This window comes from Sipha flava, unplaced genomic scaffold, assembly GCF_003268045.1.
Source record: "Sipha flava isolate LNK unplaced genomic scaffold, YSA_version1 83_pilon_pilon, whole genome shotgun sequence".
Taxonomy (NCBI): Eukaryota; Metazoa; Arthropoda; class Insecta; order Hemiptera; family Aphididae; genus Sipha; species Sipha flava.
In genome coordinates this window covers 959,030-1,031,118 of record NW_020273625.1, presented here as the reverse complement: position 1 = coordinate 1,031,118, position 72,089 = coordinate 959,030, and the positions used below count along the sequence as shown (strand labels likewise).

At 33.7% G+C, this 72,089-nt stretch overlaps 1 protein-coding gene across 1 annotated transcript; it reads left to right on the top strand.

Annotated features, from left to right (window-relative positions):
• Positions 1-18,516: 18,516 nt before the first annotated feature.
• Positions 18,517-46,833, top strand: LOC112693260 (ABC transporter G family member 23-like). Its single transcript, XM_025568245.1, has 15 exons — positions 18,517-18,864; positions 35,303-35,435; positions 36,744-36,898; positions 38,339-38,446; positions 38,514-38,604; positions 38,678-38,812; positions 38,902-39,030; positions 39,727-39,960; positions 40,957-41,134; positions 41,663-41,778; positions 41,855-41,925; positions 44,780-44,868; positions 45,562-45,738; positions 45,889-45,975; positions 46,099-46,833. The coding sequence occupies exons 1-15, from the start codon at positions 18,731-18,733 to the stop codon at positions 46,329-46,331; spliced, it is 2,070 nt and encodes a 689-aa protein (XP_025424030.1). The 5' UTR covers positions 18,517-18,730; the 3' UTR covers positions 46,332-46,833.
• The last annotated feature ends 25,256 nt before the right edge of the window (positions 46,834-72,089 follow it).

Sequence of the window (72,089 nt, the reverse complement as noted above, 5' to 3'; positions counted from 1 at the left end):
AACTCCATCACGGTGTTTTATTTTTATCAAAAGTATGGAATCCGTAAGAACTACGGAGGAAAAATGCACTATACGATTATATTAAACTTATTTAAACTTAGAAAACGAATGAGGAGAGGTCTGATTTAAGTTTCTCTCTTTCCCTGTGCAAAAAATAAAATATTACACTTGGCGTTCGGTGGTAATGTTACGTGAATCCGATCGGACGTTTCCACATTCCGCTTTATAAGTCGATTTGCGATCGATTCGGTACAAAACGAAGAAGCCACGGGGATCGCGTGATAAAAGGAGCGAAACAATAGTAATAACAGTTTTGCGCAGGCCTCCGAGGAGGAGATTTATTGTTCTCTACGAACACCCGAACATCCGCTACGTGAACGGCCAGCGATGCGCTTCTACAGGAATTTAGGTGTTTCGAAACATCACGGCCGACGCCGGAGGCGGAATCCAACAAAATTCTCGTCGGATGAGTAAAATTCCACAACAGACGTGACTGCAACGGTATGACATCATCCGAGCGCACGTGTTTCGAACGGAAAGAGAAAGGGACGGACGAGATGATGCAATACTCTTTTAGTACAACGCACCGAAATCGACCGAAGACGTTTTCGATCAATCGCGTACGTTCACGTGATGTTACGGACTTCGGGATGAACGAACTTCACACAAACCGAACGATTTTGAATAAGCTTAACGGTCCGATGTTCCCAACTGGGAATAACGGAGCAAGTTGTTCGTGCACGTACTTGGAACGATTCGAATCGGTCGCGGAAGGTTAAAAAGGTTCAAAACGCGTTGAAATCACCTCACGGCAAACGCATCCAATCGACGTTCGTCGTAGGGACAATATATGCTGAGCCGGGTGCAGCGATCGCTGTGCACTACGCTGCTATACTCACAATTGTTTATTTAAACGACGTAGCACGTTATTCGTTAGCTCGAGGTGATTGTGAGAAATATAGGTATTTTAAAAACAAACAAACACTTGTATTTCGACACTTGCGAAAGTTACGACTGTTTATTAATCAATACAAGTAATAATAAAGTATAGCTTAATGCCGTATAAGGGCCGGTACACACGAACGATTTTTTATCGGACGACATTTTTATCGTATTAAAATATTATCGTACGATATTATAAATAAAATGGTTATAAATTAAGCTGTTCACACGATTACGATAAAATGTCGTACGATTATCTTATCGTACGATACCTCGAAAACTGTCGGAGACGTTTTAAACTTCTGTCCGATAAAAATATCGTATGACCAAAATATTTCAATCAAAATGTACATAAATAAACTGATTAGAACACACGAACGATAATATTTATCGTCTCAAAACATTAGTATCCATTATGTCTTCGGAGGACGAATGTGATTTTTCTAGTGGAGCCAACTCGCCAAAATCAATTGAATTTGTGATATAGATCGTACGATAAAATGTCGGTCGTGTGTACCTAACCAACACCTTATCGTACGATAATATTTTAATACGATAAAAATGTCGTCCGATAAAAAATCGTTCGCGTGTACCGGCCCTAAAAAAAGAACAGTTTAGTCCGGTTAAAGAATTAGGTACTCGCTGCGATGCGGTTGAACATACGTCGAGTAATAATTTATTAAAAAGTATAAATGAGACCTAACACCGTCTAGCTCCTAACTACCCATCTTAAATCCTTACGGTCGTATTTACACGAGAACTCCCAGTGTCGAACGGATACGAAGTGATACGGTAACGTTGATCGGTTACGTAATTCGCAGTGCTCGACAAAAAACTAAATTAGATACAAACAATAATAAGTAATATGGTTTATTGCGGAAACTACGGCGTTCGTCGAAAGCGATGGAAACATGTTAATTAACCTTCTTGCGTCCTACGTACGTACGTATGTCGATTCGAAGTCTATTTTTGTACAACGCAATCACGTTTCAATCGTCGTGTCGTTGATGTTCGGACTTTGTGCCCGGGTTCACGACCCCTGCGCCCTACTCGTACCGCTGGAATGGTTAACCTAACCATCGCCAGCCCCCTCGCGACAACAGCGGCGTTCCGTTTCGCATTCTCCTTCGTTTCGGAACCTCGTGGGACGCCGCGACCGGCTTGACGGCTTCGCGCTCGCGCGCCCAAGGACGCGTCGCGTGTTTCCGGCCGCAATTCCGTGCGGTGTACAGGTCGTTCGCGTTAACGAGTGCACAGAACTCCGCCGACCCCGTACGCGAGGAAAACCGGTGGGAACGGAACACGTGCACGCACGCACGTTACAATGTTACCGTAACGTATTTCGCGGCGGCGGCGGCGGCGGCGACCAATGAAAACCGGTTTGCATGTGTCTGCCGCGCGTGAACAATGCCACGACCGATGTACCGATAGCCGATCGGATGGCGAACGCGGCGGTTAAAGGACACCGATCGATCCTTCGCCCCGGCGCCGGCCAAGCTCACGGTCTCTCCCCGCGTCCCGGGCTGCTGCTGGCGCGGTAAACGTTTCGGTTGGGCGTCAACGTGAGGAGATCGTCTCACGGAACCCTCGGTTCCGTAATATCAAAGAGTACGACAGGCATGGTTATAATAATATTGATATGTGTTCACATTATTTTATTTTCGTACATTTTTCGTAACACTTATACATTTGATTGGAAAAAAAAAATGATCGTGTAATGTAATGTAACAAAATTCCTCTTGTTTGTCCTGTTTAAAAATATCTACGATAACTATTTAAAAACATGGTAGGCTTGGGCCCACCAGGCCTACCACCGGCTCGCCGCTGACGCAAACCCTGCCCTTGACGGGATCGCGAAACCCGCCGACGGTTTGGTACACGTAGGGTTCCGGATTTGAAATGTTTCAAAATTGAAAATTTCACCCTTCCACTCTTCAGTTTTCTTCTTTCAAACGTGTTCGGTTATAGATGATTATAATAATATATCGATTATACACAGAAAATATTTTCTACGTTCATTTCCCACCGTTTATTTATTATATAATTTTATTTGATGTTACTTGGTTCTTGTTATGTAAAATTCTCCAGGTTTATGTTTAATAATGGGTGTAAAAATAAATATCAAAATCCAAAACCCAACAATAATAAACGGCTATTTTCAATAATTTCAATAGACAAAACAAAGAGTCGTATAATATTTTACATTTTCGCGTTCGTTATAAATACGACTGGAAGTCTAAAGAGTACTCTGTTTATTATATCGTAGACTTGTAAAACATCTAAACGTGATACATGTTTTCTGCGTTTCGTACAATAAACCAGTTGATAAAAATGTTCATTCGCAAGTTAACAAAACCATAAAGTTTTAGATAAAACATTTTTATTTTTCTATTTTTCGTCCGAACGGAATATTACGAGAAAACGAATTTCGTGAAATCTTAAAACCCTAGGTGAACGTGGAAGACGCGTGACCGACCGTGTTCGTGCGCGCTAGCGGTTCACGCGACGTTACGTAGGACTCGGTTTTGTCGCGCGAACGACCCGTGCGACGGTCCGGCCGCAGGCGAGAGAGGGGTGGGTGGGGGGGGAGGGATCGAAAACAATCGCGGTTCTCGAGGACGAATCGTTCGTTTCATCACTCCGCCGCGTGAAAGTCAAGCAATCGCGCGCGCTACGTGTTGTCGCTATACGGACGAATCCTCCGATGTGCGCTGACCAACTCGTGCACGCTCGTCCGCGGTAAAAGAAGTACGCGGAATCAAGTTCACCCCCGTCCCCGGGTCCGGAAAACGGCACCGATAGATGATAACGCATCTTTTACCGGCGCGCGGTCGACCGGTCATCATGTCTCGGCACTGGAATCGGGTCCCCGGGGCCGAACGTTGGCCGAACAACGGGACCGGTGTTCGGCTCGTAGGCCAAGTCGGGCGCACGTTTCCCTCCGGTGCACGTACGCGTTCAAAAACCTGGTCAGACTTGGAAAAAGTGGCGGTAAATGAAAAAAATAAAATGGACGACGTGTGGTCGCAGCCGCTAAGATTTTGAATATACTACGAAACGCATTTCTGCACAAGAATGGAAGCTCGTGCAGACGCAATATTGTGTTATAAATATAAGTGTAAATCGACAATTTTCGAGTCTTTACAACCTGTGTGCATTCGTATTACACGAGTTATTGATGTGAATCACAAAATACTAAAAATACTTACTAGTTACCGAATAAAAGTAAACACTAGTAAATACTAAAACAATTCTTCGAAATACCTTACACGTTCACGACTCCGATTCAAGACTGGATACAGGACTACACATGTTACATCGCGTAGCCCGTACACCAAATGCTAATTGGTATACGTTGAGATATGGTATGGTTGAAATTGAAGATAAGAGAAACCTAGTACGCCCGATAACTTCGTTTGTCGATCAAATGATTTGTGATGCTTCCAAGTTACACGGAGAAATAAAAAGGTTAAGAAGCAAGGAAGAGCGGAGAGCGAGTGTCCGACTGCGAAACCCATAGAAAAGTTGAATATAAGAAGAGAAACTTTTGTAATCGTTTTATTTTATCGCCAGAAAGTACGTGATCTATATTATATTTGTATCTAATATCATGGTAACGATACGGTAATCGGACCCAAATTCGAAGCATCATTTTTTACACGCCTGCACCTGATTCGGACGTAATATTTTATTCGCACGGACCAGATTCGTACAACAATTAAACCTAATATTATTTTCAGACCCAACTCGGGTGCAGCTGTTTTCTTACTTTTGTCTTACCGTACCTTTGAAAGCTTCGAAATACAAACACTTCGATGCGATCACGAAATAAAAGTATTGTAATACATAACGGGTTAGGTTTCACTACTCGCGTTCGAATGGTTCGCCTTATGAGTTCGCAGTTGATGAATTACGTTTTGTTTCGGTAAAGATTCATACGCATAGACGGAGACGCTCACTCGATGGTATTCATGTCTACGAGCAGAAAATATTACCACGGCTCCCCGTTTCGGTAGTTGCGAAATTTCCTTCCGGAAATATATTACGCTACGCAGACAGAACGGAATCGTAACTCTGCCGTAAGACCCTAGACGGCAATCTCCGATATAAACTCGTGTCCGAAGGTGGATCGAAAATAGCCACGGACAGAATAACTACCGCACCTATTTGTCATGCGAACGTTAGAGGTGCTGACGACAAAATGCTTATAACGGTTGGGAAAAGCAAATCGGTTTCGAAAAAATAATTACCAATTGAGTGTCGTGTACAACAGAATGCGTGGATTACATTAGCCTGTTTCCATCGAACGGTTGCAGTGTTGGGACACCACTGAAATTCTATACGCCACGCCTTAGACAACCGGAGCTCTGTTTGTCATATGACGTTTTTTTTTTTTTGAAAAACATCATGCTCGATTCTTAATACAATCAAACTTCGTAATATTACGCAAGTGTTCGTTATTACATTTGTTGGAGAGTAATTCTTCTACATCAATAATTCAGTAACTGACCTCGATGAGTCACAGCGAATAAAAAGTAATAGTGAAGTAAATAAAAGTAAAGTCTACTGCGATAGTATGATGTTCAACGTTTATTCGTGGGCTCAGTGATGCTCGTATTTCCGAACCACACGGCGCGGCATTATACGCATGTGCGTCGTACCGAAGCGTGCGGTTAGGGAGTTTACGCGGTTCGGCGAAAAGAAAACAGTGTCGTAGATAAACAGATATTATGTAAAACTTTTCATTGGTCTGTAAACACAGGGTTACGTTGTACAAAAGCTCTCGTAATAACAATGATAATTACGCGTCGTTAATTATTTTTAAGTACAATAAAAAATAATAACAATAAAAACGCGACCGAAAGATTTTGCCGAAGATATTTCTCGACTGTACCATTATGTTGCAGCCTAATTAGAATTATTTTATTTGAGGTCACGTCACACTGTGATAAACATGCGTAATATACGCTGCCCGTATACACACATTACGCAGACAAATGTTTACCATTGAAACGCGTTTTGCACCTACGTAATTGTTACTAATGCTACCTAAATGTATAAATTGCCTAATTATCGAGCGGATGAGATGAATGCAACACGAAATCGGGTCAGGCGTTACTACGCGTTGCAATGGTTTTTCATCGGAGTCAAGTGCATTGTTATGGTGCTGCCCATTTAGTTTTTACGAAAAATCATATTTTATAATCTCACAAACTCTTCGTAACCGTAAAACAATATTTCACTTTCAAATTGTATCGCGTGCCGTGCACATTATATTGGAACATGATTTCAATCGCTTCAAGTTTAAATATATTGCTCTTGAAATAATGTAATAAAAAATAGTCCATAAGCAATATGCTAACATTAGATTTCAAATATTACCGATGTCGTGATGTAATGTTGTGGGAGTATAATATTTATATACATACATATATATACGCGCGTACACATTTAAAGTTTATAATTATCTAATAGAAATATATTAATATATTTATTATTTATCTAATAGAAAATTAATATGATATTCTGTATTGATTTCAACTATGATTGTTGTAATATAACATTAAAATTGCATAGATATGAATCGGAAAGAGGAAGAAGAAACATTATTTTCACATTTAACATTTATTTGTATTTGAACTAAGTAATTCCTATATGGAAATTAAGTAAATTATATGCGCTTATAGTGAACGATGATAGATTTAATAGCTATTCGTATATTTTTGTGGCTGTATTTTTTTACAAAATTATTCGGTACTCAAAAGATAAACTAATTAAAATTAAACGTATGACATTTTTTATACATATTATATACATCGAATAATTTATGGTTAATTTATTCACACTGATTGTCACAAAAATTAATATATATTAAAATTTAAAAAAACAAATTTTATATTGATGTTACTTAAGTTTTTTGATTTATTTTGATCAATAACTTTATAACTTTTTATCTCATAAAAATTATGATAAACTATCAAAATACTATATAAGATGCTATTAAAACACAAATACGGTAGGAATTTCAACGATGCTATTTAAAACTAAACTCATTTGCGATAGCGTAGGTATGTTCAAGGGAGAGGGATTAAGATGTTCTATTATTCACCATTGACTATTATAAATGTTTATTGATTCTACGTTCTTATATTATTTTTATATCAAAAAACAAAATTAAAGATATCAAGTAATTTTCTTAACACTTTTTTCTTATTAGTTGAGTTACTATCATGATTAAAGATATACTTAAGTACATTGAATGATATTTAATTTCAATTGTGATAGTATGTGTAAGCGTGTATATAAGATATGATATACTTGATCTCATTTCAACTGAAAAGCGATTCAAATTTATAATTCCAGAATTAAAATATTTTAAAATTTCAGATTCCGTAAATATTAATAATTATTAAGTATAGAACTCCTATGTAATTATTATTTTCAACTAAAGTTAAAATTATTTCTCTCTTGTACGTTGATATTTTCATATGGTTTACTTTTATGTGAACTTTTGCAGTAAGTTTACCTTGACTTGAAAGAAATAATTAGTTTTACTGAAGCCACTGTTTCTACTATTAAAAAATTAGACGAAAACATAATTAATTAGTTCCAAAAATTGTTTAACGAAGCTGAGGTAAAGATAATACATCTCTCCTGATTAGTTAAGAGACCTTCAAATTTAATTTATAAAAATTATTTTACTTTATAAAATTTATTAGAAAAAATCTAATAATTTATTTATTAATATGTTAATTGAAATTATAAAATGTCTCTTAGTAGGTTAGGCAATTATTACTTACCTCAACATGATATGTAAAACTTTATGACAGCAAAATCCAGTGTCTAAAATCTGAGGATAAAATATTTATAACATTTATCCTTATATAGTAGTTTGAATTTTTTTTTTTTTTAATAACGTGTCGGTGTAACTGTATTTTTATTTTTTTTTTGTCGAAAAAGTGAATACTTTTTTGATTGGGTTTTTTTTTCCTATATCACTTCTCTCTCTCGCTTAAAGGCATTGTTCATCCCCTAAAACCCTTTAAAATGTTGGCACATAAATCTTTGCTGTTTCGCTCATTGCATTTTGTAACAGTCACGTTGGTTAACCGAATATTAAAAATCCTCTTTTCATGTGCTGTCCAATGCAGCACACGACGTTTCATCATTTAACTACGAGGAGTACATAGGATATTATTATACAAATAACCGCTATAATACGTGGGTATAGGCTGTTAGCATATTCTCTTTTACTCATATTTTTTTTATTTATCACGTCTATACCCACTAAAAGTTGTAATCAATTCTGTCGCATTGAACAAATATGTGTTATATATGTATAATATGAGTAATATTAATATTTATACTGTAAAGCCCAGAGTAAATATCGAATATGGAGTTTCTTTTATCCAGGAGTTCAGTTGTAAAATAAAATTTGATCAACAGAAAATAAAAAATTTTAAATAAATGATAATGTCAATATATATTCATTCCATTTCAATATATATATATATGCAAATAAAAAAAATACGAATATTGGCTGAAAAATGTGTTTATCGTATGTGATGGCTTCACCAACAATGTTTCAAATATGATTAAATTGGACACATCGTTTTGTAGTTAATTTATTGAAAGATAAAAAGCAAATAAATTGTACCTATCACTACAATTAGCGTACCTACAAAGAATGTGTGTTTCGCATGAGTTGATAACTTAATAATAACTATTTTGAAAATGATTATATGGTTTATTAACCTTAACATCCGTCGGGCGTGTAATATGTTCGTAGTGTTTGTTGTAGATGGTAATAACCATGGCTCGGAAATCAATGCGCTAAAAAGTATTAAAATGTGTGCATACATACGTATGCGTCAAAAAAAATCCTAATGCGCGGTATAATATACAGAAAAATTTGGAAAATATTCAAAAACACGAAATTTATCGAATAGAATATAATTAACATAAATTAGGTTCATGAGAAAACATTTAATTGTAGTTAAAATTTTCTTTTTTAAAAACACTACAAACTTATGTGTTGTTATGTCTTCCTGTTGTACGAGTTATAAAATCCACATCAAACTTTAATATTCTTGAGCACAAATGTTTTCTTTTAGTCTTTATGTTACACTATAGCTATGGCTTATAGATTACAAAGACAAATGTTTCAACTACTGTACAATGTTCATTAAATCGTTCGGTGACCTGTTGGAGATGTATAATAATGTATTTACATAAACCATGTTTTTTTTTAAAAAAATGATCGACTGAAAAGTAAACTAACCACAACGGTACGCGTGTGTCATCTCAACGATCCGTATCGTAATCATAGTATTTCAATGCATGGTAACACGTGCGTATACGCATGGAAATACATTTTTGCGTAATTATCGCGAACGACACGTATGAACGATGTATAAGAAATCTGTAATCAACTGACGAGCGTCCAAGTAAACTAGCCCTTATGGTACAATAATAATGCCTTAGTAAATTTAGAGGAAAATTAATTTTGCGATTTTTCAATAGAGATTACAATATCATTGTTAAGTGCACTAGAATCGTCATCATATATAATATATAATAAATCATCATTGATGAATAAATTTATTTTGTCAAACGATATAAAATATACAATTTTAGCTGTCGTATATCTAGTAATTTTTTTGGAATTATAAACTTGGAAGAAAAAAATATTGTTGAGCATAAAAAAGATTATGCGAATTACATCAAAAATAACGAAATATGCAAAATTATGCAACGAAATATTCGTATTTGAAATCTGCACACTACTCGTATGGATCGAATTTGTATTGGACTAGAATTTCAATATGCACATCTTAAACATGTATAAAAATGCCTAAACTTCCGAGCCTTTAGTAAAAATCATGAAAATACTTTAAGTGATGTTATTTACAATAAAACAGTCGAACTGTGTAACAGTTTTGAAGTATTTATTTGAATGTTATGACTATTTCGATTATTTTAATATTTTCGGCTTATGGTTTATTTCGTGTATTGATATTATTATTATATAATAATATCAATATATTATAATATATCGTGCATATACGTGCATAATATTTGCATAGTACCAAATAACATATAATATGTCATTTAAATTCATGTTTATAATATACGTTACGTACATCGATTACGCTCACGCGTGTATTTTTATTTTAATATTTTGTACTAGATAAATATTCATGCAAAGATTAAAATGCAATACAAGTGTAAACGTGCACAAGTGTAAATCGATGGTGATCGACCAACGTTTTATAAAAAAAAAAAAAAATGTATGTTACTGAACTGGCACTTACCAAAGGTTGAAATTATTCCTAATGAAAAAAAATATATATATATATATTTATGTATTTTAATGGATTTATCAGGGTTTCATTTATACAAAAAATCCCATACTAAATAGTTTGTTATTGCACTTAGTAAATCCGGAAATAGGTGCTTATTCAATTGCATGTATTAAAGTCATTATTAAAATTATAAATAAATAAATAAACCGCATTATCCTATAGAATCGAAAAACAGAAAATTAATTGTAAAATCCGTGTCCTTGTTTACTCTTTTAATGGCAAAACTAATGTTTTGGATCGATTCAAATCTAATTACTAGGTAGTTACAAGTTTTTACTGCCGAAATTATAAAGTCGTGAAATTTATATGTAAATTCATATGATAATTTTACCATGTTATTTATTTAGTAATTAAAATAAAAATTAAGTTGCAAATATAAAAAAACTTCTTGATCAAATAAAATACAAAGATTTGTAATTGGGGATTACTCTATTGGTTTTATAAACTTGAACACTGCTCTCGAAAAAAAAATTCATATCACAACGATTAGCAATATATAACAATTAAACTGCCAACAGTGTTTTAATTGAAATATCCGATTTCATCATAACTAATATCGTTGAATAGAAATTCGTTGAAAAATCCGACTTTATAATACTCATAAATAATTGTCGCGTCTTGCCAGTTATTTTTGGTCTAGGGTATAAAGAAAATATTATGAAAAATCTTTTATCCAATTTTCAAGCCTCAAGATTAGATTATAAAATATATGCATTTTTTACTAAAAAAAATTAGTGGATTTTCGTAATTTTTGTCGTTTTATCAACGTTGGTACTTTTTATTTTTAAATTTATTTAAATTTATTTTCCATAAATTACAAAAATTGTGTAATAAGTATACGAGAAACTTTATATTATATTTTCTAGACTTTTTGTCAAATCATAGTTATTTTATCGATATTATCGAAAAAATACTAAGAAATAAAACAGTAATTTTTCTATACAAAGCTAAAAAAAAAAAATATATAAAAGTTATTCAATTTATAGCGAACGGTGGTGTAAGCATTAAGTAAAAATATCAAATCTCTGCATTATTCATTTTAGAAATGTAATAGTTTGATTTTGTTAAAATCCGTTGTACCGTAAATTTTGCAGTTATTTTTTTTTATTCTTTATTGTCAGTTTTTCGTAATTGTTTAGAAAACTGTTGAGAATGACTTTCGTTAATGTTTCAACCACCCAACATTTTCTATCAAAAATCACTTATGATTATGATAATCAGAGCGATCCGATTCTGGCCGACATCGTGTTTACACTGTATACTACACAGATACCAGAAAATAGTGTGCGACAAAATACATTTTATCTCTTGTTTTTCTGGTTATAAGTCCATTGAGGTCTATTCCATTTTATACCCTAATCTCCGTTCTTCACTATTTAACACTTTTTATTTCCAATCCTAGTCTCCATAAAGTAATTCCACATCTTTCTTGACCGAATCCTCCCATCTTGTTGTGGGTTTCCCAATGGTCTTTTTCCGTCCTGGTTTTGTTCCATCACTGCTTCCACAGATATGTCCTACCCATTATAGTATTCAATATCTCATTGCATCTATTTAATTTCTTCAATAATTACACGTTAGTATATGTGCACAATTTAATTATATTTGTACTCCGTAATACACTTTCTGGTTCAGCGTTATTCTATTCGTCCTTCACCGATACAATCCCTAACTGATCCGAACATTTTCCGCAAAATGTCCTTTTCCAACAACACAAATTTTATCTCATTTAATTCTTTTAGTGGTGATGGTCAGTAAGCTCATGGCTCAATGCAGGATTATCGAGCAGATCAAAGTAATGTAAAATTGATTTTTTAACTCCCTAGTAATATAGATCCTAATATCGTTGCTAGTGCATAATAGCATTTATGACCAGCCTAAATTCTAGCAACTATTTCGTTATTAATTTCGTTATGTTCTGTCATAATTGTTTCTATTTGTTTGAACTCGTGACAAAATAATAGGTGATTATACATAATTCAGACTAGAAGGATAGTTCTAATAACCTCCAAATAAAAAAAAAAGTAAAATATAGGATATGGAATTTAATTGGTCTTTAAAAGAGGTATTTTTTTTTTAATTTTTCAGCAATTTTTTGAATAATTGAGAAACATATTAAAAATAATGGCAAAAAAAAGTATAATTTCAACTCAAATTTGAACTCTCTATAGAGTTAAATACAAAAAAAAGATAAAATATATCAAGGTAAGACTAATGGATTTTCAATTTTTAATTTCACTCAAAATGTCTAATCTTATGCAAAATCCAAATATTCCTTTTTTTTTAATCATCGAAATGACCCCGAGATTTATATTAATGTGTTTGAATATAGGTATGAAACCATTGTACCTTATCAACAAAAATATATACTTATGAAAAATTAATGTATAAAACTTAATATGTTTGAATAATTTAATAAATTGTTACCTTCAAAATTACTATTAAAATATGTGTATTCTACTTATGTTTATTATTCAATAAATATTTATATATATCTGTGGTATCTAAACTATGAGGCACCCCTCTCTAGGAAGGCGTGAGGCAAATATTTATATTGTATATTACACAATCATATTATTTATTTTTAAATTGACAGTAATTTGCTTGTATTAAAATAAAATAAAATAAAAAAAATATTATTATAATACTGCTAGTATATATGATATAGGTACTCATATATTTAAGGATAAATTTAGAAAATAACATATTATAGCTTTTGAATAAATGATAGTTTTAGTTCTCAAAATCATCGATGAATATTATTTCATTAAGAACAGTTTATGAGTAAAAATTTAATTGAACAACTCTTGTCTTAATCATGATTTATAGCACATTTATACATTTTATAGAGTATTGCATTTCAAAAACAATTGCATTTATTTTTTTTTTAATTATTTTAATTGTTTAAGTTAAAATATAATTATATATTTATTTTTAGATTATGTAATCATATTTTTGAATTTTTTTAATCAATTTGGATTTTATTTTGTTCCGTCAAAAATTACAAATTTTGTAAACAATTATTTATAAACTATTGAATATTAAATGTAATAACCGAAATCAAAAAAAAATTTAAAATCAAAAAGATTGAAATACTATAGGCTGATATTATGGTTTTGCTCGTTGTTTAGTCCGGACGTCATTGTCTCCACAGTTTTAACTATTATAAATTGTATGGATTCAGCGTCATAAATATTAATTAATTTTTTTTAAATTATTAATTTTTTACATTACATTTTTTACTCCGCATAAATTTTAAGGGGATTTTAATAAAACGGTTAACACATAATTAGTTTAACATAATTAAGTTTAAATGAATAATTTATTGTAATATTTTAACTGAAAAAAATGCTGTGGGATAAAAACAAAATATGACATTTTCTAATTTAATTAAGTTATTAGTCTAAAGTTAATTCAAAGATGTTTTTTGTGTCTTAGTGTCTTAGCGAAACTCGGCAAAGTCCTACAAACTTCGATCGATATAGTACATTCCGTAATAGTAGTGTCCATAATATTATTGTGTTTATTATTATATTTTTTTGTTCTGTTGAGTATTTTATTAGGTTTTATTAAAAAATGACTAGAATACTGCATAATATTACAAAATGAATTATCATTTCGTTATTCCCATAAATATGTCCGTTCTTGTTTTAATGCCATAAGTGTACAAAAGTCCGGAACTAATTATTTAATACTATTGAAAGATACTATATAGATTTTGTATACAGTCGTGGTAAATATTTAAATCGAAGTAAATTTCATAACCTATTTGAAGGTTTAAGAAATTATTTTCAAACTATCTAGTTTTTTTTTTTATTTGTACCTTCCATTTTATAACATAAATATAACAAAAATAATGAATATTAATTTTTTTTTTATATATATATGTTATACTAAAACAGAATTTATATATTTTTATATGTTAATATTGTATAATAATAATATAAAAACAAAATAATAATACAATTATAACATATGATCAATTAAAATAGATTTCCTTATGAAAAAAAAAAACAATTAATAAATAAAATTAAAAATGCAATAAATATACCACAATTCTCCGCATAACATTAAAATTAAAATAAAACAAACATTTATTTGCATAATTCATTTTATTTTGAATGCATCAATATTTATACATTTATTGCATTCGTTATATTGGGTGTGTGTATCTACCGATTTTAGATATACTAAAACGTGATAGAACCACCAAATAATATGTGTAAATTTGCATTGAATGGTGTTAAAGTTAATGAAGTTGTTGAAGAAAATATGCTTCCGAATTTCAGTTCGGCCTTTATTTTTCAGCTACATTTTCTGGATTGCGTTGTATTATCTATATATTTGATTTCTCTAAATAACAAACTATCAAGAAGTTTTTAGTTACATTTCTTTTTGGAACACACATCATTAAATTATTGTCTATTCCTTTAAAATCTGCTTCGTTGTCTAGGTTTAGTTGTCGTACGATGACTTTTTTTTAAATGTCATAACTAAAATCATTTCTGGTTCTGATATATATATATATATATATAAATAAATATAATGCATTGTTTTCGTTGGAAGTCATTTCTGTATATGTTGAGATCAGTTTCATATGTACATGTTTATCCTTAGTTGATGGATATTCTTGGTGTGGAATTATTTTTATGTTTGCGTTTGTTAACACCGTTGTACCATTAATTGATTGGATATGGAACCTAACAAAATCTTCAAATCGGATTGGCGTGTTGTTGACATTTTTAAGGACTTTTATTTTAAAATCATTAAATTTACTTTCAATTGGAGCACTTGATGGGAGGTTATCTTCGTATCAAAATGATGAATTCACAACACCAGGAGGAAGTAATAAGAGTAAAGTGGTTACCAAATGAGTCAGGTAATAAACACAAACATATTTCATTCTAAAATCATTCCTGTTTTTTCAAAGTTAAATTATGTTTCATATTTGATGTATAGTTTTAATTTCCAAAAATAAATGTTCTAATACAAATGAAACATAAAAAATGGTGGGTCTAAATAAATTTGAAAATTTCATAATTATCTTGTGAGTATATATAAATGTACCATAATTTGATTATATGATAATAAAATAAAAATAAACTATAAAACAAATAAATCATAATCTGTTAAACAATTTAAATTATTGTCACATTTTTATAATTTATTTGTATAAAATTGTATTCATCATTATAATCAATGCATTTAAATGCCAGGTTAAGGGATAGTAATAATCTTTTTTTTTCAGTATTAAATTATTATTAAATTATATATATATAAATAATTATTAAATTATATATATATAAATAATTATTAAATTATTTATCAAGGACACTAGTTTTTAGAGCATATATAAGTAGAATAATCAAATTAGACATAATGGCTAATTAAAATTGAGGTTGGAAAATTAAAAAAATAATCGGATACGATAATATTATAATTAAGTCTTTTATCTAAGCTCAATAAGGTTTTGTAAATAATAATTAAATTAAAATACCATTGGTGTTTTTTTTTGTTTTTTAATTTGTTATTACGAGATAATTTTAAGAAAAAAATCATTCTAAGAACGTAAAATTAAAGAGAAGTTATTATTTGAAAATATGAATTAATTTTATAATTATTATTTATTTATGTATAATAAATATGTAGTGACTCTATTGCGAGGATGGTAGGTATAAATTAACCATATGTATTAGGTTTAACTATTTAAATAATTTGGTTTAAGTAATTATGATTTCGTTCTTTATGATTGATTTTTTTCTTTTTTGTAAACATTATGATGAACGGTTGCTATATCGAATAAAACGTATATACGAAAATAAGTAGAAAACACGATTGTGTATTTGACAATTTTTAATTGATACACGATTGAAAAAAAAAATAAAATATATAACGAAGATGTTTCCAAAAAAATTATTATTTCAGGATTACTCCGTACACTATGATAAATCTTCAATATACACTGGACGTCAACTTATCGAATTTTAGAATATCTTAAATGAGATCCTCTGGGGATCCTCATTACTCTGAACAGCGTACGTATTTAATAAAAGTACATGTCATTGACTTCTTGGACATTTCGCTGCTTTCCTCGCCATTCGGAACAACGATAACCTACCGTACATATACTTTATAAAATTGCGTTATGTTTATAATAAAGTTATCACGACATGCTTCTGTCAATCACGTAGATATGTAAACATATCTCTAATGCGCGACACGTGCGCGATATCGCGGTGATGGTCCAACCGATTCGGTAGGTATTTCGTTCGCACCGTAAAATCGAGTGTCTCGTCCTCGTGTGATTATTCGAGTGTTCCTTGATCGTAACGGTGTTTAACGTTCAGGGCAACCAATGCGGGAGGAAGAAAAATTCAGAAAACGACTAAGGCTTTAAAAGTGATCAACGGTTCAACGATGAATAATAATTAATAATCTCCAAGGATCGGACGCATAATTACGCATAATTATCTACAAGGTTTTAACATGATAATGCGTACGATCCTTTCTCCTAGATTCTTCCGAAACGGTTTCGGAAACGAGAAAAAGTAAGCCGAGCAATGGGATTCTCTGGAAAACACGTGCGTTAATTCTTAGATGCGGCCTCGCTGCGCGTTTACAGTGCGCGCGTACTCGGCCGAACGGAAAGATCATCGCCGCGTCAAGAGTTACGGCCGTCCGGCTTTGTGCGAGGAAATCGGCGTTTTGTTCGGTTGGTTTTGTTTTGTTTTTTTTTTTTTTTACACAACAACGTAATGTAATTCGCACCAAACGTGTGCACACGTCGAAACAACAGTGACCGTGTCACGTCCGTCGCGATGTGTTCGTTAATGCCGTACGACGGTCAGACGAGGTTGAACGGTGCTCGAAAACAACGGGGAACAAACAACCGTTTGGAGCCGACGATAGATCGCGGCTATGAAAACCAGCGCTCCGGTTCGTCTACCTTAAACACCGCCTTGAATACCGATCCAAATACCAGAGCGAGCCCTAGATACATCGGTTTCGGGTGACGAATGGTATCAAATCGAAAGTTGTCTAACATTTTTTGCGTGTCTTTAGGGTTTTTGATTTTACAACGCTATTCCCTCACCGTACAAAACACGTTTTATTTGTTCTGCGTTTTCGTAAACGTTGTAGTTAAAATTAAACTTGTCGAGAAATAAAGAAGAAAAAAATGTTTTCGCTGTAACGGGAAAAATGCTTATATTTATTTATGTAAAAAGCGTAGTGATTCTTAAACAATTATTTTTAAAAAAAATACATAGTATTAAATCGCTAAAAGAAGATAAAATACTAAAATGTTTTTTTTAGAATAAATTGGTTTTAGCAGATTTTCATATACTCAGGGAACATTGATCTTTTTGGTCACAGAATAGCACGTATTTATTTTATACATACATACATATTACAGGATGAGATTAAATTACAAAATGCAATGCAGTGTTAGAATTGTAGTACTTACGAATAAGTGGAGGAGAAAAAAACACAACACAACATATGAAAAAAAGGATAACCACGGAAAATATATATATATATATATATATAAAACGAGAAATCTTAAAAAAGAGGTTTAAAGGGGGGGGAGGGGTGAAATCGGTGTAAACGTAGTTGCCGTTGTGTGCGACGGATCGTCTTCAGCGGTCCGAGCGTTAAGTGAAAAACGCGCGATACTCGACGAACGAGAACCGATAATTGTAAACGTAATAGCGTTCCTTTGGAAGGATCGAGATCGATACGCAGTAATGGCGCACACCTCATGGGTCAAGGGCGTCGGTCGACCCTTCGAAAAAAATTGGGCGATTAAAAATATTTGCAATTTTCTAAACGTTGTTTCAATTCCGAACACGTGAAACTTGATTGGACCCAAGGGTCATGCCTTAAGTCCCACTACCTCAAGCTCCAAAATCACCTGTATTGGAGTTGCTTTGCTAATGTTTATGGGTGAATGGTGGGTATTAATATAATACGTTCGACCCGTGTCGGTAAGAATGAGTGTGCGCCAGTGTCGATACGAAAAAAGGCAACAAAAAAAAAACAACCAAACCAAAAACCGCCAACACGTCGCGATGACGAATTCCGGCGGTCGCGCACGCGCGCGTTCGCGTATTTTCTTGTGTTATTTATCTTTCCGTTCCGGTGACCTCTAAAACACGCGACGGGCAACCGGTTCTCCTCCACGAACGCGCGCCGGCGAACACGTTCGGACTCGTAACCGTCAGTCGTCTCGCCGGTTTCCGACCCTACGCGCGCGCTTTACGTCTGTACCGAATCGCCGTCCCGTCACGAACGCACGTGCTCCGCCAGACCGTTGACCATTCGCGCGGTCCAAACCGGGTGTACCACGGCGCGCACCGTTCACATCGAGACGCCGTCGTCGTGCCGTGTCTCGCAGGACGCGACCGCAGGACCGCAGCAGCCGCATGGAGGACGTTTCGCAGGACCGGCACCAGCGCGCCGGCGAGATGGCCGTCGTGATCAGGGACGCCGTCAAGATCTACGACGGCAGCAACGTGGTGCTCAGGCGTCTGAACATGTCCGTGCCGAAGGGTAAAATGTGAGTGACCAAAGCTCGGCGCGGCGCCCGACCGCTAGATGGTGCACGGGTTATCGCGTTCGGCTTTTGCGACCGATCGGTCGCAAAACTATTCCGCTATCGTTTTTTTTTCGTTTTCTCGACTGGTAGATTTTTTGTTCGTTTTCGATTTTACGAGATATTTTATTTTATTTTTAACCGGGAAAACATACTAGGTTAGGTTAGTTTAATAGTTTCGTTTGTCGAAGGGAACGCGAACGCGTTATAGAAGGTAACTTTTATCACAGAAACGATCGAGATCGATACGGACACGTTTCGAGATTAAATCATATTCTTTGCGAGTCTCCTTTTTTATCTTTTACTTTTGAAATCCAAACGATTGCTTCGGCTAATTTTAGTTTTTTTTTTTAGTTTTGGTGCCCCGGGACAAAATATGAATTTAGAAAATCTAAAGACTAGCATTACAAGCGTTACCTACTGCTAACCCATTATTTTAAACTAACGAACCTAATAATATTAAATTACACCCTAAGACAAAATGACCTAAATGCATTGATTAAGAAAAACTTCGAACACGTATTAAATTGAATAGCTTATGTGTTTCAAAAAAAAAGATATTGTAGATCGGTATTTGTTTATTGGATTCGGTTGACGAACCGAATAAAAGAAAAATAATTAATAATGGTCACGCGATGCAATTTTACATGCAATAACTCAATTAACATATTGAATTACATTAAAAATTCATTCGTATATTTTGAAAATTGCACGGGAAAGAATAAACAATGCTTGCTTACTGAGTCACGTGTGCGTCATCTCTGGTAGCGTATATTAGTTGATGTGGAAGCATCAAGCATTGTAGATGGCTGTAGATTAAAAGGATTAGTCATCAAAAGTTTTCGACACGAAATAAACTTGAATAATACCCGCGACGCATCTGATTGAATAGGAATTTACAAGTTGGGTTCCGAAGATCCTTGTTTAGACCAGTTAGGTCCCAATGTTTATCAGGTAGTTCACTAGTTGGGTCTATACAAAAAAAGGAAAAAAAAGTGTTGCTTCTCATTTTTACAGACTTAGGACTTCCAGTTACTTATAAATTAGAATACAGGTATGATTTTTTTTTTAAAAGTTTCAAATATATAATCTATAATTATTAGTTGAAGATTAAAATACTAGTATATGGTAAATAAATAAATTAAATGATTAAAAAAATTAAAAATCTACAAAATTGGTAAAAATTTAAATGATAGAGCTTTTACAAACTCAAATCTAATAATTTTTTTAATATTTTCAAGTATATCAATACTTGTAAGTCATGGGTTTTATTATCGTAGTGGTCGGACTGAACTAGTATGTTATGGTTTTTACGGTCGGACTGAACTCGATTGTTATTGTTTTTATAATCGGACCCAGTTAGTTGCTTATCTTTATCATAAATATTATCTGGGACCCCAACTCGGATACGTCCGTTTGAATGACTAATTTCGACTGGGATAACAATAGGTGTCGTATGATAGCATATTGTTCGTATTAATATGTATTTAATCTTTTGAAAAATTTCCACACGTTTTCGAGAATGCGTTTTTGCCAAAAAAGATTTTTTTGAAAAATACGAGTAAAAAAATCAAGTAAATAAAATAGAAATTGGGTATTATCGTTCAAAAATTTTTTTTTTTTTTTTTAATGTCGTCTTACTTGCACACAAGAGGGAAATGTGTTGGCAGCGGAATATTATCCGTTGTGTTTGCAGTGCACGCTTACGTTTAAAACGACGTGGAATAAGGAAGAATATTATGATAAATTAAAATTGTTTTCTTTACTCATTCTTTGTTTAAGATTATTAAAACGACCAAAACTACATTAATTTCTCATTCGTAAGCATAATGTTGTTAGTACTTATGGATCTTACTCGGTCTCGTTAGAAGTGCAAACAATAATGGCAACTAGTTGGACTGTTAATAATAGTGATACTTCGTTTTAATATAATTGCCGTGAAACATTGTTATTTCCACGGGTATTCCACTGTAGGCCGATCCTTATTTAGATTCATTTGCCTGGCCGTATTGTTACATCACGTTTTGGTCGTTCGGTAAAAAGTTGTTTCGACATAACAATCTTGATACGTACACGCGTTGCTAAATTCTATAGTATCTCCTCTCAACATGACGAAAGAATCAATCGTTCGAATTTTCCCGAATAGGATGGACAATCAGAAGAAACCAAAACCTGCCAGCAACAGTTTTCAATATGATTACGGCACAAATCTCACTGTTGAGTACACGAGTATTGTATTGCAATGCACGGTGATAGTTTTACAATAACAATCATCGCCAGCAGAAGGGCAGGGTAGAAGGGGCAACTGCCCAGGGCCCCGCGCCTTTCATGGAATTCAAAGATTCGTAAGCCTACCATATAATATTATTTTCGTAGTTGAACAACTATTTCCCCAGTCTTGGGAAAAATGTACCTGGTATTTTAATCTCAACTTCAAGATTATGTTTAGTTGGTACCTTTATTGTAGTATAAATAGTATAACAATAATATATTGTTGACGCTTCAATGATAATATATATTTTTACATAATTTATGTATAATAGAAAAATATGGTATACGAGTACTAGGGCGTCTAAGAAAAAAATATTTTAGTTTCACGAAAAAATATCTAGGGCTCGTGACAAAATCTACCCCAGGCCGTGCAAAACATCCCACCGGCGCTGACAGTAATAATGTAGTAAGACAAAACATAAAAAAAAAATTCGTAATTCGTCAACAAAACGCGCAACGTATAATGTGGGCAGCGGTGCATTAGTTAGACAGTGGCGTAATTTCGTTACGTGTTTTTATTAAATTGCCGACTCGGTGGCTCATTCTACCAAAGGGGGAGGAAGAAGACGTCAAATCGGTCGCAATATTTGATTTGTACATAAGTATTCGTACGGTCTCATTTTCTCTGATTTACAACATGCTAATGGTTTTACAAAAGACATATTTATATTTCGAAGATGCGCTGACTTCGGAATAGGTGAACTCTAGACTGCGGCATACGCATAAGTTCCCCTTCTCCCCCTAACCCAAATCAAGCCACTCAAGTCAGATCATAATAGCCACGATAAAAATATTGCGTGTAACGTTGATTGTTTATTTGTGCATTATGTCGAAACGCGAGTGGTTTGAATGTAGAAAAACGCGAATCCTACGACTGCACTGGTCATTCGGGCGTGATGTGCTCCGTCGGCAACACGTGTGGACGACGGTAAACATAACAAAGTACACCGTTTATCTCATAATTCGGTAATATGATTTTTGGCCGCTCCGCTTTTGTTACCGTGAACGGTTTATTTTTGTACGATTTTTTTTTTTTTTTTTTTTTTAATTAATACAGCGTTGCTGATTCGCACGTGTTGGACTCGTAATCTGTATTGGTAATCACACCATGCGATTGCTCAATAATACGGCTAATTGGGACTTGTTGAATATAAATATTGCACTACGAAATATCGAATCATCTTATGCATTAGGAAAACCGTGCTTCACTTCATTGACGATAATGGCTTACGTACATACGGATATCTGTTATTCGTAGGTTATTAATACATCACGGAGTTTTGCGATATCAATTTAAATCATTCACAGCTAAATAAACTTTAAACCATCATTATAATTAAGTACCGCAAGGACGTAGTTACTCGTGTAATAAGTAATTATCGACTTGTATCCGATTAAAGTAATTTCATATTATTACAGACTTGAAAATTAGATAATAGAGATTAACCGTGGGGGAAATGAATGAATTATTTATTTATTTATTTATTTATTTTTTTTTTTTGGTAGACTTTTTGAAAAAAATTTATTACATTCGTTGATCGAGTAATTTGTGATCTGAAAGCATTGTCTTGAAACTCGTAAACAATGATTCAGATGATACGCTTTTATTAAAATCACAGTACTTTAGACTCGAAATTCAGTGCAGGCTTTTTTCTCAATACACCAAAAAGGCTACGGTTCGAGCTTCTTACATTTTTACTTAATACTTAAAATAATAATTATTGAGAAAATCGAAACATGACCAATTAAATTTTTATCTCTGCCAGATCCCTTATCTAAAAATGTCTTAATTTAGTTTAAAATTGTACTGTTATTTTTATCCACGAGACTATAAGCTTTCAATAAAGATTCTATGTATTCGAAAAGTGCTTTAAGAAGAAAAACTGAGAAGTCACTGTAAGACTAAATCACTAATAATTTTATCGGTTCACTTTGAGAATCGAAAGAAATAATTTTAAGTATAAGTACATGTATTCAGTAAATCGATATCGTGAAAAAGCAAATATTTTATAACTTTTAGTAACTGTATGATAAATTTTAATACCCGTGTTCTATGTATAGTCTTATAATCAATAATGAATTATACTGTAATATAAGAACGTCGTCGTCAAGGGGATAGGAAATTATGGTAATATATTACCGTATTGCAAATTATTGCGATTCGAAGAAAAATGATGTTGGTATTGTAACTCCAAAAGCACTAAACTATACATGTAGAATGTGACTTTTCTGTCATTGCTCTTACAAAACGATTATGTTATCCGGCTAGTGTAGCCGCATTACCGAATTACCGTGGACAACATTATTTACGCGTTGCTCGGTAAGCAATCGCAACAGTTTTTTACCCGATTTATCCGGTCGATTTAATTCCGTTGGGAAACGTTACACATTTCCACGGTAGGTAACACGTGGAATCAAAATCGGACCGTACCGTGGAACGGGTGTGGGTGGACGACTCTATTGTTTTAATTCGATGATTGTGATACGTGTCGCCAACATGTTGTTATCGTTTCAAACACTGTTTCTCAAACACAAGTGCACGTAATCGACTCGTGTGCATCATTGCGAATCGAGAGAAGATCTGATAATTCAAGGGGTGGTACGGAGGAGTCAGGCATTATAAAGAACTCGAAATTAACTCCGAGGACACGACGGTCGCGAAAACGCACGTAGAACAACACGGTTTTCGTAACCGGACGGTCGACAACTCCCGAAGAACAGGTACATCGCCCGGTGTAACGTGGTCGGGGTCGACCAGTTAAATATATGATGCTTGGGGGAGGTTTTCTAGTCCTTTTTGGATGTATTATACCGTAGTTCGGGAACATACGAGTAAAAGGAACGGATCTTAATACTACAAAGAGATATTGTTTAGATTATTATTTAGGTTTAACTTATAAAATAACTTACGAGTATGGATCTCTACATCAAAGCAGTATGGAGTTCGGCCATAATAGATGGATGTCGTAGCCGAACTGCCGTGACTTACATATTCGGCGTTTGCCGTGAGATTTACAACAGTGATATTAGATGTATGCCCTAGTTGGAACATAGTGTCTACTCAACAATATACATATTAGGTAAATGAATAGACTAATAACTATGTTCTTGTGAAATCAACGGATTCGGTATGGCACGATTGAACAGCTAACCCGGACCCAGTCGTTTTTTTTCGGGGCCGCATCAGCGATCGAAGAACGTGTTTTAAACTCTATTCGTAATCGAAAACATTAACGTTAATTTCGTTTTACGGAGGATTCCGTCTAGCGTAGACATGATTTGCCGCACTATGCAATTACCAACCAGTGGCGTCACGCTGAAGATAGCTTGTGGGACATTCACCGTAGTCCAGTATTAACTTCGACCTATGGTTGGCACGATTAAAATCAAAGAGAAGTCTTCGAGAGGCCAATTTCGTCGGAAATGAGTCAGCTGATCTCCTGAGCCACCCCTCCAAGATTCGGCCCTGGTGCCAATTTCCCATCAGCTCTCCCTTGGACGATATAATAACATGGTTAGTGATATTCGTGCAAACATTAAAACGCATTGCCAGTACAAGTTATAACCTGATACGTAGACTGTGATTACAGTCATTCTAGGTTACACGTATTTATTGTTCATCGAAAGGGCGAGTCATCGTTATGTATCATAAATAGTCGTTTTTATGTACCCTGATTCCCGCTAAAATCTGTGTAATTGAACGTAGACAGTTCTAGAACGACCACTGTATGTATTTATCGTCATATTTATTTTCGGTTGCCGTTGTCGTTCGTCGTACATTGATCGGTCCGTGGTGTCCGCTAAATGCACATGTACAACATAATTCAGTGACATGGGTCGGTCATACTACGTATTCGATTTTTCGCCATCCGAATACGGATTTATAATATTATTTACCGTGACCCGAAGTGACGTATGCTCGGGTACGGTTTTCTGAACCCTGTTGGCCGGGAAGGACATGGTAAGGAGGTAGGGTGATAAGGAAAGAACGAAGGTGAAATCGAGGACGAGGGACTACAAGACACGTCTAATAATCGAAAAAATTCTACTGACGAAGGAAAAAAACGGTGGCGGTACGTTCGGCTGGAAGAGAAGGGACGAGAGAGACGGGAAGACAACGTTGCTGCCGCAGGGCTTACTAATATTCCGTGTCACCGTCACCCGCCGGTGCCACGCGAAGGTGGCTAAGTGGATTTTCTCTGATGTAAAAACGTCATTGGATTTTACTAAATTATAATAATTACATTTCGTTTTCAACGGCCGCGTCTTTTAAAAACCAATTTTCTTTCAGTTAATGGGTGTTTTGTTTTATTTTCATTCTTAAACGTAGTGGAAGAGTATAATATATATATATATATATACTTATATATACTTCACCGGTCCCGGTTTAAATCGTAAAACTTTTTACTTTTTCACTTAATATTACTTCGTGTATAACTTTGACCTGCTCGTATTGTTATGTATAGACATCACGTCGTTCGGAAAAGCGACAGACATTAACGTTTCGACGATCTTTGTTTCCCTCTCTCCCGTATAGAAAAAAAATAAAATTAATTATTTATGAAAAATTATTTATTCGTGTCCCTCGATGAGGCAACGTGTTTTATAATATATAAATAATACACGAGGTTGAGCAACGCGCTATCGAGTTTCGATTTGTTTCGTTCAACTACGGAAAGTTCGGATTTATTACGAGTTACGTAAAACGCGGCCGACACAGAAATGTTGCAAACTGTTCGAATAATTCCAGCGCTATATACGCGCGTATCTGAACTCAATGCCGTATGTATGGGTACACCCACAGCTACTCGAAAGGGTTTCCAGCGAACCTGCGGATGAGTAAAGTAATCTGGATTCTATCTAGACAGTTGCATTCGGTCGGTTCGAGTCAAATAATAAATAGTGTTGAAACGATAAACGTCTTGTTCGCGTATTCTCTGCATGAATGATATCAAGTGCAATAAAACCGTGTAAACATGAACTGCAATTATTGTGGTGCACGTGTACAATGTTTTATTTATATATATTTTTTTTTTCGTGCGACAAACGAAACAATTGCGACGATGAGAGAGTTTAAAATGTACGTACAAACGTTTCATAATTCAAACGGTCACCGCATTAGCGGACAATGCAAGAATACGATAGCAATTGTTTATTTTGAATGCATTTTACAAACAAGTCAAACGAATTAAATCGAACGATGCTAAAACATCGTAGCGTTTTATTTATTACAACAATAAAATCGGATTTGTATATTTTTCTCTCGCATTACAGAATGCTTATGCTTTTTTTTTTCTATTTAAAATTTGCAATCAGTCCACCGCTCAGATCCGTATTTATCACAGTACAACAGTACAATCAATTTTATCGACGATTTAATGCACCGGTCCATTCCGCTGGATGTTATTGCGGACTCATACCAGGGGCCTGTTTAGGGGGTGTAGAACGGGACAGTCAACCCTTCGTGACCTTTTTTTTTTTCTTCAAATGTTTGTTGTTTATTGTTTATATCACATTAGGAAAATACATAAATGTGAATACACACGTATAAAGTTCGTCCCTATAAAAGGGTCTTGGAAGGCAACTGATTCATACGCGGACAAAGATCGTATACTCGCTGGCACGCGCACGAACGTTATCGATTGTTGCTTCTATAAACTAATTTTTTTTTTTCTAAAATACCGATAGAATATGCGTACAATTTATACTTTGAAAAGTCGGTTGTCGTTTTATATTTATACCGACACAACTTCTCCAAACAACCCAAATAACTCGAGATTATTATTTTTCTTCTAAATAATCGGAGAGTATTTATTAATTAATATCATGTCCTAGATTTCTCTTTCAATACAATTTTAATCGCTATGATTTAACCATATTAAAATCGTACAGAAAAAAAAAATTAATTATTAAGCATTTAATATTTTCGCAAACAACCGGAACATCACAAAACGTAACTTGTTTAAAACCAAACAAGCAGTTGTATCATGTCAACACAAAAACCATAGTCTGTGACATTAATACGAAGAACAAACAGTCGAAATCAATATTTCATTGTTGTCATCGCACCACAGGAAACGGTTACGTTCGCAAACCTGCTGGGTGCCCGATCTACCGAGATCATACGATCGATACAACGGTTTTACGGACGACACAACGGCACCTATTGGTACATAATTATAACGTGATTAATATAAACGGTGTGTTCGACAGCTCGGTACCACGAACGTTGTATTTGTTTCTATCGCCGACGCGGGTTTATCGAGCGTTTATCCCGTGACTGCGTTTCCAATGACGTCGATGTGCCAGGGTCAGGTTTAAGAGGGTGGCTAAGAGGGCAACAGCTAACTATTTTACAAAGCCAAGTATTATGATATATTGTGATGTATTAATAATTATTATAAAATATCGGTAATCGTCATCGATGAATATGGTACCTATTTTCTTGTATTTATTTTACAAATAAATAGTTCATTTTTGTTGTTGATTATAAGTGTATACCTATATTTTTAAAATGGTTTCAGATAAAAATTTGTACCACAAATTTAACTATTCAAAATCTGTTACTATTGTGAAAAAAATGACTTTCTTACGAGTGACTCAAAAACATATTCTGCAATTTAAAATTTTATAGATTTAAAAAACAACTAACTAAATTCTTGAACCTTTACTATCCCCTCCCTTGGTGAGTGATAAAACCCGCCTCTTCGACGTGAACAGTTATTCGGAAGCCTATCATGGTGCCGTGTCGTCTAACGCGCGTTTGCATATTATCATCGCTATTATTATTACTATTAATAAAAATATTATACCTAATGTTTTGTCGGAGGAGTGCTCGATTCAAATTCGAAGTTCGATGGAGGAGTACCGTATACGGTTCTCGACATTCGCACGACAATACGTAACGAATATTAATGCTAGACGATATTTTATACTGTTCGACCGGCATGGTATATCGTTGTAGTTATCGTACGAATTCCCGAAACAAAGTTTATCCCGATTTCGACTATTTGGTGGTTGCCACCGAACGGAACGGAAAGTATAGAACGCAATACGTTGTTATTACGAAAAACAAAAAACTAATAAATTCTTATTATATCTGAACAAAAAAATAAATACAAATATATTTAAATTGCTGTAGAGGAAGATACACCATTACCATTTTTACCGCAGTCAATGTCGTTGTTGCCGTCATCGCGATCGGCTGTGTCTTCGCTTTCAACGACCCTGTACGAATAGAATAAAAAAAAAAAAAAAAAAGCTTATATAATCTTTGAAATATTACAATTGATAGATAATACAAATAAGACATTATTTGATAGCACTACGTCGAGAAAATTCTACCGAGTATACTCGAATATATTTTATTAAATCAATGGTATCCCTCAGGGAGAACCGGAGAACAAGTAATAATATTATTATAATACAGTACTAGGTCGAATGATAAATAATTTTGTGGATGGAAAATTTTCCAACGACCAGTTTTAGTATTTCATTGCTGAATAAACATTTAAATTAATTGCATTGACGGGGAAAAAAATATTCGTGACCGCCATTAAAATAAATAAGTAGGAAATGAGTGGTACATTTCAAGACCTAACTAAAACAGTGGACGTCTCGAATGTATTCGACAACCCAAGGATAGACGAGATAATTAATAACTTGTACACGATTTATTTACCATGTAACAATTAAAACCGATAGAAAGCAAATAATAGCAGATAATTATTTTACATTTTTCAAATACTTGGACCTAATTCTTGAGATGCTTAAAAAGGTTATCTTGGTCACGGATAAATATAATAACAAGATTATTACCGAGAAATGCAAAATATTTCAGGAGGATCGAAGATCAAAATTATAACAGGAAAAAACTAAATGTTAATAAATAACGCATTATCCTACCCTATTTTAATAAACATCCATAAGTTAAATAACTGTTTTTTTTTTTTTTTTTTTTAATAACAAAGGTTCTTGACGTATTCCCAGCCACAGGCACGAATAAATAAAAATATCAAAACAATACTAATAATCCATAATATTTTATTTAACACGTCAACTGCAGTTTTGGGTTGATATATTTATTTTGGTGTGTTTTTTTCTTTAATGCTTTCGAAAACATAAAGAATAAGACTATGGTCGAGTTGTTATTTTAATTGTATAAGTATTTTTGTGTTGTTAAATCATATTATTGCGTTATTAATATTGAATTAAAACTCCAAGTGCCTCATTACAATTGTTTGCGAACCAATTTATAAATGTAATCTAATGAACTTTTCGAATAATCTGTCCAACTCTGATTGGGGATTACGAATGCGTAGCACATAAAACTTCGGTCTTACCGAAAATGTTTTTAAACCACGAAGGCGCTATCTAATTTCTTAGCGCAGTAAATTAATAATTCAGACTAAATACTAACGGGTTGAACAATTATTTAAGGAAGTGTGAAACAGTCGAAAATGAAATTATAACGATAAACACTTGTAATTTATACAGCTGTTGCACAATATTTTATAGTAAGCATAAGGAAATATCATATAAAATAGTGATTATTCATGTGGTATGATTGTCAGAATAGTATTACGTGTTACAAGTGACCATGTCAACAGGACAACCTGTTCTAGTGCAAAACATTATTATAGGCGTGCAATACTAGTTACACGGAAATCATTGAAGAACTCGTTGAACCTTCATTCGGAGATCGAAAAAAAATCGAAAGGAAACAGATTTTTGGTAAACAGATAGGACACCCGACGAGGAAAAAGTAGCCAATGTGTAAAGAAATAAAATACAGTGGAAACTGTGTGATGCGGACACTAAATATAATAGAATATTTCTATAATCCCGGCATGTTCCTATGGTTTTACATAGACGTTGAACCTCAACAAAACGGAAAATTCCCAACGAGGAAACGATTTTGTAGGTCCTGTTCAAGTAAAAACCTTGCATAAGCCGGAAAAAATTACACGTTATGTTGATAGAGTGTATGTAGGTACATCGTATCACGATAATTATGACAAAACTACACTACATATATTAGTTAGGTAATTTGTATTTTCGATTATAGTATCAGCGATAAGAACTTATCCCGTATGGCTGTGAAACATTAATCATTTTAATCATCAGAATCGATTGAAATAAAAAAAGTACCTCATTTTGCTATTGACCAACAAGACGATAATCTTCTTCGAATGGTTTTTCAATTAAACAACTTATAGAAAGAAAAATAGTAGCAACACCGATGAAACAAAAAACCTTTCGTGATTTTTTAGAAAAGCTATATGTTTAAATTGAAATTCCGACCTTTATACGCAATTAGATAAATGTATACATTATTAATAATTTTGTAATAGAATAAGTACAACACTAATCTTAAATAAATTATGTGAAGTAAAGTAGTAAATTAAGTTTTTAATTAGTCTCCAGCTAAGAAATATATATATTATAAATATTATTAACTGATTTTATTATATGAAAAATTGATACGAACTGATCATCCGGAATTTTTCCGTTTTATTTAGTTAAGCGGGAAACTGCATAAAGCAGAATGATTAGTTTGTCCAACGCTATTCCGCAATAAACAATTATTATCAATTTGTATTATATATAACTTTCAAATGCTCAGCAGTTCTTACATTCACATTTTTAAGATAAAAATTATATAATTATTAATCACACTAGTATTCGAAATACTATCGATTTCCCTAGTTTCAAAATAATTTAAAAATACGGTTTAAAATGTTCGGTTTCTCAATTCCCTATCGCTAAAATAATGTTAATTTCACTGAGAATCAATTAAATTTTGTTTGGAAAAAACAAATCACAAGGACAAGAATAGAATATATTATTTTGCAAAATATTGACACTAGCTTTATTGTGAATAAAATTGCAATAGCTATGAGGCAATCAATAATTAGGTACATATTGCATACAGCGATTTAAAAAAAAGATATTGAGAGATTAAAAACTCTATAATATTAATATCTATTTAACTATGTATTATTTTATAGCATCTAGTAGTGTTTTCGCTTGATCTTTCAATGTTATCGGATGTTTTATTAACTATTATAATTTTACATTTTTAACCATATCCACGAAAACGTGTAAGAAGAAAAACGCGCGCAGATCAACCGAACATGCCAATATAATTTCTACAACTATGACTGCCATGATTTTGACATTGGTTCGAGACTTTTACTTTTGAGATCTCACTGAAAAGTGTAGGCGGGAGCATTGGATTAGGAACACACGTGTTTTGGGATGTATGCGTGATGATGTCGTAAATTTGATATTTATTTATTGATACTGATATTAGAACCCACTAATCTCATCAAGTGTATCGTATAAATATCAAACTTTCCCCGAAGGAAATAAACAGAAACTGTATTTTACTCGTACGCAAGGTTTTTTTTTTTTTTATTATCGATTCCCACATAAGTAAATCAAATAAATAATAAATAAAATGAACACGATGACCTCTGTTAAAACTTTTTTTTTTTAACAAATACACTTAGAAACACTTGGTGTACATATACGTATACACACATACACATATATAATAAACAAGTATATTATATAATACGTACAATATGCATTCCTGTAGGAGCACACCCCATCTCGTATCAATAATAATACGTAAAATAAATAAACTAGCTAGAAATTTCGACGTAGTAATGAGACATTTCATTGGTCCGAAAACCTAATGGATATTGGAAAAAATTGCTTCTGAAAGAAACAAAATTTTTTTGGAGAAATAGTGATTGACGATGAATTATACAAACGAACAAAAGTTGTAAAACGCCGCAAACAACGTCTTATCTGCAATCGCGTATTTCGCTTTTGAACGCCGAAGTATTGATTTCGACCCGGTCTTGAGTGACAAGTATGAAATTATTACAATGGAAACGATCATGGGCTAATAAAAATGCATACGCCAAATCAAAAGTACCAGACACAATACCTAACCCCACTCACCGAAATGACAGACTTTCGGACGGAAGAAAGGAGAAATGGATATTTTTCATCTTGAACTGGAATAAGAGAATAATGACGTTTTGTAGTAAATGATAATGTAAACCATAATCATCTGACGACGTACAGTACAGATATGTATGATTTCACATAGAAAAAAATATATAAAAATATGAACACGGAATTTGTTGAATTTCAATTTTAACATTTCTTTAAAAATCGAACAATAATAATAATAATAATAATAATAATAAGAACATAATTTTATACGTTTGATGTCTCACATCAACATACGGTACAACGATATTGTTATGTTTACCTGGACCGTTACGCGTCGAGGGAACCGCATTGTTTGACTGCATAAGAAATATATCGTATATTTGTACACGCATATATTATAATGTTGGTCGCGTTTAGTCCGTGTGCACTTGTACACGTTTCCGTGAGTTACGGGTACGAGTAAACGTACGACGACGTTTAATGAAATCCTCGTTTAGTTTCATTACGTATTCGTGTCAATAAAAGATATATATTCATCACGGGAGTTGTTATCCGTTCGGTGCGCGTTACACCGCAATTAATTCGAGTCCCTCGCGATCCGTCGCGGTTTCGGTTCACTTCCAAGACGGTTAGCGGTACGTTAACATGCACTAGGGTGTTCCTTAGCCGTACGAGAAAAAAAAATATGATATATTATCGGACTCGCCCCCTAAATCGGTTGAGTATACATATAAAAATGAACTACAAGAATCAATCGAATAAATTTAACCCGTGCCGATTTGAAGTTGAAGTTTGAGCTTCACGCATATTTAAATAATTCTAGACGTACTATTCACATATTGAACGAAGTCCGATCGTCGCGACTGGATCGTAGACCCAGTGTGGCCCGATGCGATCCGAATTCAGTGGCGTGCACCGCGATTTGTCCGTTTCGGGGGGGTGACCAATTTTAACAGGACCTTTTCATAAATTTTACTCTCGCCACGTATCATGTTTCCGTTGCGAATTAAATATCGCGCCGACGGCAATCTTCCGTGACGGGATTATCTATTTTAAATTGTACGAGACCGGTAATATTGTGATCATCAACACTCGGCGGCAGGCGGCCGTTTCACGCAAACCTTATGAGAAATACGTGAAATATGTTCTATCTTATATATCTATTGAGAAATATGTTAAAAATTAATACTATACGGAAGACCGGACATTGTTATTAAAGACTGTAAAATTTAATTTTAGACATAAACCACATAAACACACATATATATATTTATATGAATAAATATTATACTTTTGTCTTTTGGAGGGGTAATTTTTCACAGACGTACAAGCGTTAAATACTGTGAACAACGTAAATACACCCCCAAACCGAATAGCATACACAGTAATGGTGGGTCGGAAGGCGAGGATTACACTTTGCCTTCGCTGAACCGGGCACATTCCTTGGTGGGGAGGGGGGCAAATAAGTCGTAACCACTATGATTAAAATTTAAACGAAACAATCTTGATTAGAAAAGTAATCGATGAAAACAGAAGCTTTTTTTTTTTTATCTCAAACGTGTGAAAACAGTATTGAAAATTATTTACTTTCATAGAAGGTTCTGATTTCGGGCGGACTAAACGAATTCGTTTCCAGTCCCCGTCACACCTAATTACAATCACGTAAACGAGCGTGTCGGAGACGTACAGCGTGTATAATAATTAAATAATATCCGTACAGGTATCGATCTCGAGTTGATCAGGGCACACGCGGGTAAGACCGCATCACTTCCGGCGGTGTACGTGTCATTAGGGTGTCTGTATAATTTAATACCTTCGCACAGGGCCAAACTGTTTCCGTCTGTAACTCAAATCTCTGAAGGCACCTGTAACGGGGAATTATCATGTTCGCGTATACATAATTATGTTCATATCCATCGCCGCACATCGAATTACAAACAATAATAATATTCATTTTACCCCACGACATTGCCAATTAAGGCTATGGCGACGTGTGTATCGAATTATAATTTATTATTACCATCGCGATACGGCTTGGAAAAGTTTCACCCGCTAACGGATCCGACGCTCATGATCGTCACAAAAAACAGTGCCTCCCCATCCCTTTCCTCGAGGATACCGGACTTGACATGTTGATTTTAAAAAAAATCGATATCTTGTGATAATTAATGTAATACATAGACATAATAATGTATTTAAAAAAAAAAAAAAAAAATCCCACAGCACCCGAAGTTGTAATTTAGATCAATAAAAATAAAAATAAATAAATTACAGTGCACTATAATTAGTTTTCGGCAAAGAAAAAAAAAAGTGTTACCTCCACGGTTTTAATCGGTTTTAATAAAATTATTATTATTTTGCAGTTCTCACTAAAATCGACGAGAGTATTTTTAAATATTTATTTATATTTATTTTTGTAATTCTAAGATCGAAGAATACACAATTGAATGACCATTATTGTAACAATATTAATTTATTATTATTATTTTATTATTGTATAATTAATAACGAATCATTTGTTGGTAAGATATTGATAGTATAATTACTATTCGCGTATATACCAAGAACCAAATGTTGTACGAAGAAGATCATAACTTATAATATAAGTTATTTATTATTCGTATTATAATTTATAAGTATAAATCTCTTACCTGCAAACATACCTATGTTCAGTATTATATAGTGCTTTCCTGTTACGGACACAAATATATATAAATACTACTCGCTGACTGACTGATCAGTACACAGCCAAAATTACTATATTGATTCACTAGAAACATAGAGCGATTACTACGTACAGGTGTACTAAGAAAGAATTTTTCGAAAATCGCATTTTTATGGATCAAAACCGTTTAGGGCTCTGGGCTGGTTAAATTATTTCATTTTTTGAATACAGCTAGGAAATATTTTTATTTTTTTTTCTAATGATTCGATTTCGACAATTACTTGTTGAAGTATATGTACGTATAATAAACGTGAATGAATATAGAGTGAATAAATTGGGAATCCATACTGTTGGAACACACGACGGTGGTAACCTTTGTTTTCTAGATATTTTTACTTCTCACGATAATAATGGCTCGAATCGAACGTAGCCTATTTTCCGTCGGACGAGGCCGGATAATTCAGCCATAATTAATACGTGGTACGTCGTTTTCAGTTACGGACTTTTGGGACCCAGTGGATGCGGCAAAACGACACTGCTGAGCAGCATAGTTGGCCGAAGTGAACTCGACTCGGGCGACATAATGGTCAAAGCGTTCAAAAGGGAAGACATCGGGTACATGCCGCAGGTAAGGACTGTTTTGGTTATTACGGCGATATTTTGATATATTGTACCGCTGTCCGGCGGCGGACAGCGAGAAACAAAACAATACGTAAACAGTAAGTTCGTTTTTATCGAGGATAAATTGTCGTTACCCGACGAGTTTTTTTTTTTTTTTTTTTTTTAACGTCGATCTCGCTCAAAATGGCGGTTACGGTTGTTCGTTATCGTTTCGTCCCGCGAGGATCGGAAACCCGCGAGAACTATGGTCGCGGACGGCGCGCCGCGTACACTTATCCGAAGAGCCGATGAAATAATGATTATTCACCTGTACTGGTTGTTGAATCGCGAACGTGCGAACGTTATTATGTTTGACGAATCGTTTGCCGCTATCACGTTTCGCGAACGAGTCAATATCGAAAACGTACAACCCGTAATGATTTCAGCGTTCGAAAAATGTGTACAACTCGAACTTCTTTAAAACAATATTATTCCGTTCCGTTTACGTTTCAAACGCAAAAGTCTGACACGGCGATAATTTTCCGAATAAATTATCAAAGCGTCTGCCGTTGCGTTAAGATTTATTGTGAAACATGAAAAATAGGCGATCAGATTGCGCGGAATTCGGTGCCCGTAAGACGTTTTAATCGTTTTACCGGCCGAGTTTAAAACTATTGTTTTGGCAACTCGCGAACCATTGTTCGTCATTACAGCACATAAAATAATTGTGAGCGCGTTCGGATACCGTAACATCTATCTGATTAACCACCACGGTTGTTCCGAAACCGCGAACGCGTTCAACGAAAACAAACGCGCGCCGCTTCAAAATAATACCTGTACACCGACGGCCGTGTAATGCCAAGTGACAAGCGCGGAACTTTTCGGAGAGAGAAAAGAAATATAATTTTCAAACTTACTGTACGTTATTTGCAATGATAAATAGTTATAATTTATTACTACCGCTGTTTTTTATCCAACAACTGTTGAGTTACAAGTGTATTATAATATTTTGACACGACGTTATTAAACACAACAAGTATGGACTTCGTTCATTTTCTTATAAAAAAAAAAAAATTATATAAGTAAAACTAGACTTGCGTTACTTTACACGTGCTCATTTTATTATTCATTCGTACGGCAATTCACCTGTGGTGTACGATTTATTATATTGATAATGTTATTAACGTTTTCGTCTAACTGACGTTGGGTTGTTTTCGCGCACTTTACAGCGATTAACGTGGTACTTAATGTTTCCTCATAATATTATACGATCACTTTAAATAACATGTTATAAAAAGTGAGTGTGTGTGTGCTTTTTTTTTTTTTTTTTTTGCAGGACTTAAACTTGCACGAGCATTTATCGATTATACAAACTTACAAATTTTACGGTCGTATGCTGAACATGAGTACGCAAAAAATCTTAGAAAGAGCCAAAGAACTATCAGCACTACTGGAACTCCCGTCCAATAACAGATTGGTCGAAACACTTAGGTACGTTAAAAAATAATAATAATAATAATACACTTAGTAATCCAGTTGGAATAGTTTTACAATACCGTTTTTTCCCCCTTACTATTCGATTAAAACGTATTAGAAATGTATAACAAAAATAATTACAGTCATTGAAATATTAACTGTTTATAATCAATAAATATAATAATAATACATATTACTGTTATTTAATCAATTTTTAGTGCACATTAATTTTGTTTTTCGGTTATAATTTGAAAATTTATCATTATAACTATTAAATTTGTGGTTTTAACAAACATGATAAAAATTTCTAACGGTGCTATTACAATAATAAAAAAATAAAAAAAAAACGAGGAAGAAGGGTTTTGTTCAAAATTATTTCAGAGTACTTTCAACGATCCAGTTATGTCATGTCACTTAAGCATTCATGAGTCAGTTTTCAGTCTTTGATCTTACAAAAGCAAATACGGTCATTTAATTTGTTAGATAATTCACAATCTCTTCAAACCACTATAATATAATAACTGTCAACAACCCGTGTCTAATTAAAATGTCTGTTGAACGTCCAAAAATGACATTATATTTAAATGAGATACACGCACACGTGCGTGTGGACGCATACACACGGATATTGTAATCTTCATTTGATTTGTTTAGTGTACACTTGTGTTTTCAAATGGAAACACATATTCATGTTTTTAATTGAAGTCGAATTTTTTATGATAGTTATTTTTCGTTATTAAAACGTCTGAATGGTTTTACACTAAATCCGTTGAAATAATTATTCCCAGCTGCATAATAATAATGCGTGCATACGATATTTTTATATCTTTGGCGAAGAACATCGAAAACTCGATACGGTTGAATCTAAGAGCGAGTACGCACAAATTACTTCACCGAAACTGCGTAAAATAATCTTTTTTAAAGTTATTGTTATTGAGTTTTATTTTTTTAAAACACCTGGTTAGATATAATGAAAAGTAATAGCCTTTGTTATTTTTAATTTGATATAACTATTATTTTTATATCTCCCTTATTTTTATATATATATATAAGTCTTTATCTCCGGGGAATCTCCTCACAGAATTGCTTGCATTAAAATAAAGTTTAAAGTGTTATAATTTTATCCGAATACCTTGGTGTAAACAGCGATGGTGTGTTGGGTTTTAATTACACATGTAATCGGTTATAACGGCCAGCGAAGAACACAGATCTTTCCTTTCGGGTAATTTAAATAAACGATGAAACGCGATGGGAATCCCGTTCTACCTGCACTCGGGTTTAAATAATAAGAAAATATTTTTCGAACGCATTGTAATTAAAACGTTATACTTCTGCTAACGTTATTGCGCATGATTTACTGTCATAGTTTATACTTATTGTAAACCATCGCCGTCATGGTCTTTTTATGAAGACTCCGATAGAAATATTTATTTGTTTCTCGTTCCTTGTTTTCAGCGGAGGACAACAAAGGAGAGTGTCATTAGGCGTTGCGCTTCTACACAACCCGAACATTTTGATACTGGACGAACCTACCGTCGGCCTGGATCCAGTTCTGAGCCACAGGTATACCAGTGATAATAACCATTAATTTTTGACGTCCCAACTATATACGTGTCGTTTTGTTTTCCAGTATCTGGGAACATTTAATATCGTTCGCCAAGGAGGGAAAAACGATTATCATCACGACGCATTACATTGAAGAAGCGAGACAAGCACACACGGTGAGTATAAAAAACGTGCTGTAACGATTGGTTATCTCCGATCGGCAATTTGACGGATCGCTATTGCTTTTAGATCGGAATGATGAGAGGTGGCGTTTTGTTGGCCGAAGAATCTCCGGAAATGTTAATGGCGCGATGCAACACCACCTCGTTGGAAGAAGCCTTTTTGTCACTTAGTTACAAACAAGAAACGTCGTCCAACACCCAGGTGCTTTGAGTTCAACGCGCGTAGCTAGAAATGATGCTATAAAAAATATAACGTTTTGGTTTCACGATTTGGTTTGTCGGTTGTTGTAGGTCGACGATGCATTTAAGAAAAAATCAAATAGATCGAATACAAAACTAAAGCTAGACGACGGCTTCTTCCGGATGAATCGAATGCGTTGTCTTTTGTACAAAAATGTCACTTTACTATGGCAACAAAAAACGTAAGTAAACTTGTACTTAAGTTAACGTGACGTTTGTTCGAGCTTATACTTTGCAATTCCTGGTTATAGTGTATATTGTTTATCGAATAAAAATGGTAATTTATACAAGTTTAATATATACAGAGTGGCTCAGTCTTATCCAGAAAATATCATCGTAAATATAAATTTTTTTATCAATTATTTTTGTTCGTATGTAATTTGGTAGTAAGTGCCTTACGAATAACGTAAAATAACATAAAATACATTTATATTTTTATTTCTATAAAATTACAAAACAGCGATTCTATGAACGAGTCGTAATGAACATTCTTAAGTATCGACATCGATAACTAAATTATTGATCTCGTAGTCGTAGCTGATTTGAAAATAAAAACAAAAATATTATAAATTAAATAAACATTTCAACAAAAGAAGTTAAATTTGATATCATAGTCATCATTTGTGACTCTAATTCGATTATTCCCTGCTCAACACTAGGCACGGACTACTTTTATAAAATGTAAATAGACGTCTCGGTGTATAATACAATTCTTCAGCATTTGAAAATAATAAAATGTGTACGATGATGTAAAGACGTAATATTATTTAAAATTATGAAACTTATGGTCCTACGGGGTGGAAAAAACTTTTATTTTATAATATACCATGGATCGTAAACGAAATAAATTATTAATCTAATGCGTTTATGGTTCTCACATTTTTGGCGTTTCTGTTCTTACTGCCTCTGGTGCAAACATATTTCTTCAATCTAGCGATTGGGCATGATCCCAAAGGGTTGTATATTGCAGTTGTAAATAAAGAACTTCAACAAAGGCGACCAGGGGAATGTAAACCAGAGTACTACAAAGGGTGTTTTCTCGACAATCCTCAAGATGTAATTATGAGCTGCGCATACGTCGAGCAAATGAAACATAAATCAATGAACATTGTGAGTATTTGTCCTAGAACAGTTTGATCCGTGTACATGCGCACGAATAATGAGTATCAGGTAATACTGTTTGAGCGTATCGAGTAAATATGCACAACTGTTCGAAAAAATCGTAGGAACTTAGAACAATCAACGAGCAACGCTAGCCATAGCGATGATTGAATTACACGTAATCTATGATCATCACGAATCTACTGTCTAAAGCAAATGCGTGAAAGTGTAGACATTTTTTGCATGTCACGTAATATTTTCATTAAAAAAAAAAGAAAAAAAAACCCGTAAAAGAGATCTTTATTAATATACGAGTGGTTTACTATAAATTGTATTACAATACATTGTATTATGCACAGTAAATATTACGGAATGGTATAAATATATTTTCACGAGATTTTCTGTTTTTTTATTTGTTTTTGAATTATATTTGGTTGACAATAATGTTATGTAGTTTATGTAGTGCGGTGTGTTGTAATCCCAGCGGAATTCCCGAAGCGACTAACATATTCCTCCAATGTATCAGCTTTAATCTGAAACTTGTAACATGATATTTGTTTTCCTCCTGCAGTAGTAAAGGATATTTGAATTGCTGATTTTCGATTTTCGAATTCGTATAAAACCGTTCAATATTCAAAAATATTCCGATAAAATTAATATGATGCGGTATGCGGGTAAATTGTATATATTTTAGTTTCATAGTGCAATAAACTTTTAATGAAGACGAGACAAGGGAACTCAACCCACCAAACTAATCGATAGGATAAAGAAGCCGATAAAATATTTTATAATTTATAGTACTTAGTACTTAGTGCTTTTTTGTTTTCTTTTTTAAAAAAATAATAATGATACGATACATCTGCTTCGCGTTGATTCGAAGCACATACACATTTATCGCATAAATATTTGATAATACGAATGCATGATAAAACTTACTAATAATAATAAATATTTATATGAGTGTACCACTTAATATTTACGATATTATTTTGATCATCAATACAGTTAAACTTTGACGATGTCGACACCGCGTTAAGTGCTGTGAAGAGGAACGATGCTTGGGGTATTTTGTACTTCCCCAATAATTATACATCATCTATGGCTATACGTTTCGTGAACGCCTCTAGGACTTCAGATTTGAGCGTAGAACTAAGTACAGTGCAAGCCTGGATAGACTTGTCTGGTAAGTGATCGAAAGTTTTCATGTTAAAACGCATTATCAAATTTAAAGTTTATCGCGTATTATATTATAGGATTTGGGCAATAAGTGCACTCTTATATGGTACTTGGGAAAAGCTTAAACATTTTATATATTGTTATAGTTAAAACATGATTATATTAAAATTAAATATATTTTTTAGAACGTGAATTATATGATTTAAAAATCAACGATTAACCGATGAGAAGTTATAAGTATCAATTAAATCTTAAATGTTATTAGAAAACATGTACTTTAGTTTATACTTTTAACTTTACTTAATGATCATTCATTAAAATGAAGAACTTACTTAAGCTAATAATAAGTTTTAAAGCGAATAAAGATTGAATACATTCAAATGATTTTTGCTAGACCTATAATCATAAATCAATCTCATGCTTAGTATTTTGTATTAATGAAAAACATATTGACAATAACACATTTAAAATTGTTAAAATTTAAAGTTTCGCATAACATGGTATGATAATGTGTTAATATTCTTATGTGTTTTAGACCAATACATCGGTAATATGGTAAAAGCAAACGTTATTTTTGGTATGCAAGAATACTTGGGCGAATCATTGAAGAAATGTAATGTCAGCTCTAAAATTGGAACTACTCCAATAAAGGTCGGTCTATTAACATATTTTTCGTAAAACAAAAGTAGTACGCATTGTTTTATTCATAATGGATTTCGAATTACAGTTCAATACACCGTTGTATGGGTCGGTAGATACAACTTTCATCCACTATGCCTCGGCAGCCATATTATGTCTGTAAGTATAATGAACAACATTCGAATGGATACATGCGCATGTATATCGTACGTTCATAACAATGTACTATTTGTCTTGGAATAATATGCATCTGAATTTTTCTCGAAGACTGATTGGAGTTTCCTCCTTGCGAGAGTTTAAGGCGTACCGTTTTTTAAAAGGATATTATTATAACGTTCTGTAATATTAAATATTAAAAAAATCCATAGTAAATTTTGTAATGGATTTTTTTTATAAATTTTTTTAATATTTTTTATTTATTTTGACTAATGGAATTTATTATTATTAAAAACCATTTGGTTTTGAAAATCTTGAGAAAGGAAAAATTAATTTCGTAAAATAAGAGTAGTATTATTAAACAAGCAAATAGGAATGCACATAAAAACTTCAGTGGATTTTAAGAGAATTGAGAAAAAATAGCATAATACAAAAACCATAACGTTATGTATGATTGGATTTATTTAATGATCAGTTAAAATTCGTCCTTAATAAACTATAGATAATGTAACTATTATACAATATGACGGTAAGGATATTTTTCTTTTTTTAAACTAGGTACCGTTACATTTTATAATTAGTTCAACACAGTTTTTTCTTTCATATTTTGAAACGAAAATAGATTATAACTATATTTAATTAGATGGTAATAAATAATTTATTATTTTTTCAAAATATCTAATAACTAAGTACAGTAAACAGAGTTATTGACATAAGAAAAAAATATACCTGACTGTGCAGTTATTATTACTAATAATAATTTTTTACTCTTTATTTCAATTTTATATTTTGGAAATCATATTATTCACATAGAAATAAATATCGTTTTAAATTAAAATTTTGTTAAAAAATAGAAAAAAAACTTCTGATTAAATTATTTTGAGATAATCGTTGATTAAACAAAAAAATCATAGTTCCGAAAAATAAAAAGTTAGATAAAATAGGATTTTTTTTTTTTACATTTACCCAAATTATACAATAGCCTTATCTCACTTGTTGATACTTTTGATTTTTATTTAAAATATATAACCAAGAGAGTTATTTATTTATGGTACAACAAAGGTCAGATAAGCTTTACTTGAGTTTTCTTATACCTCCCAACTCGGTGGTTTATAATATGAAATCATTTTATCGGTTTGATTTATTCTACACCGACAGTATAAATTGGCGTTGAATAATTATTGTTTAAAAGCTCAAACTTTAAAGCTACGCAGCCGTACAGAAAATGGAACGAAAAAATGTTTCGAATATTTTTATCGACGTCGGTGTGTAGTACCGTTGAAATTTATCCGTTTGACAAAACGTCTTAAACCGACACGCCCTAACGCTACCGGGTTTTCTTCGCCATCGCGGAGTTATTAAAACAAATGTTATTCATTCGGTAACGTATTACGGTCGTTTGTTCGCGTATCTCGCTCCTCCGACGAATCCGTATCAAAAATTAAGTATCCGTCGAAAAATAACCGTTACCGAAATCGGACGAAATAAATTATCGTATCGTCGAAGCTTCGCGCGCATCGAAATTCGTAAATCGATTTTCATTTTTTCCTCTTTTCTTCCTTTCCATTCGCTCCGTACACCGTGTGTCGCAACGCGTGCACGCAGTCATCGACATTACGCGCGCGCGAAAACCATGATAGTCGTTCCCAATACCCACCTCTCTGTACTGCCAGGGCCGTATTTAAGATTTCTCCTGCTCAAGGGCAATAAAATTTTGCCTTCCCTCTTACCTGAAGTATAAAACCGAAAATAAGTGTCCCCGACTATTCGTTAAAAAGCCGCGTTGGCAGTTCATTTTCCCCGTTTCAGTACACTATCACACAATATTTGTAATTTATTATCGAATCCAAAACAATAACTGAGTTATAATTACATATGAAAATAAAGTTATAGAAAATTATCTTTTATAAGACTGATGGTTGATACTGTTAAATAATTTAGTACCTTTCGGTTTGAATGTCCCATCCCTCGTACAAATCAAGATTGGACCAATACCTATATCTCAATAAAATACCTTGTCAAATGGAAATACTCTTAAATAGATACAAATTTTAAACGCTACTAAATGATATAAATGGTTTTATGGTGTAACATTTATTTTTTATGAAATTGTATTTATTCAAAAATAATTTTCCGTTGAGAATGCAAAACAATCGATTCGGTTTTATTTGGAATCATCGTGAAAATATTGCACCGCACCCATTAAATATTTCAGGGGGTTTTCGTTGTCTCCCCGAACCTCCCTTAAATACGGTCCCACGTACTGCGCTAATTCGGCTGTAATATGTAATCTCGCGAAACACGCGCACGCCGACACGATTCGACGTCAACGGGGCTGACATGGAGCGAACGCGCAAACGAGTGACCGTTTCGCACTGTCGTCGTCGCGTCTACGTGCGGATCAATCAAAAAATGACGAAGGGACCAGTGCGGGGGTGCCTTGAGGAGGAAAACGTGTGGACCCCGGGAGAGGAAAACGTCCCGTTAAACGTCGCGTTACCGTACGCATAAATAACACGTAATGCGTGTGCACGATATGCTCGCACACGCTTCAGGAGCCCTCGGAACGATCGTGTAATTTCTCACACGTTTGTCCACACGTGCGCGCACATGCCCACCCGTGCTTCGGTCGAACCCCGTGAGGTGCAATGGGTGCCGGTACTGCTGAGGGATTGGGCACTGTCGACGAAGGTTAATAAAAAAATATTAAAAAAAAGTCACGAACCCCGTTCCTTTCCGTCTTCGCGAGGGTGGGGATGAGTTTAATGTCAGATTTCCTAGATCCGGCGTCGGATTAAGTGTTTAATTTATGCGCCAAACGATTAACCCGTTATTGTTTTGCTGTTTGTTCCGACAGGTGTTGTTACTATTTGCCGGTCCTGTTGACGGCGGGCTTGATCTTGACGGAGAAAAAGGAAGGCATGATGGAAAGGATGATGGTTTCCGGTGAGTACACGCGCGTTATCCGTTTGTTGTTTATGTGGGAAGAATGGCAACCGCAGTCCCGCACATCCGATGTTCGGAATCGTTCGATTGTGATCCGAGTCGTGAACACGCGTCACCCGGCCAGGGCGAACGCGGCAGCAGGGACGATGTACGGACAGGGAACCCTGTTGACAGAGGCCCGTGTAACGACAAGAAACTTCCAGGGCTCAAAGCGAGTAGAGGGAACGCGAGGGTACTTGGGCCCCCTACCTCTCGTAGTGCTTATAACTTAGTCTCCTTTAATATTTCTCCGGAAGGTTTAAAGAAACACTCGACTGTTTGTTAAAAATAATCGAACAAGATAAAACAGTTGAAAAATCGTCTTTGCGATTTAGTTGATTGCACTGGGCGTTAAAAAGTGTTCTACAAACAAAACTACTATTAGAAAATTATTCATTAAAAACAGCCAATAGTATATATATAATTGTGTACAATAAATTACTTGATGATTATACGGGATTGTATGGAATGCTGAGAATGATATATGGATTAGAATCCCTATGCTTTTTTTGGCCATTTTAAGCCCTGGCGATCTCTGTGTCCAAGAGCAAACTATTGTACTCAATAATTACCACCCCCGAAGCTTTGAACGAGATGACGCGCTGCCGGTCGAACAACTAATATTTACAGAATAAATGGCTGTTTTCGTTGCAGGTATAAAATTCTCCGAGGTATTAGTGTCCACGGTCATTATGCAAATGATTATACACACCCTACAGACGGCCATATCGATGTACGTGATGTACGTCCACTTCGACAACCCTTACTTGGGAGACCACTTACCCACGGTCACGATACTGTTGCTCATTGGCATGGAAGGAATGATTTTCGGTAAGTCGGTGCTGAGACGATTTCAATTAACGGTTTTTATGATTATCCTTAGCTTTTGCGCGCTTCGTTTCGAACGCTCGTTCGTGTAACGTTACCGCCTGTTAAAAAACCTATTTTACTTGTCAGTTGATCGGTTTTTAATTTTCACAGGATTCCTAATTGGTGCTGTGTGCAAAGATTTTATATTCGCCACGTACTTGGGAACCGGCAGCAACATAATGATGTCTTTCACATGCGGTAAGTTCTTAAAACAGAACGCGTCTTTATTAAAAAAAAAAAAAACTTGAACCGATAGTCGTACGCAGGACATTTCCAAAGACAACTAATAATACGGACACGTTTGTTTTCCTCGAACAATAGGATTGATTTGGCCCCTGGAAGGAGCGCATTACCTGCTGCGGATTACAGGTCCTCTGTTCCCGCTAACCGCGCCGGTCAGGGCGCTGCTGGCCGTGACCGCTAAGGGCTGGTCGTTCGATTCCACGCCGGTATACACGGGGTTACTGTCGATATTCGGCTGGTCGGGCATCATGATCCTGGCCATATTCATTACCAGCCGGCTGAACAAGGACTTGTGGATCCTGCGGAAGTAGGATTCGGAGCGCACGGTACGGGCATCGTTGCATCCTGCACGACAAGACGACACTCCCCTAACCTAACCCCATCTCTGAACTGTATATAGACTGATCACTGTATTCTACATTCAGCCTCGATGTATTATCCTGTACGGCCGATAGGGAACTATGATTAATCATTCGATTTTAATAATGACGGCTAGGCGTGCGAATCGATTATGATTTCGTCGCACGTACCGTAATGTACCCGTCGGGATCCAGTCACGTGTTCGCGCAAACCGTTAATGCCATGTGCATTGCATTGTATACATCACTCGGCACAATGTACTATTATTATTAATAACAATATTTCGTGTTCCTCGGGCGTACAAATGTCGGCCATTCCGAGATCAAAAACAAAATATTTATTTAATTATTTAACCTTAAACGACCTCCTCGGTGGACGGTTTCTATTTGTTTAATATATTTTTATTTGTACATAGTATCCTTTTTTCGATTTTTGTTTATTGTATATGAGAAATAAAAATGTACATTATTCGTTTAATTGTTCTCACTGTTCCTTATTTTTCGTTGATTATTGATTGATTACTGTTCGACATTTGAAAAATGCCGTTCTGTCACTTGATCACTGTAGTTTGTTTTGAAACAGTGTCGAAAACAAAATGTTTAGCAATCGAACTTCAGTTTTCGCGTTATTCCACAACGTGAATTTATGTGGTCGAAAAACTTGTTTCGGTCGTCGTGTTATGAAGTTTTAAAGATGAATGGCGTCCGAATCATCTATAGACCATCACATAATAGACTACTTCTAACTTTGCTCAACCGTTATATTGGATACTAGAAAAAAATTTACTTAGTGTACGGTTTCTAAAGTTTTATTATGTACCAAAGATTTTAAAGGATTTGACAGTATTCTTTGATACCAAATAACTGATATTTGAAAGTAAAGATTATTAACAAAAACCTCATCTTCATGACCTTAAATCAAAAGACCTTTTAGATTTTGTAATAAATAAAAGTTATTAATTTTCATGGCCAAAAGTAATTTACAAAATATTTCACGAAAAAAAATATAAAATACATACTCACGATTTAATATTTTAACTATTTTGTTTAAATAATATGATATAAATGATTTATTTTGTCTGATATAGTTAGTACTATACCCCTTTGACGTCTGACATGCTAAATTATAACTAAAAATTGTTTAAATAAACTCGAATAATCAAAAGGCTAATGTACTTCTATTAAATAGTTATTGTTACATGCCTCGTTATGTGAAATTCTGATTTCAGTAAACCTGTCGAGATCGATGTTTTGCTTAGTAAATAGTAAGAATAAACACTGTTCTGAAACGTAGCCGAATACGGTAAATCGTATTTTTAACCGGTAAACTTAACAATTTTACAATACTATTCGTTTTATCGAGTAAAATTTCAAATATTATCATTATCGTGTTTGTGTAACATCATATTTTCATCATTCTTTGGACGGAGAAAAATTTACACGCGTATACGTGACATACTGAAATCGATAATCGTTCTACGTCGAATTAGACAGTTACCAAAACGGTAAACGATCGCGATGAAATGAAATTGAAGTTTCTTTCCGTTCAATCGTTCTCGGGAATTAATTTTGACAACGTCGCGAACGAATGAAAATCAACGTTGGTCAATTGTACGATTACTGCACCGCGATGACAGTCAACACGACCGTCACAGCCAGTAGACGTGCGTCGGAACACCGTTAAAAGATTTCCGGCACTCCGACGCTTCAACGATTGCTCGAATATTATTCGCGGTCATTTATCACGTCGAAACCGTTTCCAAATTTTATTTTATTTTATTTTTTTTACAATAATAATAATAATAACATATATTTTGCAACGACACTGGTTTTACGTCAAAAATATAAAAATTCAGAAACTTCGCGAACGCGACACGCGGACGGGCCGGCGACGAAAAACCGCGTGACGCGTTACTCGCAGGCGATGTTGTTAATGCGCGCGCGCGCGGTTCGGAACGGACCGAAACTATTGCGATATATTTTACGGAGTAACCGCATGGGACGTTGTGCCGGGTCGCACTCGTTTTCGGCGACACGCGATTGGTTCGCGGGGGGACCGTGGACTAATACGAAAAGTTTTCGGATAAACGGTGTAAGATTATTAGATTTTACGTGATACGTACGCGCGCACCGGGCTCCCGAGAAGAAAAACTTGACGCGTCCGTTTTTATTATTATCGTTGTTGTTGTTGGTTTTTTTTTTTTTTATTTTTTTTTATGCTTGTCCGCCCGAGGACCTCGGAAAAATAAAATAAAATAAAACCAACGGCACTACCGAAATAATCCGCCACGTCCGCAGCGGCGAAAATCCTTTCCGTGGCCGCCGTCCGCGCGACGCGCCCGGGCTGTTGCAATAGTAGCTATGTGATTTGGGTTCGGTTCAATGTGTTCCGGTGTCACGCGACACGTTCGTCTGCGGTTTTTTTTTTTTTACATTATTTCATTATACGCGCTCCGGAGTTGTGGCGCGGTCCCGAAAGTGTCACTGAACACGAAACATAAATAAACAAATAGGTCATCGTCGCGGTTGCCGGACGAACGCGCGTACGTTCGGGTACGGAAATCCGCAGGTACACCGTGGGCGCGACGCGACGAGAAGGTGATACAAAGCGAACCAGAAGTAGGCCGAAGATAGAGTTCGGCCTATAAAAACGAGCTTAACGCCTGGTCCGCGACGAGATGAGAGATGAGATTTTCGTTTGTATCCCGACGGAAATCGGCGGTTCAATCCGCGGTAAGTAAATAAAAGGTTTTCGAGAGCGAGGAAAAAATAAAAGAATAAAGAAGGAGACGGACTAAAATAAAGATCTCTACGGGAAAGTAAACAGCATTAGAATCACGTGTGATGTGGGTGCGGGGTGGGCTGGGTGGATGAGAGCAAAAGTCTGTTGCCATTGTGTGCGCGCGGTGGCATTTTCGTTTATCATCGTTTCGGCGGTGGGACGCGATTAATATGCTTTCTCTCACTCACTGTCTCCTCATCTCTCTTTCCTTATCTTCTATCTCTCTCTCTCTCTCTCTCTCTCTCGGTCTTCCCCGCGTTCATTTTTCGGACCCTACCTCACCTCTTATCGCACTACACCGCCCTTTTCGTCGCGGTGCGTTCGAAAAGTCAATATTTTATACATTTCATCGAAGAAAATGAACTTTTCCGCTGCCGGAATACCGTATAGTTCTCTCTCATCCTCGTGCTCTGTCGATCTCTAAGGGTACGCGGGCACCGAGTCTGCCATGGGTGGAGGGGCACGAAGAATGGTGCGGGCGAATTACGATAAAAACGATACGAGACTCGACCGCGAAATAACTTAACCTGAACTGAACACTCGTACCGGCGACCCATCCGTATGATAATTCGCGTTCGCGGCTCATGGTCGAATTTAGTCCGTACGCGATTTGTCCCCGTGTCGTCGATCACTCCTGTTGTTGAGCATACGCGCACATATCTGTCTGGAGCCGTGCGACAAGGGCGAGGTGATCTCTTCGATCGAATTTTTTTTTTAAATCAAATCGGACTGTTAATGTGTGAATAAAATAATAAATACTTTTTATCGGTAGTCAAACAAAAAGAAAAAAAAAAAAGAATAATAGTTCTAAAATAAGCTCCGTACAAATTAGACCTCTAATATCATATTAACTTTAAGTCGTGCCAAATATAGGTTGAAGTTAATACTAGACTTGAAAAAATGATCCATTCGCACCTTCCCCCCCACCTCTCCAAATAAGAACACTCTAGGCCGGACCCCTGTAAAACGAAATCCTTCGTATAACGGAAAATATCAACAGCCCCGATTAAAATATCTAATAAAATTAACTTCTCTGCAGGCGAACCATACGAAAAACATTTATACCCTGAAAAATACTCTCAGTTTGTTTGAAATAAAAATATTTGAAGAAAAGTAATGTGTATTCGGAAACAACATACGTAATCTAAACTTTAGTATTATCTTCAATATAGTTTAGTGTTATCGTTTAACGACTGTGATATTGATTTATTAACATTCTAATGATTATAAATTAACAAAGATTAGATATTATAAACCCTTACCTACAACACAGTTTTGACTTTCACTAGTAGGAACTATGGTGGAGTCAGTGGCTTATTTCAGGTTTTTGTTTTTGGGGCACTCCAGGCAATACTTTTTTATTTAAAAATATTATCATAGTTTAATCACAAATTCATATAATTAGCTTCGCGTCCCACAATGATTGTCCAAAATATTAAGTAACATTTTTGTTAAGGTTACACATTTGTTGAAAATTGTTATAATTTTAAATCATCTAGGTACTCATTATATCGGAGCAGTGAAAATATCAAAATAATATTTTATTTATTTATTTATTTATTAAACTGATTTGTAAAATCATCTACGAACCTGAAATTAGTTAATATTTCATTCGGTACATTGTATACATTATTTTATAGTTTTACATGAACTAATTTAATGATACGAAAACATCTTATAAGGGATTGTAAAAAAAAAAAAAAAAATAGTATTACTATTTTCATTTTTGGTTATAATTACTATCAGAATAAAATATACAAAATTGGATTAAAGGAACCGTGTGTACTTCGCCCCGGGTTTCCGCGTTCAGCGGAATCGTCGGGTTAGTGTTCGATCGTCGACCGATTTGGTCGCGACGCTGTAAACAATCCATGACATTACATCGGCAATATTACACCGCGTCCGTTGCGAGAATTAATCCGTCCGGACTCTTTCATCAGTACATATTATTATAATTATTATTATTGTTTATTTTTGTTTGTTGTTTATGTTAGAATCGGTGTTGTACACCGGTCCGCTTGACCTGCAGCAGCTCACTTCAACGCCGTCGGTTGGCAACGGGATCGGTCTAGTGCAGTGGTTCCTAACTCAGCACCGGACACGAACAACTATTCATTTATCACTGTCACGCCGTCCCCGCCTTCCCGTGTCACTTATTTTTTTTCTATACTTATGGTTCGCCATTAATACGTACACGTGTACATGTATAAAATATAAATTGTTATCTGTCGCTTAAGTACGTCTGGTTGTCGGCTACCAACGTTATGGAGGGAAAACTAGCTGCAAATAATATGAATTACGATTTCGGTCATTTTTTTTCAAAATTTTAAAATGCAAAGATCGACGATATTGAAAACAATTCTTTGGCATCGCGGACCACTTGAGATGAGTCCACGGACCACCAGTTAGGAACCACTGGTCTAGTAGAAATCCGTCTACGTACACGTATTATTAATGTTTAACCGTTAACGGAAATTACGTTTCGTTGAGTTACGATCTGTGTTGAATCGGCTTGGAACGAACGTGAACTGTATGGGTATTGGTCGGTTAGCATCTAAAAAGACCGGTACTGAATCGAAACCCTTAAAATTGTAAAGGTTCCAGTCCCTGGTTCTGGTAAACGATTATGTTGCGTGTACTGTCTGTTGAACGGAAAACATAAATGGTATTTATTTTAAGACATAATAAAACTGACTTAACGTGGGAAACGACCGTTTTTTTTTTTTATCCAACCAAAGTTGATGAATCAATTAGTTAAAATGTCAACGAGATCGAGGTAACGCGGACAACGTTGTAACACACGTGTCACCTTCTGTGAATCATTCGTTGATACTTTGCCATCGGTTTTCAAAATTCAAATGGTTCGCGATTTCAAACATCCACGAGAATAACTGAACAATTATATGAATGATGGATCAAAAATAAAACCTTTGAGCACGTTTATTTTTGATTTCCCACAATAAGCCATGTCAAAAAGAATCGTTGTAATGTTTCTTGAAAAATGTATCTAATTTTATTCGAAAAATTCATAAACTATCTTATTCTCAAATTTAAAATCAATATTGGCATTTCAAATAAATATTTGAATGTACTATACCTGTTAGAAATGCAACGATTCACCGTAAAACTGGAATTTCAGCCAAGGTGTCAACTCCTAAACATGTACATATTTGTTATTGCATATTATTTTAAGTTTAATTATATAAAAATCTTCATTTTAGTGTATAACAGTCAGAGGCGTATTTAGAGTTTTGACGCCCCAGGTACAGTATTATTGCCACCCTTACACATGTTTTATACGATTTTCAAGAAAAATAATATTTATTATTTAATAATTTTACATGATAAACTTTTGATAATATTATCAAGAAAATAAAAATCGCCATAGGTCACTTTGCAAAATCTTAAAATATTAAAATTTTTCGATTGAAAATAGATGACGGATTATGGTTACAAAAAAATGCTGCCTCCGTTTAATTCCAAAAAATGTGCTGCCCCGGGCGATGGTACCCACTCGTCTCTCCTCACTAAATATGTCTCTGGCTACAGCATGATATTTTGTTATCTGTGATACATTGGAAAACATGAACACTAGGACAAAATAGTAACTATCGTCGTTTTTATGTTCTATATTATGTAGTATGCGTCGAATTGTAATGATTAATGGAAAAAGATCATTTTATTACACATTATATGTATATTTTATTTTGTATAAAGGAGAAGAAAATATAGATTAATAAAATATCACTTGATGATAAATATATTTATTTATGCACTGAATATAAAAAAAAAAAAACAAACACTAAAATTTAACGCATTTTTTATCATCGCTCGTTTAACTTTAACCGAAAAAAGGTTCACATCTCCTAAAAACTTTTAAACGCCATTACTTCTGAAGTTTATTAAAAATTTTTGGAATATTAATTAAAATAATTTGTCTGACGGTTTTTTTTTTTTTTAGTTTTGAGACTTTTTAATTTTTCAGAATAAAAGACGTAATATATGTGATTTTTAAACTATTAACTGTAACAAATATTAATTAAAATGTTAGCTATAAAGGTATACGTTATACGAGCAAGTTAATTTTCAAAACAAACTTAATTTCAATTAGCTTAAAAATAAACTTATTAGTAGTTGCTAAAAAGTGGTCTTTGATCAGCTGAAAGTGGTCTGTACCTTTTATAAACAGACCGTTATTTCCTTTTAATGTTTTGATGAATAAATTTATATTATACTTAGCGGTTATTATATATTTTTAATTGTTTAAAAAAAAAAAAAAGACATCGGTAAATTATTTCACCATAAGTTCTATTTTGTAACATACTCGTACGTATGAAACAAAAAAAACTGTTAAAAGTTAAACTTTTTACGTACGAACATAATAGTAAACATAATTGTTATTAATAAGCTATCCTTTAGCGTAAGATCCGATCGTTTGTCGTTATGGCGTGTGTTGTGCAATTTGTAATACGGTTGCGCCATCGATTGTGTTCTGCGCAGATCGTCAAAATCACTGACAATGGAAACAATGCGTGCCTAAAAAAAAAACATAAACAAATGTGTTCGAATTTCGTACAGAATAGTAGAAGTAACGTTGTGAAATTCGGTAAATCACCTTAAACGCCATTATAAATTAAACGTCAATATAGGTCTATGTAATAATTACGGACATTTATTTTTATTGGAAACACTATTCGGTGTTTCCTTATAGTTAGGTTAGCGAGGAAAAAACATTTGTGTCACCGCACCAACGTATTTGGGTAGCATCCGGACACTATGCGTTCGAGTTCAACCCATCGTTTTTGGTTAAGCGATTTGAATTTATTCTTATAAAGTTCACAAAAGATGATGGAATTAATTGAAAAAAACACACTGCAACATTCATCGCAATATCGGTCTCTGGGTTATCCAAAAACCAAATGAATAAAAATGTTAAATTTTGAACTCGAATAAGAAATACGGTACACTAGGGTGTTTTATGTGGAATGTCGTCCGCGTGACACACGTACCCGTACAGCAACGCTGTTACAGAAACAATATTCGACGGATCTCAATTTATTGGTTTCCGACAAATGATCATCGGGACGGATTCTTTCAAATGACCTGGACCGTGGTATATAAATTATTTAAGCACACGACACAAGAGGTTACTTATGTAAACAGCAGCGGAGTTTTACGATATATTTAAGTTTTATTACGGTATGATCGTGCAAAAAAAAAAAAAAAAGAAGAAGCGTTTTAAATTTTTAATAAATTCCTCGTTGTCGTTATTATTGTCAGTGTTCATTTATATTTTTATTTTATTTTTATTTTTATCGCTATTGTAAATTTAGATGATGTTCCCATGGATTTTAATTACATTATATTTGTTTAATGGTTTACCCTACGTAGCACAGAATTTTTGGTTTCTGCTTAACAGCCACGAGTCAATTGAAGAAAATTATTACTTTCTGTCGTAATATGCAATCTATTTTAATTCAAATTCCAGTAAGCCATTTAATAATTGTTTATCGATATTTTATTTTATTTTAACTTAATCTGTAACATACAAAATTATCTTCAGTCATCTGCAAAATATGCAGGTTTAAAGCTCAAGTTATACGCTGTTATGGATGTTTTTTTGTATAGGTTTAACTTATTTAGTTAGTAAATATCGGATTAAATTGTCATATAAAAGTTGTAACTATATATTAATTGTGATTATTGTATTAAACAACAACATTTTATAGTAAAAATAAAATATTCATTACAATATTTAGTAGATAATTTGTCTTGAAAAGCATAGCAGCCATTATACGAGCAATTATTTGATAAATCATAATTTATAAACTTAGATTTTTACTTTACACTTTTCACCATTGGTTACTTTTGGCTATGGTTATTAAAAAATGGTCCACCGAAAAATCATGTCTTTTTAAAAAATATTTGATGAAATATACATGTATTATAACTCAAAACATGCATTTTGCTTTTTAAAGCTAAGTGCTGATGGTGTAAACATTATTGGTATATAAAATGCCGTTTAATCCATAGTTTCGTACAGTAAATAAACACTTGGTAACTTTTAAATATAAACAAAACTTAACGGATCTGAGATAACAATGAAATCAATTGCACAGACTAACGCATTACTTTAGCTCATTTCCGTATAGTAATATATCAGTGGATATTTTCTCTTATCGTGTGAACATCATGTTCAAAACTTTTATTTTTTCACACTTACCTATTATATTATTCTTAAATATATATTGTGATTTCTCTAGATAAAAAAAAAAAAAATAAAAATATATGTAAATGTTTTCAACTGGAGAATGAATCAATAAAACATTGTTTTTAATTTTTTCAACCAGACCGACGAGCTAATATTAAATTATTCGATTACACAAAGAACATTTAGTTTATATAAAACACTGTAAAAGATAGAATACAATGTATATTAATCATTACATGCGAGTACTTTATATATTTCTGAACGGATACTGCAATACAGTACGGCCATACTAACTGTAACGTCGTTAGTGCATAATATTTTAGGGTCATACTATGAGAGCTCATTTTGAAATACATTTCGTTTTACAAGGGCGCAACAGTATCGATACTCCGTGTTGTAAGCCCGTAATCATATTACGTGAAGGTTTACAAATGATTTTCTGGACGTGCGTATACGGACATGGTGTGTAACAATGGCAGTGATATGTTAATAGACTACATCGATGAGATCTCTGCGGTCTTAAATAATAAATCAACAGTGATTGTTGTTCGGTAATTTTTTTGAACAAATGAGAGAGTCATTAATATAAATTACTTCAATAACGTCGTTTCTCCCCGGCAAAATCGAAACGGTGTCTTTGGTTTTCAATTTATTAGTGTTAATTAAATAAATGTCGTATGCGACTAAGAAGTTTGCGCCGGGAAACAAAGATGAAGTCATTAATTATAATTTGATGATAACAGGGTACATGATACAACAACGAAAGCGCCATCGTATCAGCGTTGGCGACGAGTTAATCGAATATAAACAATAAAATCGATGGGAACAGACGCGAAATACATTTTCCTGTAGTTTGTGTTTGAAGTTGTCGAATCGCAACAATATGAGGAAATAAAAAACTTACTAGTTTGTACAGTTTGCAAGTAAAAGGGGAAACGTCTACACACACATATGAACTAACAATATCAAAAAAAAAAAAAAAAAAAAGGGAATAGGAAGAAAAATATGAAACGTATAGAAAAGGGGACGTAGTTTCGATTGTGTACCTGAACTTGATTCATTATAAGCACATATTATACCAATGTTATATTTTTGTTGTTCTTTTATATGTTGTTAAAAATATGCTTTATCGACAGAATTTAATAGAAATTTATGTTACGTTCATTTACAATCTTTACACAAGTATAATATATTATATTCATTGACAAGTAAAAATTAATAGAGGTTATAAAAATCTTTTCGATTCCTAAAAGTTTTAAGCTGTAATTTCATGAGAATTGTATTGTTATTTGAGTTATTTTTTCTCACATCTAAAAGTATTATTGCTTACCAATATATTGTGTAAATAAGAGTTTGTTTTTTTTCACTCTGATCACAAATATTTTTGAATGTGTTGAACGTATGATTACCATTGTAGTATGCATGAGACATTTAAAACAATTGTCATTTCTTAGGTACGTCAATGATGCAAATAAGCTCACGTATCATTCTGTGTAATAGCGGTAGAAATACAAGTGTAAATGCTTCAGGAATAAGACAATTAGCAAATTATCAACGGCACAATTGCGTTAAGACAATAGTGTCTTGGAAATTTATAAGACGGGTGTGAACAGAACAAAGGGTCTTGGTCGTGGTTAACACCGGGGCTAATTCGAGCGAGAAATACGAGAAATAAATGTAATTTAATGTAAATTTATTTTGAGTATTGATAAATGTTCTATTGATTTAACTTCTCGGTCTAACGACATGCATTTGAGAGTTCACTAATATATAAATATATTTATAAAATACGAACTCGACAAAGTGGCACCCAACATGGAGCTCAAATTCACGATCCCGGGATTAGGAGAGCCCCACTGTCTTACCGACTGGGCTAACCGGGCACCTTGTCGTATATGTACTTTTTGACTGTGAATACAGCTAAACTCGTAAACACGTATTGACATACACGACAACACACGAGTGTATAGAATATAAAATCTATCAAAACATAAAACCGAATAAAAATATATTTAGCTCTCCACATTAGTCCTGGTCACATGTCCTGTTTTACATAAGTCCTGGTGTTAATCTCGACCACAAACTAACAACCCTTACTCCGTTAAGCGCTGTTACGTGTACATACTTAAAATATTATTGTCCCGACATGTTTGCGTCATTGACTGTTCCCTAATTTTTTTTTCTTACTTCTAAAGCATTTATTTACACTTCTACCGTTAATGCACTATTGTGCTAATATGCTATATCAGCTCAATCGAATAATCAACGTACATAACGAAACAACGCTTCCATAGAAGTCCTGGTACATATTACACCATAATCTGTGCATATACATATGGATGTTAGGGGGCGCGGGGCGCTGAGAAATGTCTGGTCATAAATTAACATGCTTAGTTTTTTTTTTTTTTTTTAGCAAAAAATGTCGTTTGAAGAGGGTTATTTTCCGTTTACAAGAATGAATTTGTTCAGGTAATACTGCATAGTATAATTATAAATACGTCAAAACAATATCTATATATCTATGAATAAATCATTTAAAAAAAAAAAAAATACGATTAGTTTCACTTCGTCAAAATCGTTGAAATCCTCGTATTAGGATTCTCATGTTATCGCTTTTAATGTCGCTTCCATTTTCTTTAATTATTTTATCTTGAAATTAAAATGTTTCATGTCAAATACAGGTGTAAAAAACGAAGCCCCCACGGGTTATTATTGATTTTAGCACTGTCGAGTTGTAGTCTAATGCACGGCTACGACTGTTATTACGTTTCGGACGGGATTAAATGTGTACGAACGTCGTAAATAATATGATGCGGGCAATTATTTCGAATAATAATGACGTGGGCTGAGGGGGAGGGGGAATTTCCGACTAGGTCGGAAATGATGTATGGACCACAAGCTGTTCGACGTACCGTGGCGGAGGTCTATTCCAATTAGGTCGGCTCAATCCTTCTCGGTCCAATAGTAACCGGAGGAAAAGACAATTTTTAATAAAACCTTTCTATTTTATTTTTCTTTCTGGAAAAAGAAAGAAAACATTTCTTATCGGTCGACGTATCGCGGGACGTCGCGTGGTGGGATTTTTTGACAAGTGCTCATTCCGACCTTAACGCGTAGTCGATCCTTATTGTAAGTCACGTCACGACGAGGGTTCAAGAGGTTGCGCCATTAACGCGGTGCTTTCGGGGGTTTTCTTTCTTATTCTTATTTTGACATGAAAATCCTCCGGGTGGTTTCTATATTTATTCGTTCGCACACACATACACGCATACGTATGCGCGTGGTCTGCGTGATGCTTTCTGATTATCATTACAGTGTCACCAGAACCGTCTTCTTTGCCCTCATCCTGCCACCACCGTCGACGGAATTCTGTTATTCGTCACACACGTGTTTTGATCCTACGTCAACCACTGGCAGCGGCGGGGGCGAAAGACGTACGAGAAAGGATGTGAGGACCGTAACGTAGTAGTGGTAACAATAATAATAATAATTGGCCGCAGGTGCTGGGGGTAACAGTGCACGCTTTTCGCGCTCGAGAACCATTACGCAAGGGTGCGGGGTGGAAAAAGCGACAAAATACACTCGGCGCCGCGTACCTGAATTATGTCTCGTAACGCGTCGTGTATACGTTGCCGTTATTTATCGCGTTTTTCACCACACACACGCCAACGGGTGGGCACGTCGGTACGGGTTAGACGTTTTCCGCGACGAAACGGAGCCGGGCTCGCGAACGGACTGCAGCGCTAAAACGGTGTGTTACGCGCACCCTTATCGGAAATAAATATTGTGTTGGCTACGGTTAATTGATTTTCGTTTCGCTCCGTTCGGTTTTTTTTTTTTTTATATTATTATTACTTTCGGAATTTATTACACGACTCGCGCGCGCGTAAAAGTCAACTCGATACTTGACAAATAATCCGCACCGCCGTTACGCCGCCGAGTAAAGTTTCGGAGAAGTCGGTAAATTTAATTTTTCGAGTTCGTAATAACCGAAGGGGCGGCGACGAGGAAGAAGTGACGGAGCGGGGACAGGGGGCGGAGAGGGTTGAAATTTTATTTGCTCGCGCCCGCGGCGTTTTTCGTCCGTTTCCCGTCGCCGTCCGAGTTTTATTTAGCGGTCGCCGCGCACGAAACGTCTAAATCGACTTGTCCCGGGCAACCCGATTAACCGCAATAACAATCGATACCGCTTGGTCGGCCGACTGCGTTCATTATTAACACGCGCTGCTGTCGGCCGCACGTGATCGTTACGCGCACCCAATCTCGGACACATTGTTCGTCGCGCCGGCGGTGTTCTCCGTGATTTCCCGGTAGCTTAGCGTGTGGAGGCTCGCACGATAAATCGTTTACACGTTATTCGGCGAACCGCCCGACCGGTGTATTTCAAAACACCGGGGTGACTGTAGGGTTTATGAATTATACGCCGATCCCCTAACCGCGAACAGAGGTAAAGTCCGTCCGCGTGATCGGAGGCGGAACTAGGGATTTTTACGTTCGGGGGAAAATTACGTCCTGTCATAGACCAATATAATCAAACATTTTTCTCGAGAACTCTTTTATAATAATTAATATGCAGTCATACTTACTGAGTTTTAATCTAATGTCAGTATTTAACAAAGTTAAAAACATTAAATTAGTTGTTAATAAAAATTACACCCTCTAAAATGTTACGCCCGGGGATGAATCCCCGTCTTCCACGCCCTGATTCCGCCTTTGCGCGTGATATTCCAATAGAAAACGGTGTATTCCATGTGCAAGTTACATTTTTGTTGAACCTAAAACGTTATTCGTACCGAACACACGAACGTCATCGCGTACCGATAAGTACGTAGCGGTCTTGATCGTTCGTTGAAGTATACGACACGTATCTCCATTCGCAAGAGGAGATGATATCAACGATTTAACTGTGAGATATTCGTGGGCCAATTCGACGGTAGTACATTTTTTATTCCGGAAACACTGTTAAAAATTGCAAAATCGATCAGGTCTACATTGAAATGCGATTGCAACGATGTACGACGAATTAGGACAATTTCGTACTACACCGAACGGAAACGATTGTAGTTTGCCGTAAGTACAAACAATAACTGCAGAGCTCTAGAACATTATAAGAATGATTTTTGTAAAACAATGAATATCAAGAAATTTTCGCTGAACAGATTTAGTTTACCGTTTTCTAGTAAGAACACGTTAGTCTGAACTTAAATACACGTGTACTACATAATTAAGAATTAAGATCAATCTAATGAAAACAAGAATCAATTTCAAAAAAACCCGATTTTAAAATGTATACGATATGGTTAACTTGATAAAAAAAAAAAAAAAGGAAAACATGTCTCTTGAGTATTACTTTCCATGCGAAATGAAAATAATAACTGAAATACTAATCTTTAAATCTGATTCTACAATTTTTTTTTTTTCTTTTTGAGGTTTTTAAATTTCCATTTCTCGTTACGATACGCTTTTCTGTTCTCGACAGTTTATTTAACGTTTGGGTACTTATAAATATTAATCTGAAATTTTCATATAACACAAATTCTCTCTTTTTATTATTATTTCATAATGTTCTTCACGATTCTCGGAAACAATGTAATAACACTTATTCAAATATAAAATATTGTGGTTAGGTTGCTAGTATTGAAGCGTACAGTTGAAATCATTCTATTTACATTTCAACGGTATTTTGGTATAACAAACCATTTCGAAATGCTTTAAAATCATGAAATCACCCGAAAGGAATTAAAATATTTAATACATATTATGTTCGTTTTTATTTTATGAAGTCTAACAAAAATGTTGTTCTATCTATTTCTAACTCTGATTTAGTATGAAGCCTCAAATATGATTGATAGGATAAACTGTGTATTTTCGAATTTATGAAAATGCTAATCAATGATGATTCTGCAAAAATACCTCTGATAAAACGTTTTATGTATAATTTTACCCTAATTGATTTCTTGGTTTTTGAAAATGTATATCGTATAAACAAATAATCAAATATTTTATATAAAGAAATCAATAAGTAAATCAGTTAGAGCTTAGACCGGATTATTATTATATTTTTAAAGTCGACCGGTTAAAAATGAATCTTCAGATATATACCAAGTTAATAGAACTGCGAGTGAATATGAAAAAGTAAAAAATTAAAATTAAAACTCATTACGTGGTTTAATTTTTTCATAATCAGTCACAATTTTATGAAGTTTGTATATACCCGATGATGACATATTAATTCATATTAAAACATACATATTAATTTACGAGTGTTAAACGTTTAATCATTTTTAATTACTAGCTGACCCGACAGACGTTGTCCACTCTTATATATAAATATTGAATTCGAATTGGTATAATTAGTAAAAAAAAATATTTAAAAAAAGTGTTTATTATTCTTATGCTTTATCATATAAAATATTCTTAGTTTTTTTTTCTTGCGCACATATAATAATTTTGTTGGTATTCCAACACGGGAAGAGACATATATATGGCCACGTGAAAAACATAAACTTTCAAGATTGATGCCACAAACACTTAGTGATTGCCTTTGAGATTTATTTTTCGACAATTCAAATGTCCAAGCCGCACTGGAAATTGCAAACATTTAAAGTCGAATGGCATGTTTTTCGGAATCAAAGAAATCCGTGGAATCAATACTTCTCCGCTTTTTTACTTACCTTCCAAAATCGTGGCTTCGATGACGTTGTTCATTCATTTCTTCACAGCAAGTCGGTTGCCATTACAAAGACGTGGCTGGTTTATGTTCCGCAACGTAGTGATTGCCGATCCGATTTTGAATTGCAGACTATGAGACAGTCCAGACAATTCCAGCGATTTCGAAAACTCTGTTGGATAGTCGAAAACATCATCTTGGTTAGGAACGGAATCAATCGATTTGTATTCCTTTAATTCGCCAGCTATCTTATTTTGAATCTGAAAATTCATTTCTTCGACATCAACGTTTTTTGCACCCAATATGAATCTTTAGCTCAACCATACAAAATCTTTATAATTGTAAATAATGTTTGGGACAACTTTCTCGATGAGTTCGGTCTTAGTTTCGGTATAGTGTCAAACATTGGGAGGAAATATGATGTATCCAGACGAAGAGTCAACAGGTATTTTGCCATTACCATTATCGAGCAATTGTTTGGAAATAAATGTTCATATTTGATTTCAGTGTTTTCACGTCTTTCCATAAAATAGATGACTTTAAACTTGCATTAAGTTCGTCGGCTGCTGTTGATCGTGTTATTGGGTACTGGTAGTGTTTAGCGTCTTCGTACAAAATTAATGCTTCATTGTGAATTTTTTTTTAATTTGCAAATCTGCATTCGATGTTTGCGTAACTTATGTTTATTTTATTGTTTCTATTAATTTATTTTATTTTTTAAATTATTTTTTTTTTATGAATTGTTTATTAATTTATTTATTTTTATTTTATGTTTAATTTTATGTTTGCAACTTATGTTTGCACAACTTTCTTCGGTAAGATCCTTCTCCTGATAACAAATACAAAAAAAAAAAAAAAAATTAGCGAAATCAGTCCAGCCGTTCACACGTGATGCTGTGACCAAGGGAAATAGGGATTTATTATATTTATTATTATTTTATTGTTTCCATTATATTATAATAATCAACAATATTATTATAGATGTAAGAATTTTGTTATTTGTAGAGGCATTTAATTATTGTATAAATCCTGAAATTCTTGAAGTATGTAATTAACCTCAGAAAATCAAAATCCAAAATATATTTACATTTCATTCGTTGTTTTTTGATAAGTAATGCAAATATTTTAAAGATCTTAATGATATTTTCGTGGCAGATAACCAAACAATTAGTAAATTAACAAATCAGTGTGAAATCATATTAATTAATTTTTGTTTTATTTAATACATTTTTCTTTTAGCTTTTATTTTTATTGCATAATATTAATTATATCAAATTATGGTTATTAAATTATGCATTTGAGCATTGTATTCTGGTTAATATGTTAAAATATATTTTTATTTTTTGTAGTCGATTGAAAACAAATTCGGAGTACGACGAAAAATCAACATAATTTTTATTGATTTTTTTTTGTTTTAATTCGAATTTAAATATAAAACCATTTGTGTTAAAAATTATAATTATTACCATTAACGATATTCGAATTAAATCGTACCATTAAAGTATAAAATTACTGAAACGTATACAATATTTACAATGTAAATGCGTGGAATAGTGAGAGCATGTCAAACGTCATTTTTATTGATTCGTTAAAAATTTAATAAATTATGAAATACTCGTATTTTATGAATTATTTATATATTATATAAATTCTGTTTATTTGCATTATTTTTCTTTGATCTTGTATACATATTTTGTTTTGCATATGTTTTTGCTTTCTGATATGTATTATTAGTTTTTCTTGCACATTGGAATAACGAGTAAATATCTTGAAATCGTTTATACATTGAAATATATAATGCATTCACTTTCGTTATTGAATACAGAATCTAACGGTATTGATGCTGTTAACTCAGCATAAGTATTACCTACCGAAATTTTTAGTCTTTGGAATGTCATTCGTACACGTGGAGTAAAGTGACAAAACGAGACGTTATTTATATTATTTATTGAAAATACCTTACTAAATTCGAAGTATTTTACAGTCGAATTATGAACTCACGTTTTGTAAGACCATTGTTGAACAAGTAATAAATATTATATTATTATTATTATTTGTTATTTTATAGAATAAGTTGATGACTTCAAATATTTGTGAAGCACTATAAGCTCACAACGAAATATGCAAAATGGGAAATAGTAAAAAGTACAGCTGAGGTGTCGTTTAATAAAAAAAAAAAAAAAAGTATATTTACATCAAAAAATATTAATATTAACATTAGAAAAAATCTACTTAAATCGTACATATGGATAATCATGCTCTATGTTTGTGAAACATGGACTACCGTAATAGAACACAGGAGGAAAATAGAAGCCGTCCAAAGTTGGTGGTACAGAAGGATGCAAAAGATATGTTGGATCAAACAAAATATACAATTCACAACATGACATAAATATAAATAACTAAATAAATATAATTATGTATCCAATGGTATCACAGGAACTAGCAAAAATCATTGGGGTACATAGATAAATCGCTTCCAAGTAATGCACCTCAGGTAACGTCCTAGACGCCGAAAGATTTACCAAACCGACTGTTGTACTGTCTCCCTATCTCAAAGCAATAAAACTATGAACAACACAGGATAAGATGTAACTGTACGATTATAAATAAATAGTTATTATTTGCCACATTTTTCAATATGGAGTAGAATTATTTGTAAAACATAATAAAGTTTACTAAATATTACAAATTATATTACAAAAAAAAAAAAAAAAAAAAATCAATATCGTAATCATAGTTTTGTGAACTTTCTGCGTATCTTTTTTGCAGTAAACATTTAAAAAGTTATACTAATTTAAAATATTAAAAATAGTCCACTGTACAGGATAATCATTCGTGTTAACATACAAGGTACACAGATATATAAATGAAAGCGCAACTTTTTTTGAAATCTAGTAATTATTTATCTCTCTCGTCTATCAAAACAAGGAAACATCATTAGGCTCTATGCGGTATAACGAAAAAATAATACGAATAAAAAAATGACATCAATATCACGTATACAATTTCAAACTACTAAAAAATTAAAATATTACTATTATTATTTAAAAAAACGGTACGTTAGTTTTCTTGAAAATTTATCTGTACAAAATAAAGAACCACGATATCCTATGCCATGGAATATTTTCAGGTGCACAAAATGCAAAAAGCAACGTTCTAGGAAAAATTAATTACGTACACATCACGTACAGAGATGCTTGTATAAAAATACGTTAGTAAGCTTTCAGATCACCTCTAGTTATGTTACATTTTCGACACGCATAGCACCCAATGGCTTTCAACTCATATAATACCTTTGATGTGCCAATAAACTTCCATTTGCGGTAAACGATCGCTAAAAAACGTTATATCTACATGGCTTCCTATCCAGATATATCTATCCTAGAGTGTCCTCCGATGTAGGCTCGTATCGGTCAAGATATTTTTTTATTATTTTTTTTTAGAACCATTGAACGTCTTTAGGTGTATCATATTTTGTTATGCGTGGACGCGTATGAACTGCTATGAACTTCCATTATCGGGTTATCGGTATGTGATCTCTCGAATACGGAACTGTAGAGTGTAATAGATTTCATTCGGTTTGAGGTTGAAACAGAGTAGACGTATGAAAACGATATTTCGAAAATACCGCAAAATCTAATAAAACCGTTCTCGGTCATAGATAATCGGTCCAACTGATGTTTAGCGTTTGATCGAGGGAAACGTTGTTATGTTGCAAATTTCCCGAGCAGAATGTTTGGTCTCGGACGAAAAAGAAAAGATATGTAATTGCGTAAAACAATAAATTAAGACTATTATGATTGGGACGTGTATAAATTATGTACGATCGTAACCGTTTAAATAGTTGACTAACTTAACAGTCGATTAAGCTAATTGTTTAATTAAATACTTGTCGAACGAACACGGTCACGTGTGTGTGCAACAAGTATTGTTAATTTACAATTTTAAGACAAGCCGTATTTGATATAAGACTTGATCAAATCGTTATGTCATAAACACGCGGTATTCGTTATCAAGCAGGAACTATTATATTTAATTATTATGCAAAGTATTAATGGTAAAACAATAGATTTATAATATTTTTGGGAAAACGCTAGATTATCTTTAATGCTCAATCTCGTTTTGCACAATCATATTATCCCGTTGACAATTCACTAGTTTAATATATACGATTGCTTAAACGGGTGTTTTTGCTGAATCAACATTATCAATAAGATAGAAATAAAAAATAAAATAAAAAATCATGCTTAAGAAAAAATTGGTTTTCAAACATCGTGATTATTTTACTGTTTTTATTTTATTATTATTGTTATTATTCATCTTCGGCATACGAAAAAAAAATAAAAATAAAAAAGTTGAGTTCTATCGTTGCCAGTTGGGGTAATATTATTAAATAACATACATTCGAGTTATTGAAATCAAATTGAACACCAGCAATAATAACGTTTAAGCCTTATAGATTATATTTTGTTCACATTACAGACTTACCCATACCGCCACGTCGTATATACTGGTATTTTATTTTTATTCTTAACACCGAAACTCGATCGGAGTTCTCGAACCATGATAAAAAGATTTAACGAAGCCTCTTTATTAGATCCAAAAAGTCTATTGCTTTACTCGGCAGATGTTATTACACAGTTTCATTTCAAAAGCTTCCGGTCGAACTCTTTTCGCTGAGAGTTTTTTTTTTTTTTTTTTTTTATACGTATATATTCCTTTGTCTCCCAACGTGTCTGCACATTTTCTTTTTATGTCAAAATGCTTTTACCGTTCATTTTCTGCTCATTAGGTGTTTTTACAGTTGAAAAATATAAATCGGCTTAATTTCACTCCACCTTCGGGTTTTTTTCCATCGACAAGACGAGTAAAATTATACCGTTTTTACATTATTAATGCGTCGTACACAGTATTATTATCAATACGTGTTTTGTCGTATTCTAGTTACTAGGTTTGATGAATATTTTATACGCTTTCATTTCAACTAAACATAATATCATAACTGAAAATCCAAATCGATTGTGCCCACTTGCCTCTGGTGCCGACTCTTTTGAAATTAAAAACAATAACTGGTGTGTGCGTGTGTGTGTGTGTGTACGTCGACGTTTTGTATGAACTGAAATGGAAAAATAACAAACCTACGGTTAAAACCAATAAATCTACTTCGTCGAAGCTGCGGCGGGGTTCAATACAATATCGCAATGCGGTCATAATAGGTAACGTTGACGATTTTAAACTCTTTTTTTTAAACGCGTATAATCGTGCAAAATTTATTGAAGTTTGACGGGCTGTTATGGTAAACAATGCGAACACGAGAACTTTTCAAATGTATTGAATACTTGATTTTTAATTTTTTTTTTTTTTTTTTTTTTTATCACTATTTTCGTTCAGACGGTGGTGGTTGCAGACGAAAACAACTGTTACCGCACAGTCAAACATCAAAAAGTATTTACAATCGTTGAAATTGCAACCACGTAGATCCGCAGTCTGCCGGAGACTACCTTCAAACGAACTGCCCGGAAAAAAAAAACGTTTTCCCGTCAGTCGCGTGCATCGAACGGATCGCACAGATTTTATTCATTAAAATTACAAATTTTAGTCATGTCCGTGCAGGCACACATTATGCGACGAATAATATTCGCAGAACGTTTCGTCGGTCATGAAGCGAACGCGTTTTCTTAGCGTTTCAGTTTCGTACGGGGTCCGACAACCGCGGAAAATCTTTCGCAAAACGCGACTAGGAATAATTATTATTCAACCGCCTCGCGACTAATATCGTTATCACAGCGGTGCTATTGCGGTACGTATTGTCTTACACTTGTGCTGAACTGAACCGCTGCGCCGTGCAGTCGAGTTGATTTGCATAAATAATTTTATTGAACTCGATTTCGAACGGTGCGCGCGTGCATGATCGTCGCACTATAACTCGGTAGGTTTTCCGGTTCGCAAACTCAATATTTTTATAACACAACGCGTTGGCAATCTGCGCTACATGTCGAAAAATTGTGGAAAATCGTAACAGTTCAAAGGTTGATACGTTTTCAGCAACACGAATTAATCCATAATTTTTGATGCCATTGAAATCGGAAGCGACATTTCAAAGGGATTGCGTATAAGTGATCGTGAACCTCATTGTAGGCATCAATCGCAACACTTCTGATGTGTTCTTGTTTTATGGCATCGGTGTATGGAAATGTGCTTAGAGTTATAAGTCTAAACAGTTTTAACGAGTTGAATCTAAATCAAAAATATTTTTTTTTTTTTTAGTGTAACATTATTACAATTTATTCGGTTACTTGTTGAAATGCATTATTAAGGAATTATTTTTATAACATTTTATACATGAATACCGTTTATTATGCTCAAATCGATTTGAAATAATTTATTCCTCTAGTTATGATATTGTTTCATAGTTTTTACTGCGGATTTAGTAAGTTACGTTTAAACATCTAAATTACTTAAAACTTAACTTAATTTTTTTAATTTCTATAACTAAAAATAGTTATTTGAATTCAAATTGTTATAGAATAATTTTTTTAAAAACATTTATAACAGCCCATTGCATAATTGTGTTTAAACTATTGTTTCTTATTCATCAAGACATTTATTATGCATCATCAAGTACTTTTTTCTGAATTTATAATAAACTAAAAATTATAATATCAATAATTATTATAACTCATTATTAAACAGAATTTGAAAACTTTGCATTATTACGGTTTAATAATTTTGTTGGCACTTCTCATCGAAGAACTTACTTTTCATGAATTATACATTTCTTTTTCAGAAGATGTATAAGGGACTCACGGTAGATTTAATTTTTGCATTCAGATGCATTTCTACTGTACGTCATTGATTCTTATTGTAAAATATATTATTAAAATTTTGCAGATATATTGAATAGTTTATAGTTTATAGCTTAATATGTTTACTATCGTCGTCTTAATTATAAAGAGCTAAAATACTTTCAAATTTACTTTTCAATTGAAAAACTAATAATACCTACATTCATTCTTTGCTTTGGAAGATCTAAAGTTCAATTTGTTTTTCTTATTAATCTTCATAATTCTAAAAAACTCAAAAGAAGATTTATTAAAAATTATTAATTTAGTTCTGCATTATGCACTGAATATAAAAATTGTATTAAAACGTTAAAACGCCTTAATTTTACTCGATTTATACACATTATATATTTAATTGTAAAATCAAAAATATAAATAAATGAAAATATAATTACTATTGAAGTACGAAGTGAATTAGGAAATTGTATAGTCATTCAAAATACAAGACAATAATAATAAACATAGAATCATGATTTTTCTTTAAGAAACCAAGGCATAAGGACATTTTTTTTTTTGTGTTATTTTATTAATTTAACAATTTTTCTAAAGTTTTTTTTGTGCAGTGTTGACAATTTTATGTACATTCCAAAGAAAAAAAAAATATAACTTATTGAATAATATAGGAATCCTACTTCATCATGAATAAAAATAAATAATTTAATTTTGCATGCAATAATGTTAAATATTACAACTAAGTTATTGGTAACTCGTAAAATAACTTCTTGAAATTCAACGGGAACCACGGTTGTATCGTATGGTTATATTTTACATTAAACCAGTTTATTTAAACATGACTCTAGTAAGAAATAACTTGAATGAACCCGGGTTCCCACGACTCGTGGTATTTGGCAAGCATACAAATAAACTGAATAATCATTGTTTAACACAAATAACCGAATACTTACTTAACACGAAAGCAATTATTTGTCGCGATCGGCACACAGTAAGTGTTTAAGGATTTATCGTTAATTATGATAAAATAATATTGGTTTGATGTTTTTTATATATAGAAAAATAATCGAAATGGATCGACGATTATATTTATTTTTCAATCAAATTTATTTTGATTTTATAATCAGCGGAGAGGTGGTGAATAACGAATACCGAATATTTTTGTGCGTGTGCACAGCGAGTATCCACAAATAAGGAATATTTGTGAAAGAATGTTGATTTACATATGATTTACACACACACGTGGAATATAAAAAATAAAATAAAAAATATTTTAACAATATATTTTTAATAATTTTTAATAATTTTTTTTGTATTATGTTTTCTGTTAAAATATGAATACATAAAAAGTAGTTTTTCAGTTTAGACAAAATCATTCTTTTTCATTTCAACAGTGTAATAATAAATTATACTTGTAAATAGGCAACGTTCGCATTATTTCATCACTATTTTCCGAGGCCTTAAATATTTTGAGTGCACGGGAACTTTGTCACAAAAAAAAAGTTTCCAAAAGCACGTTTCGGTATATTTTAACAATTAATAATTAGATTATAATTCGGTTGTCATGGTTTATGTAGAAAGTACAATGCAAAGTAGAAATTGAAGACATTAAAAAGTCTTTTAAAAGGTTCGTCCTCAAGCATCTGTGCGCTTGCCCACTAGCCAATCGCCATCGCAAAAAGAGTTGGTCAGAAATGTTCCTTTATCAATACAACCTACGGGCCATGTACACGTGAACTTTTTACTTCGTATAGTTCTACGCGTTTATCAGTCAATGAGACTATGAACGAATTTTCAACGGGACATCGGTTGACTTACGAAAAAGGTGAACAATATCCGGTAACAGATATATCCGGTATATCGCGCGGCAAGGGTTGAGGAGTAAGTTATTTCATCGATGTCGGGCGACGTATGGTACGATGCGAGCCGCGTTTTATCCGACACTGGAATAGCCTTTCAGCGCAGAAAAGATGACGTAGGGATCTGTGCAACGACGTTTATAACGCGAACGTAATGATTTTTGCCCGAAAGTCTGTGTTCTGCGAGGAACGCGGTATACATTTTATTTTATTATCGTGGTACGAACACGCGCCCTGCACTATTGTGGATTTCCAATTTACTGCCCGCCGGACGGAAAAATATCAGTTTCCAACGCGATCAAAAACCGAACTTCCGATGCAAGCGGGACAAATAACGATTACACAAAATCGTTCATAATTCTGTACCGTACGCGGTGGTGGTGTGATCTTATTTGCTTTGGAAATTGAATTATTTGTGTTAATTTTTTATTTCATCTCTACTCGGATAAATTAACTTATGTTGCAATTAAAAAGTAGGTTCTACGTTCGATTTCGTTTTCGATAGGTATCGTAAAAAGGTATTTTTATTTGTACTCGAGCAACATGAAATAATAGAACGGATTAATGAAAGCAATGAAACATTTTGGATTATTTTAATAAAAACGTACTTTTGAAGAGTACTGTACGAGTATTATGCACACAGACAGAGAACAATAACGATCTGTTCATTTTGATTAAAATTAATAATTTATATCTATTTATTGTGTATGCGCATTTAGTTTATATCGAAATATTGTGGATGAAAAATATTTTTTTAAATAATACAGAGTTACATTAACATCAAATTGGTATTCGCCTATATTAACCAGTTCATAATGCAATTCATAATTTGACAGAATCACGATATTGTTCACCTTTTTTGTAAGTTAACCAATGTCCCGTTGAAAAAAAACGTGCATAGTATCATTGACTGATAAACGCGTAGAACTGTACGATGTAATAGGTTCATGTATACATGGCCTGTAGGTTGTATTAATAAAATTAAATGTATCATTACATCGGCGACGACGATGACGATCATATCACTGCTGATAAGCCATTACTTTTAATACGATCTTAATCGATTATTCGTATTCAAATCATAAAACTTAACTCAATAAAAATGGTGTGAAAAATTGTAAGGCTAAAATCGTCAAATGAAATAGTGTATGGGTCATATTCTGTATAATTTATTCACTCTATAATATATAAAGTTATACATTTCATAAAAATATACCTTAATTTTTTTTTGGCGAAATTAATTTAATATTAATACCATTTTTTTACAATATTTTCCTCTTTAACTCAAAAAAATAAGTTGATACTACAGAAAAATATGGATACATTTTCAAACTGAAAGTTTTATTATAGTGCCTACCAGAATAAAAATTAATTAAATCTTAATTGCTGAA

Excerpts from the sequence above, each read along its gene's own strand:
- LOC112693260 (XM_025568245.1), top strand. The coding sequence starts at position 18,731 with ATGGAGGACGTTTCGCAGGACCGGCACCAGCGCGCCGGCGAGATGGCC. Across the intron at positions 41,779-41,854 it reads TTGGAACTACTCCAATAAAG|TTCAATACACCGTTGTATGG; the intron begins GTCGGTCTATTA and ends TTCGAATTACAG. Across the intron at positions 44,869-45,561 it reads GGAAAGGATGATGGTTTCCG|GTATAAAATTCTCCGAGGTA; the intron begins GTGAGTACACGC and ends TTTTCGTTGCAG.